The 62,610-nt window shown below is 44.1% G+C and overlaps 2 protein-coding genes and 1 long non-coding RNA gene across 5 annotated transcripts; 1 reads left to right on the top strand and 2 right to left on the bottom strand.

The window, feature by feature from the left end:
* Positions 1 to 17,153: 17,153 nt before the first annotated feature.
* Positions 17,154 to 17,845, bottom strand: LOC123992623. The gene is made up of 2 exons (XM_046293923.1): positions 17,696 to 17,845; positions 17,154 to 17,531 (listed from the first exon to the last, which is right to left on the bottom strand). Exons 1-2 carry the CDS (start codon positions 17,843 to 17,845, stop codon positions 17,154 to 17,156), a joined length of 528 nt encoding a protein of 175 aa, XP_046149879.1.
* Positions 17,846 to 34,118: 16,273 nt separating this feature from the next.
* On the bottom strand, positions 34,119 to 42,061 carry rbm28 (RNA binding motif protein 28). The gene is made up of 18 exons (XM_046308408.1): positions 41,640 to 42,061; positions 41,306 to 41,458; positions 41,095 to 41,198; positions 40,694 to 40,769; positions 40,219 to 40,311; positions 39,885 to 40,059; positions 39,293 to 39,489; positions 38,991 to 39,164; positions 38,751 to 38,824; positions 38,495 to 38,630; positions 38,357 to 38,421; positions 38,035 to 38,193; positions 37,632 to 37,781; positions 37,166 to 37,240; positions 36,906 to 37,074; positions 36,556 to 36,751; positions 34,796 to 34,913; positions 34,119 to 34,706 (listed from the first exon to the last, which is right to left on the bottom strand). Exons 1-18 carry the CDS (start codon positions 41,755 to 41,757, stop codon positions 34,569 to 34,571), a joined length of 2,370 nt encoding a protein of 789 aa, XP_046164364.1. The 5' UTR covers positions 41,758 to 42,061; the 3' UTR covers positions 34,119 to 34,568.
* Positions 42,062 to 50,675: 8,614 nt separating this feature from the next.
* Positions 50,676 to 60,588, top strand: LOC124001546. Of its 3 annotated transcripts, none has more exons than XR_006832802.1 (3): positions 50,676 to 51,135; positions 57,822 to 58,001; positions 59,426 to 60,588. It is a non-coding gene; the product is annotated as an uncharacterized LOC124001546 (long non-coding RNA). The 3 variants fall into 3 exon arrangements; XR_006832804.1 differs by having other exon boundaries at positions 57,836 to 58,001; XR_006832803.1 differs by lacking the exon at positions 57,822 to 58,001.
* The last annotated feature ends 2,022 nt before the right edge of the window (positions 60,589 to 62,610 follow it).

The following is a 62,610-nucleotide window of genomic DNA, read 5'->3' on the forward strand; positions in this document are numbered from 1 at the left end:
GGTTAATAACCCACCTTGCTACTCCGGGCAGCCCACTGAGTGCCGCTCCTTTCTCACGCAGTGTGAGATTGTGTTCTCTCTCCAACCCAACACATACTCTAGAGAGAGAGCTCGGGTTGCTTACGTCATTTCACTCCTTACTGGCCGGGCTCGAGAATGGGGCACAGCTATCTGGGAGGCAAGGGCTGATTGCTCTAACAAGTTCCAGAACTTTAAAGAGGAGATGATTCGGGTTTTTGACCGTTCAGTTTTTGGTAGGGAGGCTTCTAGGGCCCTGGCTTCCTTATGCCAAGGTGAACGGTCCATAACGGATTATTCTATTGAGTTTCGCACTCTTGCTGCCTCTAGTGAGTGGAACGAGCCGGCGCTGCTCGCTCATTTTCTGGGGGACTCCACGCAGTGGTTAAGGATGAGATTCTCTCCCGGGAGGTTCCTTCAGATGTGGACTCTTTGATTGCTCTCGCCATCCGCATAGAACGACGGGTAGATCTTCGTCACCGGGCTCGTGGAAGAGAGCTCGCATCAACGGTGTTTCCCTGCTCCGCATCGCAACCATCTCCCTCCTCTGGCTCAGAGTCTGAGCCCATGCAGCTGGGAGGGATTCGCATCTCGACTAAGGAGAGGGAACGGAGGATCACCAACCGCCTGTGCCTCTATTGCGGAGTTGCTGGACATTTTGTTAATTCATGTCCAGTAAAGCCAGAGCTCATCTGTAAGCGGAGGGCTACAGGTGAGCGCAACTACTCAAGTCTCTCCATCAAGATCCTGTACTACTTTGTCGGTCCATCTACGCTGGACCGGTTCGGGTGCTACATGTAGTGCCTTGATAGACTCTGGGGCTGAGGGTTGTTTCATGGACGAAGCATGGGTTCGGAAACATGACATTCCTTTCAGAGAGTTAGAGAAGCCTACGCCCATGTTCGCCTTAGATGGTAGTCATCTTCCCAGTATCAGATTTGAGACACTACCTTTAACCCTCACAGTATCTGGTAACCACAGTGAGACTATTTTTTTTTGATTTTTCGTTCACCGTTTACACCTGTTGTTTTGGGTCATCCCTGGCTAGTATGTCATAATCCTTCTATTAATTGGTCTAGTAATTCTATCCTATCCTGGAACGTTTCTTGTCATGTGAAGTGTTTAATGTCTGCCATCCCTCCCGTTTCTTCTGTCCCTACTTCTCAGGAGGAACCTGGCGATTTGACAGGAGTGCCGGAGGAATATCATGATCTGCGCACGGTCTTCAGTCGGTCCCGAGCCAACTCCCTTCCTCCTCACCGGTCGTATGATTGTAGTATTGATCTCCTTCCGGGGACCACTCCTCCTCGGGGTAGACTATACTCTCTGTCGGCTCCCGAACGTAAGGCTCTCGAGGATTATTTGTCTGTGTCTCTTGACGCCGGTACCATAGTGCCTTCTTCCTCTCCGGCCGGGGCGGGGTTCTTTTGTTAAGAAGAAGGACGGTACTCTGCGCCCCTGCGTGGATTATCGAGGGCTGAATGACATAACGGTTAAGAATCGTTATCCGCTTCCCCTTATGTCATCAGCCTTCGAGATTCTGCAGGGAGCCAGGTGCTTTGCTAAGTTGGACCTTCGTAACGCTTACCATCTCGTGCGCATCAGAGAGGGGGACGAGTGGAAAACGGCGTTTAACACTCCGTTAGGGCATTTTGAGTACCGGGTTCTGCCGTTTGGTCTCGCCAATGCGCCAGCTGTTTTTCAGGCATTAGTTAATGATGTTCTGAGAGACATGCTGAACATCTTTGTTTTTGTCTATCTTGACGATATCCTGATTTTTTCTCCGTCACTCGAGATTCATGTTCAGCACGTTCGACGTGTTCTACAGCGCCTTTTAGAGAATTGTCTCTACGTAAAGTCTGAGAAGTGCTCTTTTCATGTCTCCTCCGTTACTTTTCTCGGTTCCGTTATTTCCGCTGAAGGCATTCAGATGGATTCCGCTAAGGTCCAAGCTGTCAGTGATTGGCCCGTTCCAAGGTCACGTGTCGAGTTGCAGCGCTTTTTAGGTTTCGCTAATTTCTATCGGCGTTTCATTCGTAATTTCGGTCAAGTTGCTGCCCCTCTCACAGCTCTTACTTCTGTCAAGACGTGTTTTAAGTGGTCCGGTTCCGCCCAGGGAGCTTTTGATCTTCTAAAAGAACGTTTTACGTCCGCTCCTATCCTCGTTACTCCTGACGTCACTAGACAATTCATTGTCGAGGTTGACGCTTCAGAGGTAGGCGTGGGAGCCATTCTATCCCAGCGCTTCCAGTCTGACGATAAGGTTCATCCTTGCGCTTATTTTTCTCATCGCCTGTCGCCATCTGAGCGCAACTATGATGTGGGTAACCGTGAACTGCTCGCCATCCGCTTAGCCCTAGGCGAATGGCGACAGTGATTGGAGGGGGCGACCGTTCCTTTTGTCGTTTGGACAGACCATAAGAACCTTGAGTACATCCGTTCTGCCAAACGACTTAATGCCCGTCAAGCTCGTTGGGCGTTGTTTTTCGCTCGTTTCGAGTTTGTGATTTCTTACCGTCCGGGTAGCAAGAACACCAAGCCTGATGCCTTATCCCGTCTGTTTAGTTCTTCTGTGGCTTCTACTGATCCCGAGGGGATTCTTCCTTATGGGCGTGTTGTCGGGTTAACAGTCTGGGGAATTGAAAGACAGGTTAAGCAAGCACTCACGCACACTGCGTCGCCGCGCGCTTGTCCTAGTAACCTCCTTTTCGTTCCTGTTTCCACTCGTCTGGCTGTTCTTCAGTGGGCTCACTCTGCCAAGTTAGCTGGTCATCCCGGTGTTCGAGGCACTCTTGCGTCTATTCGCCAGCGCTTTTGGTGGCCGACTCAGGAGCGTGACACGCGCCGTTTCGTGGCTGCTTGTTCGGACTGCGCGCAGACTAAGTCGGGTAACTCTCCTCCTGCCGGTCGTCTCAGACCGCTCCCATTCCTTCTCGACCATGGTCTCACATCGCCCTAGACTTCATTACCGGTCTGCCTTTGTCTGCGGGGAAGACTGTGATTCTTACGGTTGTCGATAGGTTCTCTAAGGCGGCACATTTCATTCCCCTCGCTAAACTTCCTTCCGCTAAGGAGACGGCACAAATCATTATCGAGAATGTATTCAGAATTCATGGCCTCCCGTTAGACGCCGTTTCAGACAGAGGCCCGCAATTCACGTCACAGTTTTGGAGGGAGTTCTGTCGTTTGATTGGTGCGTCCGTCAGTCTCTCTTCCGGGTTTCATCCCCAGTCTAACGGTCAAGCAGAGAGAGGGCCAATCAGACGATTGGTCGCATACTACGCAGCCTTTCTTTCAGAAACCCTGCGTCTTGGGCAGAACAGCTCCCCTGGGCAGAATACGCTCACATTCGCTTCCTTCGTCTGCTACCGGGTTATCTCCGTTTCAGAGTAGTCTGGGTTACCAGCCTCCTCTGTTCTCATCCCAGCTTGCCGAGTCCAGCGTTCCCTCCGCTCAAGCGTTTGTCCAACGTTGTGAGCGCACCTGGAGGAGGGTGAGGTCTGCACTTTGCCGTTACAGGGCACAGACTGTGAGAGCCGCCAATAAACGCAGGATTAAGAGTCCAAGGTATTGTTGCGGCCAGAGAGTGTGGCTTTCCACTCGCAACCTTCCTCTTACGACAGCTTCTCGTAAGTTGACTCCGCGGTTCATTGGTCCGTTCCGTGTCTCCCAGGTCGTCAATCCTGTCGCTGTGCGACTGCTTCTTCCGCGACATCTTCGTCGCGTCCATCCTGTCTTCCATGTCTCCTGTGTTAAGCCCTTTCTTCGCACCCCGTTCGTCTTCCCTCCCCCCTCCCGTCCTTGTCGAGAGCGCACCTATTTACAAGGTACATAAGATCATGGACATGCGTTCTCGGGGACGGGGTCACCAATACTTAGTGGATTGGGAGGGTTACGGTCCTGAGGAGAGGAGTTGGGTTCCGTCTCGGGACGTGCTGGACCGTTCACTCATTGATGATTTCCTCCGTTGCCGCCAGGATTCCTCCTCGAGTGCGCCAGGAGGCGCTCGGTGAGTGGGGGTACTGTCATGTTTTGTCATTTATTATCTTGTCTTGTCCCTGTGCTTCCCATTCTATTCGTTTCCCTCTGCTGGTCTTATTAGGTTCTTTCCCTCTTTCTATCCCTCTCTCTCCCCCTCCTCTCTCACTCTCTCGCTCTCTCTTCTCTCTATCGTTCCGTTCCTGCTCCCAGCTGTTCCTATTCCCCTAATCAATCATTTAGTCTTCCCACACCTGTTCCCGATCCTTTCCCCTGATTAGAGTCCCTATTTCTTCCTTTGTGTTCCGTTCCTGTCCTGTTGGTTCCTTGTCTAGAATTCACCGTGCTGTGTTTGTGTATCGCCCTGTCGTGTCGTGTTTTCCTCAGATGCTGCGTGGTGAGCAGGCGTCTGAGTCTGTCTGGTTCAAGTGCCTTCCCGAGGCAACCTGCTGTTCACCTGCTGTTCAAGATCGAGTCTCCAGTTTGTCCTCGTCATTTCGAGTGAAAGTTGTGTTTTTTGTTTGTATTTACTTTACTGGATTAAAGACTCTGTTTTCGCCAAGTCGCTTTTGGGTCCTCTTTCACCTGCATGACACTGAGAGCCAACAACTGACCACATACGCAATGTGGACGTTTATGCTCATTATTCAAAATAAAGGCCTGAAACTACGTCTAAAGGCTGTAGACACCTTAGGGAAGCCACAGAAAAAAATTATCTGGTTGATATCCCTTTCAACGGTCAAAAGGGATGCATGGGTGAACAAAATGGCGCCGTAGAGAGAACACGGTGTTTCAGCGAGCTCTCGTGGCATTCGTAAATTTATATTCTTACATTAATCTCCTAGCTTGAAAAAGTGGTAGAATTGGCTAAATAAGTTACCATATAATGAGTCTTGACGACTATTTCGCAAAAATCTCCGACAACATGCCCAATAGAACTACTAAGAAGTCGACCAAAACCACCACCCCTGTGGATGTGCACGAGGAGCTAGCTAACGTTAGCGAAACTAACACCATTGCGGACCCAGGCACAATGGACCTGATAATTCAAAAGATGACTGATAACATTACTAAAGTGATCGATGCTAAGATAAGAACGGTCTTGGAAGTAATAGCAAGCCATTCAGCTGAAATACAGAGCGTTGTGAAACGTGTTGTTGAGGCGGAAGGAAGAATTGCTGCAGTGGAAACTTCAACTACATCTATGGACGCTAAGATAAAAGCACTTGAGAAACAGGTGCGCGAAATAGCGGAGCACATTGACGACTTGGATAATCGAGGACGCAGATGCAATATTCGTGTTGTGGGACTCCCGGAAAATTCTGAAGGGACACGTTCAGTAAAATTCTTTGAGGAATGGATCCCTGGCTACCTACAAATGGACACTAAGGCTGGTCGTGTGAAGCTGGACAGAGCCCATCGCTCTCAAGCACCGATACCGGGCCCCAATCAGCGCCCACGGCCGGTGGTTATAAAGTTCCACAACTATTTTTGGTTGAATCTGATCATGAAACAGTGGTGTGAGTCCTCACGTACTCCGGCTCAGTAATATTTGTATCTTTATTATTTTTCTTGCTAAAGTAATAGCCGCTATAGCTCAGGCTGAGATATGTGTGAATCCATATTGGTGCCCAGGCTTGGTTTTAGGTGGAAGAGCCTCAATCTTCTTCTATTGATTTTATTTTCCATATATATAAAGGATGAGGCTATTGAGCGGCAATGCGGACTTAAGAGTCTACATTGGAGAGTTGAAATCCCCTGTATGTTAGCTAGTGGGAAAACCCCCTTTTGGATTTTTACATGTTTAATTTTTGGGTTCAGTATAGTTCGAGTTTAGGGTTCATATTTTTTGTTTATGCTCAGTGAGATGGAGGAGAGTTCAACACATGGAAAAAGGTACCACCCCACTTTTACAGTAGGATCCAGTCTGAATATTGAATGGTCAAGATGCAATGGTAGATAACAGACTGCGTATATGCACGTGGAACATTAGAGGGAGCCATAACCCCATTAAGAGGAAGAAAGTATTGTCTTTTTTGAAAAAAGAAAATATTGATATTGCCCTGTTACAAGAAACCCATTTGGATGATAAGGAGCACCTGAAATTACAACAAGTAGGGTTTGGTCAAGTGTTTTTCTCATCATTTACATCCAAAAGTAGAGGGGTAGCAATTCTGGTGAAAAATAACTTACCACTTAAGGTCTTGAATTGTGTGAAAGATAAATTTGGTCGCTTTGTTATAATTAATGGTACTTTACAAGGGCAGAACATTTCCATAATGAATATTTACTTCCCCCCTGCTCACCCCCCTGATTTCTTCACTAAAGCATTTCTAGACTTTTCAGAATTAAACTCAGACACTGCAGTGGTTGGAGGAGATTTTAACTGCTTGTTGAACCCCCTTATTGATAAGTCTCCCAGCGGTATAGCTTCACTCTCTCCTCAAGCTAAGTCACTAAAGTTATTTGTGATGATCTGGGGTATGCGGATGTCTGGAGAGCTTTCCATCCCTCCAACAGAGAGTTCACTTTTTTCTCTGCACCTCATGGATGTCAGACTAGAATAGACTATTTTTTTATGCCCAGGACGTCTTTGCAGTCTGTTTTATCTGCTAGGATAGGAAGCATAGTCATATCTGATCATGCTGAGGTGATCCTGGACATAAAACTCAACGGGCATTCAATCGGTCAAGACATTGGAGGTTGAACACAACCATTCTTAAAGACCATACATTCACATCATATTTTATAACCGTGTTTAAAGCATTTTTCTCTATTAACTCTCAATCAACAGATAACCCCTCGCTCCTTTGGGAGACCTGTAAAGCGTATGCCAGGGGTCTGATTATGTCATACACAGCTACTAAGAGACGGAAAAAGCGGGAAAAGCAAAAAATGTTAGAGGGTGAATTAGGAACTAAAGAGAAGGACTACATTAAAACGCCCACTCCTGCCCTATTAAAGGAAATATCAGTCATTAGATCAACGTTAGACTCTCTCCTAACACAGGACGCTGAAAAGAAAATGAGATTTGTCAGGCAAAAGCTATATGAACATGGCGATAAGCCAGGAAAGTACTTGGCATACCTAGCTAAAAAGAGGGCTGACTCTCAGTCAATTGCTACTATTACTGATTATGATGGTAATCATTTATATGAAAATAAATTGATAAGTGACTCATTTAAGAAATTTTATACAAACCTTTATGCCTCAGAACTGCCAAAGGATGCACCCAAATTAATGGAGAATTTCTTTGGTAAGATTGAGCTCCCTACTATCTCCGAAGAACAGAGGTCCCTCCTCAATGCCCCTATTACCAAGGAAGAGATAATGTTCGCAATTAAGAATCTGCAAAATGGTAAGGCCCCAGGACCAGATGGGTTTTGTAGTGAGTTCTATAAAGAGTTCCATGGCCTGATCCTTGAGCCATTGCGTGATATGTTTAACCACTCATTTTCAAATGACCAACTCCCTCAAACGCTGAGAGAAGCCAACATTTCACTTATTCTCAAAAAGGGAAAATGTCCAGAGTCTTGTTCCTCGTACAGACCAATTTCCCTTCTGAATGTGGACAGAAAATTGCTTTCTAAAATTTTTAGCCACAAGATTAAAGGACTCATTGCCACTAATTGTGAAAGGAGACCAAACTGGCTTCATTAGGGGCCGTAAGTCATGCAACAACGTCAGGCGGCTTCTTAATGTAATTCAAGCCTACCAACAAAGTGCTGTGGATGGTCTTGTGCTCTCCCTAGATGCTGAGAAAGCATTTGATCGTGTGGAGTGGTCTTACCTATTATTTGCTCTAAATAAATTTGGTCTGGGGGACAACTTTATAAAATGGGTGAAAGTTTTATATGATGATCCTCAGGCTGCTGTCCTTACTAATGGGCTACGGTCAAATAGCTTCCCTATACACAGAGGTACCAGACAGGGCTGTCCTTTATCCCCCCTCCTCTTTGCACTCGTTATGGAACCACTGGCCGAGGCCATCAGGGTAACGCCTGCTATACAGGGGCTGCTCATTGGTGCTGTTCACCATAAAATAAGCTTGTATGCTGATGATGTCCTGATATTCATCTCTAGTCCCGAGACTTCAATTACACCTCTTATTAATATTATTGAATTATTCAGCGGATTCTCAGGCTACAAGATTAACCTTACTAAGTCAGAGGCTATGCCACTTGGTAGCTTGCATTCTGTACCTAATACTTCTCCCCCCCTTCCCTTTTAAATAGTCTCCCTCAGGTTTCATGTATCTGGGTATATTTGTAACTCCTAAATTCCAGCTAATGTACAAAGCCAATTTTGTTCCTTTGTTTGATACAATAAGACAGGATCTGGAGCGCTGGAACTCTCTCCCCATTTTTTGGTTGGGTAGAATATCCCTCTTGAAAATGAACGTTTTACCTAGACTACTTTACCCAATCCAAATGATCCCAGTATTACTCTCCAATAAGGTAATAAAGGATGTAAATGGATGGCTAAGTTCCTTTATATGGAGTAAGCGCAAGCCAAGACTTAAGATGGCAATATTGCAGCTGCCAAGTTCTATGGGCGGCTTGGACCTGCCCAATATCAAGTTCTACCAATGGTGTGCCCACCTTTGTTATATTTCTGACTGGATCACAAATGATGACTCCTCTATTTGGTTAGACATTGAGACTTCCTTTCAAAATACCCCTTACAGGATCTTTTATTTTTCAGAAGTTTCAAGTCTGTAGAAGAACACTGCAATAATCGAGTTACACTTAACACACTCAAAGTATGGAGGTCAGTTCAACGCTTCCTGGGAAGGTCCAAACTAACCTCTGCTCTTACCCCAATTCTTAACAACCCAGATTTCAGCCCAGGATTGCTGGATGCTGGCTTTAACTTATGGCTTAATAAGGGCATACGCAGGCTAAACGACTTATTTGCTGATAAGATTTTGTTGTCATTTGAGCAGATGGTCGAGAAATATCGACTCCCAAAGCAGGACTTTTTCCGCTTCCTACAAGTAAGACATTATATTCTGGAGAGCACCACCTTAATTGGTAACCCTGATGTGTCTGTCATTGAAAGAATGCTTTTTTTTCCCACAAAGGAAGATGTCTGTAAGTCTGTTTTATGATACTTTAATGTCCTTTTCTGCTGTCAACACACAGAGGGTGAAACAAGTGTGGGAGAAAGAATTGTCTGTTACTATTGACGAAGAGATGTGGGAGGACATTTGGAGATATGCTAAAACAATATCTATATGTAACCGTACTAGAGCAATCCAATTAAGAATAATACACAGATTACATATATCCCCAAATCGCAGACATGCTTTTAGCCCCACTTCCTCTTCCCCTCAGTGTCTTAAATGCAAAACTGATACAGGCACCCAAACACATTGATTATGGTCATGTACCAAAATACAAAGATACTGGTCTGGTGTCCTGCAAGAAATTGAAAAGATCCTAGGGGTTGATCTAGAATTGGACCCAGTTTCTTTACTGTTAGGTCTCCCTAGTAGGCATGTTACTTCTGTCTGTAAAAGGAGGCTTTACAACATCCTTACCTTCGCAGCGAGGAAAAACATCCTTTTACAGTGGATTAGTGATAAGGTTCCTTCTATTAAAGACTGGCATAAGATACTATTTGAATGGGTGCCTCTGGAATATCTGACATGTACATTGCATTCTAAAACAGACCAGTTCTACAAAGTATGGGAACCTTATCTAAATTATCTAGAACCTGAGGTATCAACTATTATGCTGCAAGGATTCTCTTAGAATGGCGGGGATCTATGTATTTCAGAATTACACTGTACGTTCCATGTGTGGAACCTAACCTCTTGGTTTAAACTGAGCTTTTTTGTTTAATTTCTGTTTGTAAGTTTGTTTAAAATGTATGTATTGAGAGACGCAATGATGGTGATGGGGTGAGAGAGGCACAGAGCGGGAAGAGAAATGGTGTACGTATGTATGGGTGTGTATAGGTGGGTGCGTGCGTGCGTGTATGTATGCATAGGTGTGTGTATATGCATGGGTATATGTATATGTGTGTATGTATGTGTATGTATGTATGTATGTGTATATATATGCACGTAGATATGGGTAAGTGGGGGCTGTTTTTCTTTTTGTTCTGTGTGCTTTGTCTCTGTATCTCTTAATATGGGTGAAAATTGTGAAATTTCAATAAAAATACTGTTACAAAAAAAGGGATGCATAGGAACACAGAGCTTTCAAAATAAGAGTCACTTCCTGATTGGATTTTTCTCAGGCTTTCGCCTGCAATATCAGTTCTGTTATACTGACAGACAATATTTTTACAGTTTTGGAAACTTTAGAGTGTTTTATATCCTAAGCTGTCAATTACATGCATATTATAGCATCTGGTCCTGAGAAATAGGCCGTTTACTTTGGGAACGTTATTTTCCCCCCCAAAAAATCGTGCCCCCTAGCTTCAAGAGGTTATTAAGCAGCAGTTCTCTCTCAGTGGGTCTAACCCCAAGAAGTTCTGGAAAACGATTAAAGACCTGGAGAATAAACCCTCTGTCACGTTCTGACCTTTATTTCCTGTGTTTTGTATTTAGTTAGTATGGTCAGGGCGTGAGTTGGGTGGGCAGTCTATGTTTGTTTTTCTATGATTTGGGTATTTCTATGTTTCGGCCTAGTATGGTTCTCAATCAGAGGCAGGTGTCATTAGTTGTCTCTGATTGAGAATCATACTTAGGTAGCCTGGGTTTCACTGTGTGTTTGTGGGTGATTGTTCCTGTCTCTGTCTTTGCACCAGATAGGACTGTTTTGAGTTTTCACATTTCTTGTTTTTTGTAGTCAGTTGTTCATGTGTACCTTAACGTATTAAAAAGAACCATGGACACTTGGAAGGCAGCCACGGTTCATCCTTCATTTAATGGGGAGATCAAGCTGATCCTAACCTGGTTTGTTAACTACCTCTCTCAAAGAGTATAATAAAGTCAGAATATCTGCTTCCTCAGCCACTGCCTGTCACCAAGGGTGTACCCCAAGGCTTGATCCTAGGCCCTGCGTTCTTCTCAATTTACATCAACAACATAGCTCAGGCAGTAGGAAGCTCTCTCATCCATTCATACAGATGATCCAGTCTTATACTCAGCTGGCCCCTCCCTGGATTTTGTGTAAAACGCTCTCCAACAAAGCATTCTTAGTGTCCAACAAGCTTTCTCTGCCCTTAACCTTGTTCTGAACGCTTCCAGAACAAAGGTCATGTGGTTTGGTAACAAGAATGCCCCTCTCCCCAGAGGTGTGATTACTACCTCTGAGGGTTTAGAGCTTGAGGTAGTCACCTCATACAAGTACTTGGGAGCATGGCTAGATGGTATTCTTCTTCAGCACATATCAAAGCTGCAGGCTGAAGTTAAATCTAGACTTGGTTTCCTTCATCGTAATCACTCTTCTTTCACCCCAGATGCCAAACTAACCCTGATTCAGATGACCATCCTACCCATGCTAGATTACTAAGACGTAATTTATAGATCGGCAGGTAAAGGTGCTCTCGAGCGTTCTTTACCATTCGGCCATCAGATTTGCCACCAGTGCTCCTTACATCACTGCACTCTATAATCTTCTGTAAACTGGTCATCTCTGTATACACGTACCCGTTGTATACCCCACAGGTTGATGCTTATTTATAAAACCCTCTTAGGCCTCACTCGCCCCCTATCTGAGATATCTACTGCAGCCCTCATCCTCCACATACAACACCCGTTCTGCCAGTCACATTCTGTTAAAGGTCCTCAAAGCACAGACATCCCTAGGTTGCTCGTCTTTTCAGTTCGCTACAGTTAGCAACTGGAACGAGCTGCAACATACACTCAAACTGAACAGTTTTATCTCAATCTCTTCATTCAAAGACTCAATCATGGACAATCATGTTCACTCTTACTGACAGTTGTGGCTGCTTTGCGTGATGTATTGTTGTCTCTACCTTCTTGCCCTTTGTGCTGTTGTCTGTGCCCAATAATGTTTGTACCATGTTTTGTGCTGCTAACACAATGTGCTGTTGCCATGTTGTGTTGCTACCATGTTGTTGTCATGTTGTGTTGCTATCATGCTGTGTTGTCATGTGTTGCTGCCATGCTATGTTGTTGTCTTATGTCTCTCTTTATGTAGTGTTGTGTTGTCTCTCTTGCGTGATATGTGTTTTGTCCTATTTTTCTATTGAATTTATTTTTTATTTTTAATACCAGCACCTGTCCCCACAGGAGGCATTTTGCCTTTTGGTAGGCCGTCATTGTAAATAAGAATTTGTTCTTAACTGACTTGCCTAGTTAAATAAAAAATAAAAAATAAATTGAATAGAGGAGAAACCCTGTCAATTCTATACGCTTGAGAGACTGTTTACAACTGGAGTATGCATAACTGGTTTTATCAACTGTGCACCCGTATCTGTGTGTTGGCCATTTGTGGTTATACACAAGTTATTTTAGGACATCAGACATTTAGCCAGGTCAAAAATCAAATCCAATCAAATGTATTTGTCACATACACATAGTTAGCAGATGTTGATGCGAGTGTAGCGAAATGCTTGTGCTTCTAGTTCCGACAATGCAGTAATAACCAACGAGTAATCTAACTAGCAATTCCAAAACTACTACCTTATACTCACAAGTGTAAAGGGATAAAGAATATGTACCTAAGATATATGAATGAGTGATGGTACAGAGCGGCATAGGCAAGATGCAGTAGATGGTATCGAGTACAGTATATACATACATATGAGATGAGTAATGTAGGGTATGTATACAAAGTGGCATAGTTTAAAGTGGCTAGTGATACATGTATTACATAAAGATGCAGTAGATGATATAGAGTACCGTATATACGTATACATATGAGATGCATAATGTAGGGTATGTATACATTATATTAAGTAGCATTGTTTAAAGTGGCTAGTGATATATTTTACATCAATTCCCATCAATTCTCATTATTAAAGTGGCTGGAGTTGAGTCAGTGTGTTGGCAGCTGCCACTCAATGTTAGTGGTGGCTGTTTAACAGTCTGATGGCATTGAGATAGAAGCTGTTTTTCAGTCTCTCGGTCCCAGCTTTGATGCACCTGTACTGCCTCGCCTTCTGGATGATAACGTGGAGAACAGGCAGTGGCTCGGGTGGTTGTTGTCTTTGATGATCTTTATGGCCTTCCTGTGACATCGGGTGGTGTAGGTGTCCTGGAGGGCAGGTAGTTTGCCCCGGTGATGCATTTTGCAGAACTCACTACCCTCTGGAGAGCCTTACAGTTGTGGGCGGAGCAGTTTACGTACCAGGCGGTGATACAGCCCGACAGGATGCTCTCGATTGTGCATCTGTAGAAGTTTGTGAGTGCTTTTGGTGACAAGCCAAATTTCTTCAGCCTCCTGAGGTTGAAGAGGCGCTGCTGCACCTTCTTCACGATGCTGTCTGTGATGTGTACGCCGAGGAACTTAAAACTTACTACCCTCTCCACTACTGTCCCGTCGATGTGAATAGGGGGGTGTTCCCTCTGCTGTTTCCTGAAGTCCACAAGCATCTCCTTAGTTTTGTTGACGTTGAGTGTGAGGTTATTTTCCCGACACCACACTCCCGGGGCCCTCACCTCCTCCCTGTAGGCCGTCTCGTCGATGTTGGTAATCAAGCCTACCACTGTTGTGTCGTCCGCAAATTTGATGATTGAGTTGGAGGCGTGCGTGGCCATGCAGTTGTGGGTGAACAGGGAGTACAGGAGAGGGCTCAGAACGCACCCTTGTGGGGCCCTAGTGTTGAGGATCAGCGGGGTGGAGATGTTGTTACCTACCCTCACCACCTGGCTGCGGCCTGTCAGGAAGTCCAGTACCCAGTTGCACAGGGCGGGGTCGAGACCCAGGGTCTCAAGCTTGATGACGAGTTTGGAGGGTACTATGGTGTTAATGCCTAAACTTAACCTTAAATACTTCTCAATTTGATGTTTGCAGAAACTTCAAAATGTGACGTTTGAGGAACATGGATGAACGTCTAATTCTGATCTGAGACTGAGTGGCCTAGTTTCAGCCGGACGTGACAATGACATTAATACATGTTAATAGCTGAATAGACACTATTTTTGGAATTGGCTATCTAGTTAGTCTGGAACTTTCAAATAAATTCCCTGGTTTTCCCGAAAAACTGTTTGGAGGATCCCGGATCAGGAAGGGATGAGCAGGAAAGCCTCCAACCAGGATTTCTGGCAAAACAGGGAATTTATTGATAGTTCCCTGGAATTATGCTACCCTAACCCGGTGTTGGTGTGTCAATCAAATGGTCATCTGTGATCAAGGTAATATTTCGAAGCTCTGATGTGTTTTTACAGTTTCTGGAAATGTGGGATTGTAGAAACACCATCACACACCCACATATAGCAGATGTTCTTAAAGAGCTGCAAAACCTGGACCCATACAAATCAGCTGGGCTTGACAATCTGGACCCTCTATTTCTAAAACTATCCGCCGCCATTGTCGCAACCCCTATTACCAGCCTGTTCAACCTCTCTTTCATGTCGTCTGAGATCCCCAAGGATTGGAAAGCTGCTGCGGTCATGCCCCTCTTTAAAGGGGGAGACAATCTGGACCCAAACTGTTACAGACCTATATCCATCCTGCCCTGCCTATTTAAGGTCTTCGAAAGCCAAGTCAACAAACAGATCACTGACCATCTCGAATCCCACCTTACCTTCTCCGCTGTGCAATCTGGTTTCTGAGCCGGTCACGGGTGCACCTCAGCCACGCTCAAGGTACTAAACGATATCATATCCTCCATCGATAAAAGACAGTACTGTGCAGCCGTCTTCATCGACCTGGCCAAGGCTTTCGACTCTGTCAATCACCATAATCTTATCGGCAGACTCAGTAGCCTCTGCTTTTCTAAAGACTGCCTTGCCTGGTTCACCAACTACTTTGCAGACAGAGTTCGGTGTGTCAAATCGGAGGGCATGTTGTCCGGTCCTCTGGCAGTCTCTATGGGGGTGCCACAGGGTTCAATTCTCGGGCCGACTCTTTTCTCTGTCTATATCAATTATGTTGCTCTTGCTGCGGGCGATTCCCTGATCCACCTCTACGCAGACAACACTATTCTGTATACTTCTGGCCCTTCCTTGGACACTGTGCTATCTAACCTCCAAACGAGCTTCAATGCCATACATCACTCCTTCCGGGGCCTCCAACTGCTCTTAAACACTAGTAAAACCAAATGCATGCTTTTCAACCGTTCGCCCGACTAACATTACCACCCTGGATCTATAAGTACCTAGGTGTCTGGCTAGACTGTAAACTCTTCTTCCAGACTCACATCAAACATCTCCAATCCAAAATCAAATCTAGAATCGGCTTTCTATTTCGCAACAAAGCCTCCTTCACTCACGCCGCCAAACTTACCCTAGTAAAACTATCCTACCGATCCTCGACTTTGGCGATGTCATCTACAAAATAGCTTCCAATACTCTACTCAGCAAACTGGATGCAGTTTATCACAGTGCCATCCGTTTTGTTACTAAAGCACCTTATACCACCCACCACTGCGACCTGTATGCTCTAGTCGGCTGGCCCTCACTACATATTCGGTGCCAGACCACTGGTGCCAGACTCACAGTTCCATGGAAAACTCCGCCTTATCTCAGTTCACTCATCACGATGGCAACACCCACCCGTAGCACACGCTCCAGCAGGTGTATCTCACTGATCATCCCGAAAGCCAACACCTCATTTGGCCACCTGTCCTTCCAGTTCTCTGCTGCCTGTGACTGGAACGAATTGCAAAAATCACTGAAGTTGGAGACTTTTATCTCCCTTACCAACTTTAAACATCTGCTATCTGAGCAGCTAACCAATCGCTGCAGCTGTACATAGTCCATCGGTAAATAGCCCACCCAATTTTCCTATCTCATCCCCATACTGTTTTTAATGATTTACTTTTCTGCTCTTTTGTACACCACTATCTCTACCTGCACATGACCATCTGATCATTTATCACTCCAGTGTTAATCTGCTAAATTGTAATTATTTGCCTACCTCATGCCTTTTGCACACAATGTATATACTCATTTTTTTATATACTGTGTTATTGACTTGTTTATTGTTTACTCCATGTGTAACTCTGTGTTATTATCTGTTCACACTGCTATGCTTTATCTTGGCCAGGTCGCAGTTGTAAATGAGAACCTGTTCTCAACTAGCCTACCTAGTTAAATAAAAGTGAAAAAAATATATTTAAAAAATAAATAAAAATGTTGATAGACTATTTGTAATGTTTGCTGTAGGTCTTGACCTGTTCCTCTCACCCACTCAATGGCCTAGTCAATATGTGTATCAAATGATTCATTTGCTTACAAAAGACTGATGAAGTCAGAAAAATATAAAAGGAACCCATTTTTAAGCATTTCACTGTAAGTAAACACCTGTTATGAAAATAAGATTTCATTTGATTTGAGTTGGAATGTGGTCAGTCATCTTCAGAACGTTGCTGATAGAAATGTAATGAAATAGAGGTGAAATTACTCCTCTAAGAGATAGACAATCATATCTGTCCTATACAATGTATTTCTATCTGAATGCACTGTAACGGTATACCCTCCTGAACAAGCCTCTGCTGTAGAGGAATGTACATCTTGCCCCCTTCTCTCTCCCCCACCTTCACTCTCTGTCGCTGCTCTAACATCAAAACATCTGGTTTCATGGGGCTGTATTGGATTTCAGGAAACCCTCTCTGTGAGCATGACATCACTACACAACAGTCTTCTGGAGCAAGCAGAATTACTAAGCGCGTGTGTGTGTATTTTGCATTACTCAGCTGATTCAGTGCTTAATAAACACTTTCCCCTCATCACTGACTGACAGAGGTACAAATAATGCTAAAAAATAGAGCTGCTTCTTTTCCTCTTCCTCGTAGAAATAAATACCTCAAGCTAGAATCCTTGTCTGAATAAAATACACTATAAAATGTTTTAACTTAGTGACTGATAGTGACTGTGATCTGAAGTACACCCAGAATAATCTTTAGACTTACAGTATGACTGTCCAGTCTTGCTTCAACTCATTCTAGGTTTTCAGCAGATCACGAGATGATCAAAGTTCAGTTACTAAGTGACAATCATAGTCAGTAACAGTTGTTCAGAATGGCACAAACTGATCTGAGTTCAGTCACTGATCTATGTCAGTAACAGTTGATCAGCAGTACCTGAGCTGATCCAGGTTCAGCAGTAGCCGATCGAGGTAGCCCTTGAGTCTGTTTAGTGCCACTGGACTCACACTAAGACCAAACTTTCTGACACTGTCCTTCAGAGCCTCCTCCAACCCACCCTCTCCTGTCTGTTTCTGCTGGCGACCTGGGCAGCGCGACATCATCCAGTTCTCCAGCTGACCCCGCATGGTGGAGGCATCTTCCACCAGCTGTTTGAGGTCCGCCATGTCTAGGGAGATCAGCAGTTCCTGGTAGAACCCCATGGTCTCTACTATGGAAGGCAGGCCTTCTATAGGCTGGTCTCCTGCAGCTGCCGGGAAAAACAATTCCAGGCCGTCAATTACCAGGTTAGAAGAGGAAGGGAGCTGGAGGGAGGCAGGGAGAGAGAGAGAAAGATGTGATTAAAATAAGATTTATGCAGACTAAATATTGTTTTACAAGTCACATTTATCAACAAGCCAAAGACTGCATTAGTCAGTACACTAATTATTGATTGATCGACTGACTAATTGATCGATGGATTGATTACCTTTTTGATTTCCATCTGTGTCCTGTACACCATGGTCTGAGCAAGGAATTTGACCTTGGTTCTCACTATGTCCAATGACAGTGAAGCTCCTGCCCCCATACTGAAAAGTGCCAGTAGAGAGGACACCAGGAGGGCCATGGAACAATCCATATCTGTAGTCTGTATGAACAGGTGTATGCGCGTGAATGTGTGTACGGGTGTCAATGTGTGTGTCTTGAACCTGGTGCTTAATCGGTGTATGTATAAAGAATAGCACAGGTGTTCCTGTAGGAGGGCAGAGATACATGCTATAAGTTCAGGTTGTTCTTTTATTGTCTGTTACAGAACACATACACTTATGCACTTCCATAATGTTCATATACATTTGCTTATTTTTAAAGTCTTAAACTTCAATGGCATGTTTTGGTTGAGAATAAATATTTGTTTTAGACCAATCAATATTTGGCAGAGGGTTGGGGGTGAAATCCCTACCAAGAGAGAACAGCCTGCCCTCTGATAAATAGGCTACAGATAAGATTCAACGTACTACACCCATACTACTGAAAACAGACAGAACCCAGTCTACCAAGTCTACCTGATCGACTTGGTTGGCTGTATATTCCACATGCTTCCTTTCAAACGTTCTTTCTAAAGTTAAATGTTCGTTTTTTTTAATGGCACCTCATTTCATGAAAGACGATCAAACCAAACCATGCATTACGGACAAGATAAAGTTTCACTACATCACCTGTTCAAATCTGTACATATTATTTCAGTAGCACATACTAACAAAGAGAGAGCGAGAGAGAGTAATAGTGATAAAGCAAATGATAGAGGTAGAGAGAGTGATAGAGAAAGTGCAGTGGACAGAGTATCTTACCTCTGAGGGTCTGTGTGTGTCATTCCCAGGCTACATCAGGTCTTCTCTTATAGCTGAGGTCAGTTGACTCATCTCTTACTCACCTCTTCCCCATCCTCCCCTTTACTCACCTCTCCTCCCCCTCTACACAAGAGTCCCCTGGTAGTCTGGGTAGCAGGACAGGAGACGGGAGGTTGAAAACATACACACACACATATATATTTAGTGTATTTAGTGTATACCTCCTGGCTCTCTTTCTCATCTCTCCATGGATGGTACATTTACATGTTTGAAAAGTAGGGTGTTCCCTGATCCGCTAGCTCATATGGGTGCTTATCTGTGTGTGTGTGTGTGTGTGTGTGTGTGTGTGTGTGTGTGTGTGTGTGTGTGTGTGTGTGTGTGTGTGTGTGTGTGTGTGTGTGTGTGTGTGTGTGTGTGTGTGTGCGTGCGTGCGTGCGTGCGTGCGTGCGTGCGTGCGTGCGTGCGTGCGTGCGTGCGTGCGTGCGTGACTACAATAAGTACCCGAGTGTATGTCACCATTAGGCTGATCCCTATCTCATTGTTGTATGTGTCTTATTGACTGGTATGGGAGAGACTGGTAATGTCATTACAGTGTAAATACCTACTGCAACACCCAAAACATGGGGGCAGGCAGTGGTGGAAAAAGTACTCAATTCTCACACTTGAGTAAAAGTAAAGATACCTCAATAGAAAATGACTCAAAAAAGTATTTAGTCAGCCACCAATTGTGCAAGTTCTCCCACTTAAAAATATGAGAGAGGCCTGTAATTTTCATCATAGGTATGCTTCAACTATGACAGACAAAATTACGAAAATCACATTGTAGGATTTTTAATGAATTTATTTGCAAATTATGGTGGAAAATAAGTATTTGGTCAATAACAAAAGTTTATCTCCCCTTTATCTACCCTTTGTTGGCAATGACAGAGGTCAAGCGTTTTCTGTAAGTCTTCACAATGTTTTCACACACTGTTGCTGATATTTTGGCCCATTCCTCCATGCAGATCTCCTCTAGAGCAGTGATGTTTTGGGGCTGTTGCTGGGCAACACGGACTTTCAACTCCCTCCAAATATTTTCTATGGGTTTGAGATCTGGAGACTGGCTAGGCCACTCCAGGACCTTGAAATGCTTCTTACGAAGCCACTCCTTCTTTGCCCGGGCGGTGTGTTTGGGATCATTGTCATGCTGAAAGATCCAGCCACATTTCATCTTCAATGCCCTTGCTGATGGAAGGAGGTTTTCACTCAAAATCTCACGATATTGGCCTCCCGGGTGGCGCAGTGGTTAAGGGCGCTGTAATGCAGCGCCAGCTGTGCCATCAGAGACTCTGGGTTCGCGCCCAGGCTCTGTCGTAACCGCCCGTGACCGGGAGGTCTGTGGGGCGACGCACAATTGGCCTAGCGTCGTCCGGGTTAGGAGAGGCTTGGTCGGTAGAGATGTCCTTGTCTCATCACGCACCAGCGACTCCTGTGGCGGGACGGGCGCAGTGTGCGCTAACCAACGTTGCCAGGTACACATGTTTCCTCCGGCACATTGGTGCGGCTGGCTTCTGAGTTGGATGTGCGCTGTGTTAAGAAGCAGTGTGGCTGGTTGGGTTGTGTATTGGAGGACGCATGACTTTCAACCTTCGTCTCTCCTGAGGCCGTATAGGAGTTGTAGCGATGAGACAAGATAGTAGCTTCTACAACAATTGGATACCATGAAATTGGGGAGAAAAAGGGGTGTAAAAATAAATAAAAAATCTCACGATACATTGGGGAGAAAAAGGGGTGTAACAATTAAAAATGTAAAAAAATCTCACGATACATGTATTCTTTTCTTTACACGGATCAGTCGTCCTGGTCCCTTTGCAGAAAAACAGCCCCAAAGCATGATGTTTCCATCCCCATGCTTCACAGTAGGTATGGTGTTCTTTGCATGCAACTCAACATTCTTTGTCCTCCAAACACGACGGGTTGAGTTTTTAACTAAAAGTTATATTTTGGTTTCATCTGACCATATGACATTCTACCAATCTTCTTCTGGATCATCCAAATGCTCTCTAGCAAACTTCAGACGGGCCTGGACATGTACTGGCTTAAGCAGGGGGACACGTCTGGCACTGCAGGATTTGAGTCCCTGGCGGCGTAGTGTGTTACTGATGGTAGGCTTTGTTACTTTGGTCCCAGCTCTCTGCAGGTCATTCACTAGGTCCCCCCGTGTGGTTCTGGGATTTTTACTCACCGTTCTTGTGATCATTTTGACCCCACGGGGTGAGATCTTGCGTGGAGCCCCAGATCGAGGGAGATTATCAGTGGTCTTGTATGTCTTCCACTTCCTAATAATTGCTCCCACAGTTGATTTCTTCAAACCAAGCTGCTTACCTATTGCAGATTCAGTCTTCCCAGCCTGGTGCAGGTCTACAATTTTGTTTCTGGTGTCCTTTGACAGCTCTTTGGTCTTTGCCATAGTGGAGTTTGGAGTGTGACTGTTTGAGGTTGTGGCCAGGTGTCTTTTATACTGATAACAAGTTCAAACAGGTGCCATTAATACAGGTAACAAGTGGAGGACAGAGGAGCCTCTTAAAGAAGAAGTTACAGGTCTGCGAGAGCCAGAAAACTTGCTTGTTTGTAGGTGACCAAATACTTATTTTCCACCATAATTTGCAAATATTTTTTTTTTCCTCATTATGTCTGTCATAGTTCAAGTGTACCTATGATGAAAATTACAGACCTCTCTCATATTTTTAAGTGGGAGAACTTGCACAATTGGTGGCTGACTAAATACTTTTTTGCCCCACTGTACTTAAGTTTAAAAAGTAAAGGTAGTTGCTAAAATAAACTTAAGTATCAGAAGTGAAAGTACGTATAATTTAAAATTCCTTATATTAAAACCAGATGGCACAATTGTATTTCTATTTTTATTTACGGACAGCCATGGCCACAGTCCAACACTCAGACATCATTTAAAAACAAAGCATTTGTGTTTAGTGAGTCCGCCAGATCAGAGGCAGTTGGGATGACCAGGGATGTTCTCTAGATAAGTGTGTGCATATTGGACCATTTTCTGTCCTGCTAAGCATTCAAAATGTAATGAGTACTTTTGGGTGTCAATGAAAATGTATGGAGTATAGAGTACATACTTTTCTTTAGGAAAGTAGTGAAGTAAAAGTAAAAGTTGTCAAAAATACAAATAGTAAAGTAAAGTACAGATACCAAAAAAATACTTAAGTAAAAAATACTTTAAAGTACTACTTAAGTACTTTACACCATTGGAGACAGGAGGGAGCGGATCAGTGTCTGATGACTGGAGGGAATAGGCATCACAGTGGTCAGCAGTGTCTGATTACATCACTGCCAGAGGGACACTGTCATAGTGCCCAGAACTCGGGTCACTTAGCTCTGGTGGTCCCAGTGACAATAATAGAGCAGCCCTGGTCACAGTCTCCAGCACCCCCGGGGGGTATTATTGACTGGCCTTCATGTCTTAACGTAATGATGCACTGTTGTTTTTCTTTGCTTATTTGAACTGTTCTTGACATAATATTGACTGTTACCAAATAGGGCTATCTTCTGTATACCAACCCTACCTTGTGTTGTCACAACACAACTGATTGGCTCAAATGCATTAAGAAGGAAAGAAATTCCACAAATGTACTTTTAACAAGGCACAGCTGTTAATTCAAACGCATTCCAGGTGACTACCTCATGAAGCTGGTTGAGAGAATGCCAAGAGTGTGCAAAGATGTCATCAAGGTAACTACTTTGAAGAATCTCAAATCTCAAATATGTTTTGATTTGTTTAACACTTTTTTGATTACTACATGATTCCATATGGGACGGCAGGGTAGCCTAGTGGTTAGAGCGTTGGACACTGCTGACCACTGTGATGCCTACTCCCTCCAACTCCCTCCGTTGGACTAGTAACCGAAAGGTTGCAAGTTCGAATCCCCGAGCTGACAAGGTACAAATCTGTCGTTCTGCCCCTGAACAGGCAGTTAACCCACTGTTCCTAGGCCGTCATTGAAAATAAGAATTTGTTCTTAACTGACTTGCCTAGTAAAATAAAGGTTTAAAAAAATATATGTGTTATGTCATAGTTTTAATGTCTTCACTATTATGCTACAATGTAGAAAATAGTACAAATAAAGAAAAACCCTTGAATGAGTAGGTGTGTGATGCCATTGGTTGACTGAGTGTGCTTTCTGATCTAAAAATGAATGGATTCATGTTTTGTAGCAATAATTGTGGCCTTTGTCTTTCGCCAATTGCACGATCATGCTAGCAGTGAGTAGATATAGTTGTTCTAAATTGGACTTGTGTCAATGAAGTTCCTAGCTGCCAGGACATTACATGATATTTAGGATGACTCATATTCTCTGGCTTTATAAAGGCTACAGCCCGACGGGAGACCTACTTCCTTGTTCAATTGTGTTCCCACCCTCAAAGATGGGCTTTTAAAAACGGAGGCGGTACTAGATTCTTTGTAGATGTTCACGGGAGCTATGTTACCGTGCACGGTCTATCTAGATTGCTAAATAATTATGGCTGCTTCTGGTGTTTACGCTTTCCAACTAGAGCCGGACGTCAAAACATGTTTTTATTAAATTGGGGTTTTTACTTTGAGTGATAAGACCAAATTGAATCACTGAGGAATGTCATTCTAAATTTTGGTTGGATAAATAGTTGGGTTGTTAATTATGATTTGGAATATGAATGATTTCCCTGACCTATTCTCTATTTCTGACTACATCTCTGAGCATGAGGACTAAGAGGGATGTCTGTCCTATATGTTGTGAGGAGGCCTGTGTTTAGATACTGGTTCTCATGTAAGATAGGGAGCATTTCTATGTTATGTTTTTATTTTCCTCAAATTGATTATTCTGTGTTATTAAACATGTGCAAGTTTGTCTTGTAGAATAAAGGTTGTAAACTTAGTTTCAGAAGGGAGAAAGCTTACATATAAGCTAAGGTATTTGACATTAAAGGGATTGGATTTAAATATTGAGTATGTAATTAATGTTCTGATTCTTTAGAAGGGACAATGTCCCTGAGAGGGGAATGTCGTGGCAGAATCACAATCATTTAGGTAACATTTATCAATAAGATGTTTTATTAATTTTTATAAGCATGCTTATGTGGGAAAGTTACTTGGGCCCAGAGAGGGGAGAGGTCGGCTTAGTCTTATCTGTGAATGTGTCTGTAACTATTCCTAAACCATGTGAAGGGATGGTGTGATTATTGGGGAACCAGTCAGGTGGCTCCACAATGTCTGTGTGCCAGTCACGTCTCTCTGTACGCTTGTCCAGGAGGGGGTGTATTTGATATATGCCATTGGATGAGGTAATGTTTTTGGTTCTAAGTGGTACCAAGAATGAGATAAGGTTGGTTTAGGAGACCAAACTTAACGATAATTTATAGCTAATGCAATAAATTATGGGATACTCCTTTTTCTGGTAAAAGATTCTTTGTGTAATGTTCCTAAGATCTGTTATTTGTCATGTGAGTTTAGATTGGTGTGTCTTTGCTATAAAGGATCTCAGTTGCCATTATGTTGACACTCTCAGAGAATTAATTTATGGACACTGAATTGATCTGAGAATCACAGGGCTATGGTGAAGCTCATATAATTAAAGATGGACTTTATGATAACTCTGACTTGTGTGTGGTTTGCTCTCTCATGATTTGGTTTTTAGCAAGCATCTATGACAAATCAGGACAGGTCGTTTCACTGAGCAGCCAATACGAACACAGGCTGTAAAACAGTGATTTTGATTTTAGATTTGGACTTATCTTCCAAGTGTTCTTAAACATTAAAATACAATTTATAATACAAACACATTTTCACATATAAACACACTGTTGCAAACATAATACATAATACACTAACATATTGACGCAATAAATACTAAAAAGATATTGATTCTTCATCTACTATAGTCCAACACAACATTTCTGTGTATTATATTTAAATATTTAAATATTTATGTTTTAAAGTATTGTTTAAATTTATATATTGAGAGGTTTCTGGTTTGCTCAGTTAAATTATTCAAATTCTTTATGCTCTACATCGAAATGGTATTTGGCCTATTTCTCTTTTCTGTCTGGATAACACATGGTGGACAATCTATTCCTAGTATTTACTGAATGTCTGTCTCTTACCGACTGAATACAGTTGTGAATAGAGTTTGGCCATTTTAAATGGTGTATATTATGAAATAAAATGAGCATGTCTTTTTCAATTTTTCAATTCCAACCAAGAGCATTGCGCATGACTACAACAGAAGAACCATATCGCCACCTTAAAACAATCCTTGCTGCTTTGTTCTGTGCAATTTGCAGCCTCCTAATATTTAGCTATCCTTCTGATCATGCATGCTGTTTTAATATATTGTTTTTACATAGATTAGTTATTTGAGACGACCATTATAAGCAGTTGTCTAGCTGCACTCCTAGTAGTTTGTTTTCTGCAAGTTCTTCAATGCCAGTCTGCACAGTGCGATATCAACCCTGAGCATATCAGCACTGCTTTTCTCCACCATTACTCCAGATTACTGGCCGTTATTCCAGATCCTCAGCCCAGCCACGAAGCTAGCCATTGAACCAGGCCCATCCCCCGGCCTGCTCATTGGACCCTATGATCACTCAGCTACACAGCTGATGCCTCCCGGACTCTTCACTAACATGACTAGAAGCCACTACATCGCCGGATTCCCTCCCGTAAGCTCTGGACCTATGCATCGGATCATCGCAACTAGCTAGCTGCTACCCAGTGGCTATAGTGGCTAACGCCCTTGTCCCGGAGGTAGCATCAGTTAGCCTTGAGCCAGGCACATCTCCCGGCTAGCAAACAATATTACTCCAGCTACATTACCTCTTTTGCCATTGGCCTAGAGCCTTTGTCGACATGGAGCCCCGCAGATCCATCACGACTGGTCTGCCGACGGAATTCCATCCGATGTGCCCTCAAACGGACTTTATCGGACGCCGATGAAGACGCTTCTGCTAGCCCTTGCCTGCTAACATTATGAACGCCATGTCTCCCTGCTTGCTAGCGTAGTAACGACTTCCTTGTTTCATCTATTTCGCTTCACTGGACCTCATGATCACCTGGCTACATGGTTGATGCCTGCTGGACTGTTCATTAATCACGGTACTCCATTTTGTTTATTTTGTTTATCTGTCGGCCCCAGCCTCGAACTCAGGCCCTGTGTGTAGTTAACTGACACTCTCTGCCCATTCATCACCATTTTACCTGTTGTTGTTGTCTTAGCTGATTAGCTGTTGCTGTCTTACCCGTTGTCTTAGCTAGCTCTCCCAATAAACACCTGTGATTGCTTTATGCCTCGCTTTATGTCTCTCTCTAATGTCAATATGCCTTGTATACTGTTGTTTAGGGTAGTTATCATTGTTTTATTTGACTGCGGAGCCCCTAGCCCAGATACTTATTTTGTCCCACCTCCCACACATGGGGTGACCTCACCTAGCATAACTAGTGCCTCCAGAGATGCAACCTCTCTTATCGTCACTCAATGCCTAGGTTACCCTCCACTGTACCCGCACCCTACTATACTCGTCTGTACATTATGCCTGAATCTATTCTACCACGCCCAGAAATCTGATTCTTTTATTCTATGTCCCCAACGCACTAGACGACCAGTTTTTATAGCCTTTAGTCGTACTCTCATCCTACTCCTCCTCTGTTCCTCGAGTGATGTAGAGGTTAACCCATGCCCTGTGTGTCCCCAGGCGCTGTCATTGGTTGACTTCTGAAACCGTAAAGGACTTGGTTTCATGCATGTTAACATCAGAAGCCTCCTCCCTAAGTTTGTTTTACTCACTGCTTTAGCACATTCCGCCAACTTTGATGTCCTAGCCGTGTCTGAATCCTGGTTTAGGAAGGCCACCAAACATTCTGAGATGTCCATCCCCAACTACAACATTTTCCATCAAGATAGAACTGCCAAAGGGGGAGGAGTTGCAATCTACTGCAGAGATCTATCTTCAGAGTTTGTTCTGTTAGGTGACCTAAACTGGGATATGCTTAACACCCCGGCGATCCTACAATCTACAATTTAAGCTTGATGCCCTCAATCTCACACAAATTACCAAGGAACCTACCGGTACCCTAAATCCATAAACATAGGCACCCGCATAAATATTATCCTGACCAACTTGCCCTCCAAATACTGCTGTTTTCAATCAGGATCTCAGAGATCACTGCCTCATTGCCTGCATTCGTTATGGGTCCGCGGTCAAACAACCACCCTTCATCACTGTCAAATGCTCCCTAAAACACTTCAGCGAGCAGGCCTTTCTAATCGACCTGGCCCGGGTATCCTGGAAGGATATTTACCTCATCCCAACAGTTGAGGATGCCTGATTGTTCTTAAAAAGTAATTTCCTCACCATCTAAAATAAGCATGCCCCATTCAAAAAATGTAGAACTAAGAACAGATATAGCCCTTGGTTCACTCCAGACCTGACTGCCCTCGACCAGCACAAAAACATCCTGTGGCATACTGCACTAGCATCAAATAGTCCCTGTGATATGCAACTTTTTAGGGAAGTCAGGAACCAATATACAGTCAGTTAGGAAAGCAAAGGCTAGCCTTTTTGAAACAGAAATTTGCATCCTGTAGCTCTAATTCCAAAAGGTTCTGGGACACTGTACAGTCCATGGATAATAAGAGCACCTCCTCCCAGCTGTCCACGGCACTGAGGCTTGTAAACACTGTCACCACTGATGAATCCACGATAATCGAGAATTTCAACAAGCATTTCTCTACGACTGGCATTGCTTTCCTCTTGGCTACCCCTATCCCGGCCAACAGCTCCGCATCCCCCGCAGCTACTTGCCCAATCCTCCCCAGCATCTCCTTAAACCAAATCCAGATAGCAGATGTTCTGAAAGAGCAAAACCTGGACCCGTACAAATCAGCCAGGCTAAACAATCTAGACCCTCTCTTTCTAAAATTATCTGCCACCATCATTGAAACACTTATTACTAGTCTGTTCAACCTCTCTCTCGTATCGTCCGAGATTGCTAAAGGTTGGAAAGCTGCCGGGATCATCGCCCCTCTTCAAAGGGGGAAGACACTCTAGACCCAAACTGTTTCAGACCTATATCCATCCTGCCCTGCCTTTCTAAAGTCTTCGAATGCCAAGTTAACAAACAGATCACTGACCATTTTGAATCCCACCATACCTTCTCCGATGTGCAATACGATTCCCGAGCTGGTCACGGGTGCACCTCAGCCACGCTCAAGGTACTAAACGATATCACAACCGCCATTGATAAAAAACAGTACTGTGCAGCCGTCTTCCTCGACCTGGCCTAGGCTTTCTGTCAATCGCCGTATTCTTATCGGCAGACTCAACAGCCTTGGTCTCTCAAATGACTGCTTCGCCGGGTTCACCAACTACATCTCAGATAGAGTTCAGTGTGTCAAATCGAAGGGCCTGTTGTCCGGACCTCTGGCAGTCTCTATGGGGGTGCCACAGGGTTCAATTCTCAGGCCGACTCTGTATATATCAATGATGTGACTCTTACTGCGGGTGATTCCTTGATCTACCTCCACGCAGATGACACCATTCTTTATACATCTGGCCCTTCTTTGGACACTTTGTTAACAAACCTTAAAACAAGCTTCAAAGCCATACAACTTAGAATATGTGGACAAATACATATGTGTCTGGCTAGACTGTAAACTCTCCTTCCAGACTCATGTTAAGAATCTGAAATCCAAAATTAAATCTAGAATCGGCTTCCTATTTCGCAACAAAGCCTCCTTAAATAATACTGCCAAACATACCCTTGTTAAACAGACTATCCTACCGATCCTCGACTTCGGCGATGTCATTTTAAAAAAATAGCCTCCAACACTCTACCCAGCAAACTGGATGCAGTCTATCACAGTGCCATCCATTTTGTCACCAAAGCCCCATATCCATATACCACGCACCACTGTGACCGGTATGCTGTCGTCGGCTGGCCCTCGCTACATATTCGTCGCCAGACCCACTGGCTCCAGGTCATCTATAAGTCTTTGCTATGAAAAGTGCCGCCTTATCTTAGCTCACTGGTCACCATAACAACACCCACCCGTAGCACGTGCTCCAGCAGGTATATCTCACTGGTCATCCCAAAAGCCAACACCCACTTTAGCCGCCTTTCCTCCCACTTCTCTGCTGCCAATGACTGGAATGAATTGCAAAAATCACTGAAGTTGGAGACTTATATCTTCCTCACTAACTTTAAGCATCAGCTATCTGAGCAGCTTACCAATCTCTGCAGCTGTACAGAGCCCATCTGTAAATAGCTCACCCAACTACCTACCTCATCCCCATATTGTTTTAATTAACTTTTTTGCTCTTTTGCACCACAGTATTTCTACTTGCACATCATCATCTGCACATCTATCACTGTGTTAATTTGCTAAATTGTAACTACTTCGTTACTATGGCCAATTTATTGCCTTACCTCCTTACTCCATTTGCACACACTCTATATAGATTTTTCTAGTGTGTTAATGACTATACTTTTGTTTATCCTATGTGTAACTCTGTGTTGTTTTTTGTCGCACTGCTTTGCTTTATCTTGGCCAGGTCGCAGTTGTAAATGAGAACTTGTTCTCAACTGGCCTACCTATAAAATAAAATAAATTGTACTCCCCCAATACTTAATTGTATCCCATGCTGTGTTGACATTTTCTTAGCGGAACAGACCAACATAACTTTGGTTTTCTTGGTGTTTAAACTTCTTAGGGCTGCAATCCCGTTAACGGGATCGTAATGACAACAGCCAGTGAAAGTGCAGGGCGCCAAATTCAAAACAAGAGAAATCTCATAATTAAAATTCCTCAAACATACATGTATCTTATGCCGTTTTAAAGGTAATCTTGTTGTTAATCCCACCACAGTGTCCGATTTCAAATAGGCTTTACAGAGAAAGCACCACAAATGATTATGTTAGGTCACCATCAACTCACAGAAAAAAATCAGCCATTTGTCCAGCCAAAGAGAGGCGTCACAAAAAGCACAAATAGAGATAAAATTAATCACTAACCTTTGATGATCTTCATCAGATGACACTCATAGGACTTCATGTTACACAATACATGTATGTTTTGATAAAGTTCATATTTATATCAAAAAATCTCAGTATGCATTGGGAGCGTTACGTTCACTAGAGCCACATCATTTTACAGAAATACTCATTATAAATGTTGATAAATACAATTGTTAGACAGCTGTGTCAGATTTTTAAAAAACTTTACGGAAAAAGCAAACCATGGAATAATCTGAGACGGCACACAGAAAATAAAAAATATATTCTGCCATGTTGGAGTCAACAGAAATCACATATTCCCTTACCTAATATTCCCTTACCGTTGACAATCTTCATCAGAATGCACTCCCAGGAATCCTAGTTCCACAGTAAATGCTTGATTTGTTCGATAATGTCCATGATTTATGTCCAAGTAGCTACTTTTGTTAGCGCGTTTAGTACACAAATCGAAGTGCTCCTGCAGGTCCATCTGAACATCGGACGAAAACTTTAAAAGGTTATATTACAGGTCGAAGAAACTAAGTATAGAATTAATGTTTAGGATGTTGTTATCCTAAATCTTCAATGAAGTTCCAACCGGAGAATTCCTATGTCTGTAAAGAAGCCATGGAACGCAGGTCACTATCATGTGAAATGCGCATGACCAGGACCTGGCTCTCTGCCAGACCACTGACTCAAACAGCTCCCATCCAGCCTCACAACACAGTAGAATCCTCATTCAAGTTTCTGAAGACAGTTGACATCTAGTGGAAGCCATAGGAAGTGCAACTTTATCCATATCCCACTGTGTATTCAATAGGGGCTGGGTTGAAAATCGACCAACCTCAGATTTCCCACTTCCTGTTTGGATTTCTTCTCAGATTTTTGCCTGCCATATGAGTTGTGTTATACTCATAGACATCATTCAAACAGTTTTAGAAACTTCGGAGTGTTTTCAATACAATACGAATAATAATATGCATATATTAGCAACTGGTACTGAGGAGCAGGCCGTTTACTCTGGGCACCTCTGAGTATCTTTCATCCAAGCTACTCAATACTGCCCCTGCAGCCATAAGAAGTTAAAACAAGTTTGTTACGGCAACCAACTCCCTGATATTCTCCAAATCTCCTTGTAAAGCTTGCTGTACGTGTTGAACCAATTGTCCTGCTGTATAACTTGTAGTATCATCTGCAAATATAGTAGCTTGAGTTACAGATAAGGCATAAGGAAGGTCATTGGTATATATTAAATAAAGAAGTGGCCCAGGGCAACTGCCCTGCAATATTCCACAGTTTAAAGCATGAGGGGAAGAAAAGTGTGAGTGTTTCCTGTCAGTTAGATATGACTGTACCCAATTCAACGCTACCTCCTTAAAATCATTATGCATTAATTTTGTCAAAATGATTTCATGATCCACTAAATCAAATGCTGCACTAAAATATAAAAATACTACACCCACAAACCTGTCATTATCACTAAGGTCATTACAGAAAACACCAGACTGATACAGATCAGAATTATATGTGAAGATAACATTGAGGAGAGTATGCTTTTCTGGGTGTTTGGAGTCATACCTTGTGGAATTGGTAATAATCTGAGAAAGATTTCAAATCCAATCACATTTTATTAGCCACATGCGCCGAATACAACAGGTGTAGACCTTACATTGGAATGCTTACTTACAAGCCCCTAACCAACAATGCAGTTAAAAAATATGAATAAGAATAAGAAATAAAAGGAACAAGTAATTAAAGAGCAGCAGTAAAATAACATAGCAAGACTATATACCAGGAGGTACCGGTACAGAGTCCATGTGCACGTAGGTAGAGTTATTAAAGTGACAATGCATAGATAATAACAAAGAGTAGCAGAGGCGTAAAGGAGGGGTGTGGGGGGAGGGGGAAATGCAAATAGTCTGGGTAGCCATTTGATTAGATGTTCAGGAGTCTTATGGCTTGGGGGTAGAAGCTGTTTAGAAGCCTCTTGGACCTAGACTTCCGGTACCGCGTTCCGGTTTTGTCCAGGATCCAGTTGCAGAGGGAGGTGTTTAGTCCCAGGGTCCTTAGCTTAGTGATGAGCTTTGTGGGCACTATGGGATTGAACGCTGAGCTGTCGTCAATGAATAGCATTCTCACATTGGTGTTCCTTTTGTCCAGGTGGGAAAAGGCAGTGTGGAGTGCAATAGAGATTGCGTCGTCTGTGGATATGTTGGGACAATATGCAAATTGGAGTGGGTCTAGGGTATCTGGGATAATGGTGTTGATGTGAGCCTTGACCAGCCTTTCAAAGCACTTTGTGGCTACAGAAGGGAGTACTACGGGTCGGTAGTCATTTAGGCAGATTCCCTTAGTGTTCTTGGGCACAGGGACTATGGTGGTCTGCTTAAAACATGTTGGTATTACATTTGACGTAATAAGCTTCTATTATTAACGTGCAGAAAACCCAGGCTTTTACAAGAGGAGAAATCAGTGAAACATATCAGAACACAAGTCAGAATTGGGGCTAGCAACAGATGGGCCAGCGTGTACATGCACATTTCCAGATATCATCAACAGGAATACAATCAAGACACGGCAGAGAACAGAATAGGATGGGAGGCCAAAAGTCTGTTTTTTTATATTTTTTATTTCACCTTTATTTAACCAGGTAGGCTAGTTGAGAACAAGTTCTCATCTGCAACTGCGACCTGGCCAAAATAAAGCATAGCAGTGTGAACAGACAACACAGAGTTACACATGGAGTAAACAATTAACAAGTCAATAACACAGTAGAAAAAAAGAGCGTCTATATACATTGTGTGCAAAAGGCATGAGGAGGTAGGCAAATAATTACAATTTTGTAGATTAACACTGGAGTGATAAATGATCAGATGGTCATGTACAGGTAGAGATATTGGTGTGCAAAAGAGCAGAAAAGTAAATAAATAAAAACAGTATGGGGATGAGGTAGGTAAAAATGGGTGGGCTATTTACCGATAGACTATGTACAGCTGCAGTGATCGGTTAGCTGCTCAGATAGCAGTGTGTAACCAAGAGAGTCAGAATCCCGGGTGTGGTTATAAACATTCTCTGTTTGAATGTTCATAGTCAAAGTATGCATGAGTCATGAGGCAAATAGCAAAACACACAAGAAAAAATACATAACGACTTGGGGCTAGCCATTGTAAGTTCAGAGTCACTCGCCCCAACATTGCCTGTGTGCTGGAGGCGAGGGAAAGCTCGGGAGAGACAGGGGGGTGTGTGGTGGTGGTAAATGTAGGCAGGGGTAGACAACCAGGGCAGACGGTGAACAGATCGCCAGGTGGAATCCAAGCAGCAGTGCAGCAGGAGTAGGTGTCACACCCTCTTGGGAGAAGCTTTTATTTCTGGAGGCAGAGTTCTTGAAGAAAATGCCAGTGGATGGTCTCTGAACAGCGGCAAGGGGCTTCAAGGCCCCAAATAAAACAGATGATTTCCTGGGGTAACAATGTAAGAAATAACACATTAAAAAAAATACTGCATAGTTTCCTAGGAACACGAAGCGAGGAAGCCATCTCTGTTGGCGCCAGAAGATACATAAGTGAAGGTCAAAAGTTGATGTCTCCATGTCCCAGCCAGAGAGAGGGTTCAGTGAGGGTTTCATGTTTAAAGGTAAGGGGTTTTAGTACACATATCAACATTGTGTGGGTTTATGGATTCAGTCTATCACAGTGCCATCCATTTTTTCACCAAAGCCCCGTATACTTCCCACCACTGCAACCTGTATGCTTTCGTTGGCTGGCCCTCGCTTCATACTTGTCGCCAAACCCACTGGCTCCAGGTCATCTACAAGTCTCTGTTAGGTAAAGCCCCGCCTTTTCTCAGCTCACTGGTCACCATAGCAGCAAGCGCTCCAGCAGGTATATCTCACCCCTAAAGCCAATTCTTACTTTGGCCGCCTCTCCTTCCAGTTCTCTGCTGCCAGTGACTGGAACTGCAAAAATCACTAAAACTGGAGACTCTTACCTCCCTCACTAGATTTAAGCACCAGCTATCAGGGCAGCTCACAGATCACTGCACCTGTACATAGCTCATCTGTATATAGCCCATCCAATCTACCTCATCCCCATACTATATTTATTTTTGCTCCTTTGCACCCCAGTATATCTACTTGCACATTCATCTTCTGCGCATTCTACCATTCCAGTGTTTAATTGCTATTTTGTAATTACTTCGCCACCATGGCCTATTTATTGTCTTACCTCTCTTATCCTACCTCATTTTCACATGCTGTATATATATTTTTCTACTGTATTATTGACTGTATGTTTGGTTTATTCCATGTGTAACTGTTGTTGTATGTGTCAAACTGCTTTGCTTTATCTTGGCCAGGTCGCAGTTGCAAATGAGAACTTGTTCTCAACTAGCCTACCTGGTTAAATAAAGGTCAAATCACATTTTAAAAAATAAATAAAAATGAAAATGTTGATGTTCCCAAAATGTATTGATTCTTTGAAAAATGTTCTTGAATCACAGATGACCATTTAACATGAATACAGACAGACTAAACAAACTGTCTTTGTAAGTTCTTTAATAAAAATGTCATTTACATTTTTGAAAGCTCTGATATTCTTTACATTATTATTGACCAATAGTTAACATGAACATAAAACACAGTAAAGAGTACAGCATCAGCATATGTTGTGAAGAACACACATTGTTTAACATGTGCTTCCAGCTGATGCAGTCTGTCAGAGTCGGGGTCAATTCAGGAAGTTAATTATATTACGATATTCCATCTCATAGCTTTCCCTTACCACTGATGGCACACCACACATTGTGTATAACATGAGGACACAGACATATGACAGTGTACTACGCCGGACTCTCCAAAATACACAGTTCAATGTTATTTCAAACATCATACCATTGTTTCAACATGTCAATGATGTAGAAACCAACTTAAGGAAAAGGTTATTGGGATATACCAAAAAATGGCCTCGCGCTCTCTCTCACACACACAACTAACTGTTGAACCATTTGTTCTTCTTGATGTTTGTGGTCTTGTTGCCGCCCATCAGTTTCCTCTTGTACTGTTCAACCAGGTTGTCAAAGCGGTCATCCTCTTGGTTCCTAAACCGCTTCTTGGCCCCCTTTGCGCTCTGGAAAACAATTGAAGACAGTTCAATGTATTACCTGTTCTTGGGGCCACGACATGCAGACATGGGTAATGTGTGTGCGCGCGAGTAACCTTTGTTCTGGGCTGTGTAGGTTTCTCCAGTGACGTTCCTCCCTGTACCTCTCTCCTGCTGGGCCGGTTCTTGGGCTTCTTAGGCTGGGCAGGCTGCAGCTTCCCCTTATCACGTGCCCTGCACAATGAAAATTATACCATGTAGTTTGTGTTACATTATTATGATAGGTAAAGTACAGTTGAAGTCGGACGTTCACATACACCGTAGCCAAATACATTTAAACTCACACTTCCTGACATTTAATCCTAGTAAAACGTCCCTGTATTAGGTCAGTTAGGATCACCACTTAATTTTAAGAATGTGAAATGTCAGAATAGAGAAATATTTATTTCAGCTTTTAATTTTTTCATCACTTTCCCAGTGGGTCAGGAGGTAGCATTGCCTTTAAATTGTTTAACCTGGGTCAAACGTTCCGGGTAGCCTTCCACAAGCTTCCCACAATAAGTTGGGTGAATTTTGACCCATTCCTCTTGACAGAGCTGGTGTAACAGAGTCAGGTTTAGGCCTCCTTGCTTGCACACACTTTTTCAGTTCTGCCCACAAATATTCTATAGGATTGAGGTCAGGGTTTTGTGATGGCCACTCCAATACATTGACTTTGTTGTCCTTAAGCCATTTTGCCACAACTTTGGAAGTATGCTTGGGTTCATTGTCCATTTGGAAGACCCATTTCCAACCAAGCTTTAACTTCCTGACTGATGTCTTGAGATGTTGCTTCAATATATCCACAATTTTCCTCACTCGTGATGCCATCTATTTTGTGAAGTACACCAGGCCCTCCTACAGCAAAGCACCCCCACAACATGATGCTGCCACACCTGTGCTTCAGAGTTGGGATGGTGTTCTTCGGCTTGCAAGCATCGCCCTTTTCCTCCAAACATAATGATGGTTATTATGGCCAAACAGTTCTATTTTTTTCAGACCAGAGGACATTTCTCCAAAAAGTACGATCTTCGTCCCCATGTGCAGTTGCAAACCATAGTCTGGCTTTTTATGGAGGTTTTGGAGCAGTGGCTTCTTTCTTGCTGAGCGGCCTCTCAAATTATGTCGATATGGGCCTTGTTTTACTGTGGATATAGATACTTTTGTACCCGTTTCCTCCAGTATCTTCACAAGGTCCTTTGCTGTTGTTCTGGAATTAATTTGCACTTTTCGCACCAAAGTTTGTTCATCTCTAGCAGACAGAACACGTCTCCTTCCTGAGCGGTATGACAGGTCCCATGGTGTTTATACTTGCATACTATTGTTTGTACAGGTGAACGTGGTATGGTACCTTCAGGCTTTTGGAAAATGCTCCCAAGGATGAACCAGACTTGGCTATTTTTTTCTGAGGTCTTGGCAGATTTCTTTTGATTTTCCCAAGATGTCAAGCAGAGAGGCACTGAGTTTGAAAGTAGGCCTTGAAATACATCCACAGGTACACCTCCAATTGACTCAAATTATGTCAATTAGCCCACTAGAAGCTTCTAAAGCCATGACATCATTTTCTGGAATTTTCCAAGCTGTTTAAAGGCACAGTCAACTTAGTGCATGTAAACTTCTGACCCACTGGAATTGTGATGCAGTGAACTATAAGTGAAATAATTTGTCTGTAAACAATTGTTGGAAATATTACTTGTGTCATGCACAAAGTAGATGTCCTAACTGACTTGACAAAACTATAGTTTGTTAACAAGAAATTTGTGAAGTGGTTGAAAAATGTGTTTTAACCAACCTAAGTGTATGTAAAATTCCAACTTCAACTGTATTTGTGTGTTACCTGATCTTTGGGCCACGGTGAGAAGGTAGGGCTAGAACCTTCCGTCTTTTCTTTCCATCCTCCAGTTCTACATGTTCTAGAACCGGGGTGGTCTGGAAGCCTGCATACTGCCGGCCCTGCTTCTGGTCCTGTGGCTGGGTCTGGAACAGGGTCTGGGCCTGTGGCTGGGTCTGGGCCTGTGGCTGGGGGGGAGGTACTAGACGAGAGGGAAAGAAAAGCGAGAGAAATGTCAGAAACAACAAAAAAGCAAAAACAAAGACAGACAAAGGAGGGAAAATAGCACTTCCACCAGAATTGATGAGCTGTTTGTATTATATTCAGGGTTAGGGCAGAAATGTACAGCGTCATACCTCCATCCTTTCTGTCCTGTCCGGATGGTAACGACTGTGTCTGTGTCTTCGCTGGACCCTCCTTCGTTACCATGGCACTCTGGGGTTTAGACGCACACCTCTGAGGTCCAGTCTTGCCTCCAGACTGCGGTTTCACTCCTCCCTGAGGGCCCTGCCCCTTGAAACGCTCCTGGTAACCATGGAGAGAAAATTGTTACTCTTCATTTTAATCATCACAAACACACACACACACACACACACACACACACACACACACACACCTTGACTTGTTGTTGTCGCATTTCTTTCATCTTCAGCTTCTTTCCATCTTCAAGAGAGAACTCAGCGATGGGCCTCTAGACAGATACCACACAGGAAATCACACAAGAAAAAAAACTTTAATAACAACCTACGAATAGTCTTTTCAATAACACATTCTCATCATTAGGCAAGAAAACGGTCAATATTGATCAGATGCTGTAGGTTACCAAACCAAACATGAGTATGTGTAATTCAACATTCTCCTCAATATTGATGACTACAATGTTTGAGTCCATATCCAATGTGTTCCGATATAAATTACTGCAGGTACTGACATCAACTGAAAGGCAAAGACAACATTCAGAAACATAACCTGGGATTTACATTCTCAAACAGCTGCATTCTGTCCAGGATAAGGTTAAAGACGTGCTCTGGACACGTGTATGCATAACACACAGATCAACAATGACACAGCGCCACACACACCTTGGTGTTCCCGTAGATGTCAGGGTTGTTGTTGAGGTATCGTAGTGTCTTCAGAGCGTGTTCATGTTCTTGGAACTGAACGAAGCCGTAACCTAGTGACCGGCCTAACACCTGACCACGCTCCGGCTTCTTATCATACATCACCCTGCACTGGGTGGTGGTGGATACAGATGAAGATGGTGAGGAAAATGAGAATATAGGCAAATGGTAGACACAGAAAGAAGAGAAAAATGGAGAGAGATTGTAAAGAGAAATGAAAGGCCATTCAACATGGGCAGGAAACTTTATAGGACAATAGTGCTACCATGTGGTCACTAAGAGATCACCTGGAAAGATGAGAGGACCTAATGACAGACTTTAATCAGATGGAAACAGCTATGGAAATGTGGTAGCAGTTTCTTACCTCGGTAATGCGGACTACCTTGCCACCCCCTGCAGCTTTCAGGCAGAGTTTTCGTAGTTGTTTGACGTCTACAAATTTGGGCAGGTTGTGGACACACAAGCGGGTCTTAGACACAAACACATTAATGTCCCGTAACTTGGTCAGCTTCAGGTCCTCAAACTAAGATGGGAGAGAGGGGAGCGTTAACAAATGTACACACTCTGGCCTTCCTCAAACAAACATACACTGAGGACACAAGCCCTCAGTTATCAACACAATGTGTTGTGATTGGTTGTAAGACAACACTGATGCTTTGATTGGTTGAAAAACCAGAAGTACTCACTCGGGTCCTCTTGGCCATGTCTGCTGCTGGAACACCCTCAGCTGCCTTCGTTCCTGACCGTATCACTGAAAGAGAGAGAAAGGGATGAGATGGAGGGGTGGGGAGAGGAGAGGAAAAGGGAGGAGAGAAGTAACTTACATCCCTCTCTAGCCAGGTAGAGGTTCCTGGTCCCTGTATGAGTTTTAACCTTCTTGTCCTTTAGTTTGACAGCGTCCTCTCTGCTCACCGCCGCTACAATGTTCAGCTTCCTACCATCCACACGGATACCCCCGCTCTGAGACAGACAGACACACAAACATGTTGCCCCCAAACATAGATAACATCAATTCAAAACTCATCAGAAGAGATGTACGTAGAGAATACATTAGTACTTTAACATTCTATTCAGTCTCACCTCTGACTCATCCTCTGCATCAGCAATGCATTTCTCTGCTGCTTCTTTAGACTTGAACTGAGCAAATGCAATACCTGACCAAACACAAGTCAACAACCATTGCCAACCAACACAAACATGATTCAATGTTAACATATAGACCTCCATCTTCTGACTGGAATCACTTAATTGCATTGGTTAACTTTAAGAGGGGAGTGTGTCAGCGATAGAGAGAGAGAAGGATGTTGTGTTGGACTATACCTTTAGAGTGTTCAGTGTCTGGGTGTAGGCAGATCTTGATGTACTTCAGTTCTCCATACTGCAGTAACACCTCCTCTAAGCCCTCCTCCTCCGTATCAAACGATAGGTTCCTGATGAAGATGGTTTTGCCCTGATTAATATCTGATGGGAGGGGCTTCCTGTTGGCTGCACTATCTAGAAAGTCAAAGAGAGAGGCCGAGAGAGGACCAGAGAGACAGAGGGAGAATAGTCAAAGGGGTTCAAACGGAGGGCAAGGTGGAGCATACACACTTTAATCACAAGAAAAGACAACAGATTCATACCAGAATCCTCATCTTCATCATCATCATCATCATCATCATCATCATCAGACCCAAGGTCACTTGTTTCATCGCAATCTGACTCCTGAGACTCTGAATCTTCATCCTCCTCATGATCCTCTTCATCGTCCTCTTCGCTCTCGTGCTCTGATGGGCTGTCTGGCTGCTGAGCTGGCTTAGAGCCGACTCTGTAGAGAGGACTGTTAAACACAACAGTTCAACAAGAACTTGGTGAAGTACTCCAGTCCTCAGAACCAACGGTCAAAGTCAAGCCAAAGAAGACCAATTCAGACATTTAATGTAGAGTAGGTCTAAATCACAGGTGTCAAACTCATTCCACGGAGGGCGAATGGCTGTGGGTTTTCGCTCCTCCCTTGTACTTGATTGATGAATTAAGGTAACTAATTCGTAAGGACCTCCCCACACCTGGTTGTGTAGGGCTTAATTGAAAGGAAAAAAAAAAACCTGCAGACACTAGGCCGTCCATGGAATACGTTTGACACCCCTGGTCTAAATATTTACAGCCCATCATTCACTTTAGTTCAATAAACTGAGGACATGCAGAAATACAGATTAAGACTGCAAACGCTCATACTTGTTCTTTGAATGTGCTTCTGGTTTCTTCTCCTCTTCCTCCACCTTCTCCTCCTCTTCAGAGTCACTTTCAGGTGCCGCTTTCTCTGCTGCAACCTTTTCCTCTTTCTTAGCTCCTGGCTGAGTAGCGACAAACTTGTCTTTAGCCACAGCCCAATCCACAGCTACCTGCCTTCCTGTAAAGGATAGAGGATAGAATGATTTGATCAGAGTAGAGGAAGCTACAGTAGACTGTTGAGATGCTCCCCATCTTTATGAGAGATATTCACAGGGCAGAAAAAGGTGTCCGTCTCTCTCACACATACAAACACACACAGCAGGTTAAGGTGTCTCACCTTTGATCTCTTTCAGGTTCATGGCGTTCAAGGCTTTTCCTGCCTCTAAGACGTTCTTAAACTGGACAAACGCAAAGCCCCTCATCTTCCCATCTGAAGATGAACAGAGTGAGGAATGGTCCGCCACCAGATAGAAAACATGTTATTGACATCAAAGTTGTCTTAGCGCAAAAAAAGCACCAAGGCTCAACAGTGCTTAGTGTGCTGATTGAACCAAGGGTTAGTGCTTAGTGTGGTTGGCTGGTGACTGCACCAAGAACCAACCGTGCTTAGTGTGGTTGGGTGGTGATTCGCTCAAAGTAATGGAATGTGTGCCATTTAGCAGTCGCTTTTATCCAAAGCGGCTTACAGTTATGAGTGCATACATTTTTTTGTGTATAGGTGGCCCCAGGAATAGAACCCACTATCCTGGCCTTACTACAAGAGCCATGCACTACCGACTGAGCTACAGAGGGCCCCAAAGTGAGGTCTGTACCTGGTTTGAGCGGGATGTTGGCCTCTAGAACTGTCCCAAACTTGGCAAAGGTCTGCTTCAGATCCTCATTCGAGCACTGTGAGAACATAAGACAAACATTCACAACTAACTAGGTGGCAGGTAGCCTAGCGGTTAGAGCGTTGGGTCAGTAACCGGAATATTGCTGGTTCAAATACCTGAACCGACAATGATGAGGTGCCCTTGAGCAAGGCACTTAAACCCTAATTTGCTCCAGGCGTGCCGTAATACTATGGCTGACCCTGTAAAACAACACATCTGGTGTATGTGACAATAAATCATCTTACATATTTTCTTAACTGAAGACAATAAAGCAACCTCACACAAAGCAGAGGAAAAAGATAAACAATGTTTATCTGTGTGAGTGTTTATGCATTTCATACCTTGAAACTGAGATTCCTGATGATCAGTCTGGCTTTCCTTCTGTTTTTCTTTAAGCCTCCAGATTTCTGTTCTTTTTGGGGAACTGGATCTTTTGGTGCCGTGGCTGTGTAGAAGACCACAATACATATTTGAACCATCACAAATGTAAGAGTTATGAATTACTTAGGTACCTAAATAACAAACTAAGCATCCACGTTAAGTTTTACAAACCTGTTGTTCCCCTTTTCTTGTCGTTTAGTTTCTTCTTGGCCACCGACACGTTTATCTTCTGTCCATCATAGTCTTTCACCTCTCTCACAGCGCGCTGTGCATCCTCCTCCATGGAGTAAGTGACATACCCAAACCCCCGACATTTCTCTGCACCTGAAAGGAACACATGCCAGACTGTTGTTTAACCCCTCACACATATTGTTTAATATTATTATTATGCATGACAGGGTCTGGCTTCTTGTAGTTTCATGACATTAAGTTGAAATAATCCGCACAGTTTTGCAAAGATGACAAATTAGCAAAGTTAGCTAACGTTAGCTAGTAGCCGTCTCACCTTTTTCCTTGACAACAAAGCAGTGCTTCACAGGTCCAATCTCAGAGAATATCTCCTCCAGGCGGTCGTTAGATGCATCTGCTGGCAAACTCCGGACGAATATTGTAAGGGCTGACATGGCTTATTCTGTGCTAAGACCTTACGTTTCTTGTTCTGATCACTGTTGCTTTTTGTTAGCCAGTCAACCAATGGCAAGCTAACAAACTACCTAGCTACTTTCTCTCCAACACTTCCAAATGTATACTCGCCACAGATAATTCTAAACTATCCAAACAAATAGTCTTTATTTCCAATATATTGACAATTTAAACAAAATAATAGGAAAACTGTATGAAAGCATGGTAAACGCTAATTTGTTGAAATGGGCAACACACGTTTTCCGAATGTGGCAGCCATCTTGGAATTGAAAGGAAGTTGTAATCCGTGATTTCCGGCAACTCTTCTTCTTCGTTATGACAGTGAGCGAACCAACTAGTCAGTGCATTCCTGCCACCGTGCCTGTATCATGCAAAGCTATTAGCTGTATGTGCAGGCTTTTGAGCCATCCATCTAAACAAACATGCATGTTTCCACCAACCAGAGTCAAACAAAGTCCACCGTTAATGTTATTTTAACAATGATCTCCAAAAATAGAACGCATGATAATAGCTAACACAAGTGGTCAGGGTGGTACTGGCAGATGACATGCAACGGTTGGTGTTGATAAAAGGTTATGTAGAAGGATGAGCCGGTTAAGGATTGATTCAGACAAGGTGGTAGATTGTACGACAAGCGACAGGTTTATTCAGAGTGAAGATATCTGGTACAGCGTATATACGGGCTCCTCTGTTAGCTCATCAGAGACTAGCAGAAAAAGGCACTTGCTAACAGTGAGTACAAGCTTCATATACACAACAGAAAGTAGGTTGATTTCTAGGAGATCGGATCTTCGGATTGGATCAGGCTGGGGTGTAGTCGTCCGGCATTGGCTCTGTTGTCTGTCCTTCATCGTAGAATCCTGCCATGCCTGTTCTTGGTCGTCACACCATGTTCAGCTGAAAAGGGGATCTGGTGTGTGCGCTATCTTCAGTCACACAATGTTCGGCTGGGAGGGAGATTATGTGTGTGTGCTAGTTTGTCTGCAAGTCAAGGCTGTGTCTCTTCTTCCCAATGTGTGGGTGTATGTCTTATCTGTGTGTCCTCGGCAGTTAGTGTGTATTGTATGTGCGTCGTCTCTGTCTTCAGAGGAGTCAGTGTGTAATGTGTGTGCGTCCCTATCTTCAGAGGAGTTATGGCCGAACTCCCGGCCAGCACCTGTGGCTAGGAGTATCCTGTATGGGGCCCAACCTGTTTTACTATGAAAATACGTTGTTATGTGTTGTCTCAGTTATAACAATGCAATAGCAGTAATGTCACCTACATAAGAATTAGCAATCCTCTACATTGGCAAAACATTTTTTCACTAAATCTATGAACCAAATCATGAAAAGATCTTGTACATAGAAGATTTTAGAATTGGCATCCTTTCCAGTGTAAATATTTGAAAATAAACTTATGGAAACTGACAAATTCATCTCAATTCATGCTTTTATCCAGTTACGGGAAAATGGCACTTCTGTTTGAAAACATTGCATTGAAGAGTTGCAGTATGTCTTGACAAAACATTTATTTTAATAAAAATTCATGAAGATTGCATAGATAATTTTCAACATATACAATCACACATATTATAAAAGTGTTTGTCTATCATAATAAACTAATTTCCAAATACACTTTGCACTATACTATTAATTTAACATAATAGAGATTGTCACCATGGACTGGTGCTGTTGAGGTATTCAGAGTACCACGTAACCTACGCAATGCATTCACAGTGCAGAAGCTATATCACATATTACATGACATTTCTGGTGCAATTCCGAAACAATTACTTATTCTGCCAAAAGTATACTAAGCAAGTATCTAATTTATTATAATAGAAATGGAAAGTAGGTCAGGTTAAGAGTTACTGTAGTAGGACGTTCTTCGAGAATATGTAAAAGTGTAGACAAATCCCCACTATACCTACAGTGCTCAAACATGCCATTTGTAGATAAGTGCAGTGCAAACTGTCACATCTTGGTGTTGAGGGGGGCCTGAGTAACTACGGGGTAAGGGCTAGGGAAATGGTATTCAAAGTCAGGGTCATGAACCTAAGCGGGGTCATGGGGGAACTGCAGTGGGTTCACCATCATTTTAATAAAATATACGACCATTCAAACATTTGGAGTCTGTTAGAAATGTCCTTGTTTTTGAAAGAAAAGCAATTTTTTTGTCCATTAAAATAACATCAAATTGATCAGAAATACAGTGTAGACATGGTTAATGTTGTAAATGACTATTGTAGCTGGAAACTGCAGATTTTTATGGAATATCTACATAGGCGTAGAGGCCCATCAACAGCAACCATCACTCCAGTGTTCCAATAGCACGTTGTGTTAGCTAACCCAAGTTTATAATTTTAAAAGGCTAATTGATCATTAGAAAACCCTCGTGCAATTATGTTAGCACAGCTGAAAACTGTTCTTCTGATTAAAGAAGCAATAAAACTGGCCTTCTTTAGTCTAGTTGAGTATCTGGAGCATCAGCATTTGTGGGTTCGATTACAGGCTCAAAATGGCCAGAAACAAATCACTTTCTTCTGAAACTCATCAGTCTAAAACACCAGTTTCAACGTCAACAAAAAATGGCGCCGGAAGAAATGGCAGCAGTTTTACAGGCGCCTAACCAATTGTGCTACTATGTGGGGGGTTTTCGCGTTATTTGTAACTTATTTTGTACATCATGTTTCTGCAACCGTATTTTACCGCAAAAAAAGAGCTTCTGGATATTAGGACAGAGATCACTGACCTCAGATTTGACAAAGATTTTTTCCACAACAAAGACGACGCACAAGACATTCTCCAAACACCCCACAGGACCGACATCCCCGTTATTTGCAAGAGGAAGCGATGCAGGTACTGTGGCTGAATGACTGCACGAGGGGGGGCGGTCTGTGCATATTTGTAAACAACAGCTGGTGCACGAAATCTAAGGAAGTATCTAGATTTTGCTCGCCTGAAGTAGAGTATATTGTGATAAATTGCAGGCCACACTACTTGCCTAAAGAGTTTTCAGCTATACTTTTTGTGGCTGTTTATTTACCACCACAGACAGATGCTGGCACTGAGACCGCACTCAGTCAGCTGTATAAGGAAATAAGCAAACAGGAAACCACTCAAAGAGGCGGCGCTCCTAGTGGCCTGAGACTTTAATACAGGGAAACTTAAATCCGTTCTACCAAATTTTTGATTTAACATTTCTATCAATATGTTAAATGTGCAACCAGAGGGAAAGAAATTCTAGATCACCTGTACTCCACACACAGAGACGCGTACAAACCTCTCCCTCGCCCTCCATTTGGTAAATCTGACCACAAATCTATCCTCCTGATTCCTGCTTACAAGCAAAAATTAAAGCAGGAAGCACCAGTGTCTATAAAAAAAGTGGTCAGATGAAGCAGATGCTAAACTATAGGAATGTTTTGCTATCACAGACTGGAACATGTTCCGGGATTCTTCCGATGGCATTAAGGAGGACACCACATCAGTCACTGGCTTTATCAATAAGTGCATCGAGGGCGTCGTCCCCACAGTGACTGTGCGTACATACCCCCAACCAGAAGGCATGGATTACAGGCAACATTCGCACTAAGCAAAAAGGGTAGAGCTGCCGCTTTCAAGGTGCGGGACTCTAACCCGGAAGCTTAAAAGAAATACTGCTATGCTCTGCGACGAACCATCAAACAGGCAAAGCGTCAATACAGGGCTAAGATTGAATCATACTACACCGGCTCCAACACTCGTCTTATGTGGCAGGGCTTGCAAACTATTACAGACTACAAAGGGAAGCACAGCCGTGAGCTGCCCAGTGACACGAGCCTACCAGATGAGCTAAATCACTTCTATGCTCGCTTCAAGGCAAGCAACACTGAGACATGCATGAGAGCATCAGCAGTTCGGACGACTGCGTGATCGCGCTCTCCGTAGCCGACGTGAGTAAGACCTTTAAACAGGTCAAAATACACAAGGCTGCGGGGCCAGATGGATTACCAGGACGTGTGCTGACCAACTGGCAGGTGTCTTCACTGACCCTGATTGAGTCTAATACCAACATGTTTCAAGCAGACCACCATAGTCCCTGTGCCCAAGAACACAAAGGCAACCTGCCTAAACGACTACAGACGCGTAGCACTCACATCCATAGCCATGAAGTGCTTTGAAAGGCTGGTAATGGCTCACATCAACACCCTTATCCTTGAAACCCTGAACCCACTCCAATTTGCATACCGCCCAAACAAATCCACAGATGATGCAATCTCTATTGCACTCCACACTGCCCTTTCCCACCTGGACAAAAGGAACACTTGTGTGAGAATGCTATTCATTGACTACAGCTCAGCGTTCAACACCATAGTACCCTCAAAGCTCATCACTAAGCTAAGGATCCTGGGACTAAACACCTCCCTCTGCAACTGGATCCTGGACTTCCTGACGGGCCGCACCCAAGTGGTGAGGGTAGGTAGCAACACATCTGCCACGCTGATCCTCAACACTGGAGCTTCACAGGGGTGCGTGCTCAGTTCCCTCCTGTACTCCCTGTTCACCCACGACTGCATGGCCAGGCACGACTCCAACACCATCATTAAGTTTGCAGACGACACAACAGTGGTAGGCCTGATCACAGACAACGACGAGACAGCCTATAGGGAGGAGGTCAGAGACCTGGCCGTGTGGTGCCAGAATAACAACCTATCCCTCAACGTAGCCAAGACTAAGATGATTGTGGACTACGGGAAAAGGAGGACCGAGCACGCCCCAATTCTCATCGACAGGGCTGTAGTGGAGCAGGTTGAGAGCTTCAAGTTCCTCGGTGTCTACATCAACAACAAACTAGAATGGTCCAAACACACCACGACAGTCGTGAAGAGGGCACGACAAAACCCATTCCCCCTCAGGAAACTAAAACGATTTGGCATGGGTCCTGAGATCCTCAAAAGGTTCTACAGCTGCAACATCGAGAACATCCTGACTGGTTGCATCACTGTCTGGTACGGGTATTGCTCAGCTTCTGACCGCAAGGCACTACAGAGGGTAGTACGTACGGCCCAGCACATCACTGGTGCTAAGCTGCCTGCCTTCCAGGACCTCTACACCGGGCGGTGTCAGAGGAAGGCCCTAAAAATGGTCAAAGACCCCAGCCACCCCAGTCATAGACTGTTCTCTCTACTACCGCATGGCAAGCGGTACCGGAGTGCCAAGTCTAGGACAAAAAGGCTTCTCAACAGTTTTTACCCCCAAGCCATAAGACAAATGGCTACCCGGACTATTTGCATTGTGTGCCCCCCCAAACCCTCTTTTTACGCTGCTGCTATTCTCTGTTTATCATATATGCATAGTCACTTTAACGATACATTGATGTACATACTATCTCAATTGGGCCGACCAACCAGTGCTCCCGCACATTGGCTAACCGGGCTATCTGCATTGTTTCCCGCTACCCAACACCCGCCAACCCCTCTTTTAGGCTAATGCTACTCTCTGTTCATTGTATAAGCATAGTCACTTTAACCATATCTACATGTACATACTACCTCAATCAGCCTGACTAACCGGTGTCTGTATGTAGCCTCGCTACTTTTATAGCCTCGCTACTGTATATAGCCTGTCTTTTTACTGTTGTTCTATTTCCTTACTTACCTAACACCTTTTTTGCACTATTGGTTAGAGCATAACCAGGCTGTACTAGACAGTACTAGGCTGTCATACATGTGTTACACCTGACGGTATATAACCTTTAACCTCTAATCCCTGACCCCAAGATTCACTGGTAGCCATCCTCTCCAGTGAGCCCAGCACTAGGCTGTCATAGATGTGGCCTTTGATCCTCTTAATGAAGCTGTGGTACTTCTGTGTGTCGTGGGATATGTGCACCAGCAACTGGGTGAAGGTGTATCCTCCTATGGAAAAGGTGTGCACGAGTAAGGGGCGTGACACAAAGCGGTCACTCTGTAGGACATCCAGTACCCTTGCTCCATAGTCTAGACCCCAACCAGGCCACAGAAACTGACTTACCTAGAGCAGAGGGGGAATCGGAAGTGTTTTAGACAGAAAGGAGAGCAGAGAGAGTATGACGTTTCCTCTTTAAACTTGAATCCATTCCTCACGTCGCTCTCCACTATGAGCACGTCGAAGCCTGTACGGAAGTAGATCTCACAGTACTTGGCCACAGCCTGGGGTCGCGACCCCAACCAGGGAAGCATTAGCAGCAGGGGCTTGGTTGGGCCTGGGGTAAGGGCTGGTAGGGGTACATGCTGCATCGTTCAGGGCAGACAGAGGGCCAAGGGGAGGCCCAATGGGAGGCCCAGGTGAAGGTTTAGGTGATGCCGTCTCGTTCAGGTAAAAGATGATGGTCTTGCTGATGCGGAGAGCTGTGATCCCACAGAATAGCATGGTGACAGCAAGGTTTGACAGTGAGCTCTGAGTTAGGAAGCCTGTAGGGGGCGCTGGCAGTACAATAAGGCAACTGTGGTAAAGGCGTTGGTATGGAAGGGGGAAATAATGAGAAATTGAAAGATTATATTTTGTAGACAGATTTGCTCTATAAACATGATGTAACATTATAGATAGCTAGTACTTCTATTGGATTGTAATTTGACCATAGTCAATTATTCATTCATTCATCCAAACTTACCCGAGTAAAACTGACTATCCTACCGATCCTCGACTTCGGCGATGTCATCTACAAAATTGCTTCCAACACTCTACTCAGCAAACTGGATGCAGTTTATCACAGTGCCATGCGTTTTGTCACTAAAGCACCTTATACCACCCACCACTGCGACCTGTATGCTCTAGTCGGCTGGCCCTCGCTACATATTCGTCGCCAGACCCACTGGCTCCAGGTCATCTACAAGTCCATGCTAGGTAAAGCTCCACCTTATCTCAGTTCACTGGTCACGATGGCAACACCCACCCGTAGCACACGCTCCAGCAGGTGTATCTCACTGATCATCCCTAAAGCCAACACCTCATTTGGCCGCCTTTCGTTCCAGTTCTCTGCTGCCTGTGACTGGAACGAATTGGAAAAATCGCTGAAGTTGGAGACTTTTATCTCCCTCACCAACTTCAAACATCTGCTATCTGAGCAGCTAGCCGATCGCTGCAGCTGTACATAGTCTATCGGTAAATAGCCCACCCATTTTTACCTACCTCATCCCCATACTGTTTTTATTTATTAGGGTCCTTCTGTAGCTCAGTTGGTAGAGCATGGCGCTTGTAACGCCAGGGTAGTGGGTTCGATTCCCGGGACCACCCATACGTAGAATGTATGTACACATGACTGTAAGTCGCTTTGGATAAAAGCGTCTGCTAAATGGCATATATTATATTATTATATTATTTATTTACTTTTCTGCTCTTTTGCACACCAATATCCTACCTGTACATGACCATCTGATCATTTATCACTCCAGTGTTAATCTGCAAAATTGTAATTATTCGCCTACCTCCTCATGCCTTTTGCACACAATGTGTATAGACTCCCTTTTTTCTCTACTGTGTTATTGACTTGTTAATTGTTTACTCCATGTGTAACTCTGTGTTGTCTGTTCACACTGCTATGCTTTATCTTGGCCAGGTCGCAGTTGCAAATGAGAACTTGTTCTCAACTAGCCTACCTGGTTAAATAAAGGTGAAATAAAAAATACAAATTAAATTAAATTCAGTTATTTATGTATTAATGAATTGCAAGCTAGCCTATTGACAACTATGAGGTTGTTCTAGCTGTAGCAGTTGGACCCATGACTTTCCAAAGGGCACACTGCATGTGCAAACATAGCTGCTTTTAGCAACGCTGTAATGCCACACTAGTGTTGCTGGAAATGGGATTGCAAAAAAAAAAAAAACGAACAGTCTGCTGGAAGCCAGTAGTTAAATAACGAAAATGTAAATTTACTCTACAGGTAGTCTGGACAGTTGGTCCTTCTGCAGGTGGAAATGTATACCCACAGGAACATTTTATTAAACAGACTTCAAACCGTGAGTCCCTGTGTGGCAATCACGATTTGTTAACTCATCACCTAAGACATATGCACAAGACAGAAGTACAGTACATCCACGCAATGCATACATACTAACCGTGATCGCGCAGGTGTTCATTTTGTACTCAATGTGCCAGATGATAAAAAGGTCAACAGCAGTACCGGCGCGCTAAAAGGTAATCGTAAATAATAGCTACTTTCCTGCAGATATTTTGTCTCCAATTTCCACCAGCAGAAGGACCAACCGCACAGACATGCGGTAGAGTAAAATGTATTTTTACTCAATATTCTGGCTTGTAAATGAACTTTCCACGTTTTTGTAGTGCTTAGTTTCAGACTGTGTAACTAGCCTAGGAAGCCGATGGTGGGCGCTAGATCTGCAGTATCGTCGAGGTTTGATATGCCCAGCTGGTAACATACTTGTGTCCCCCGTGGCCGGCTCGTACTTAAAGTATCCTCCATTCCAGCTGCAAAAGCATACTTTCCTCCTTAACTAGCTTTAATGGCAGTGCGTTGGGAAAATGTGCGCCGTCTCAATAAAACACAATTTTCCACTAACGTTTTCAGATTTTCGGGCAACATAGGATGTTGCACACTGAAAATACAAATTAAAAAAGCTGCTAGGTTAATTAGTCATCATTTCACATTTTGAAAAGGCATATTAACGGTGTAATAAACATATTAAACACATGTAATAACGCATTCACTGACTGTTGTCTGCATGCGGCCTAACCATGATATTATAGCTTGCACACTGTGTTATAACCTTCCCCTCCCCCTGTAGATACTAATCGCACTGGTACAACCCGTACGGGGGCTGACTGAGATAACATATACACTGAACATATACACTGAAATTCCTAAAGCACATTCCTAAAACACACACCCGACCCCCCCTTCGGGATGGACTCCAAAGACAAAGAACTCTGTTGAGAGCCAATGGGATACGGACACCAGGTTGGAGGGGACTGTCTATCACCTACAAGCAACCTACCAGAAGCCAGGACTACAAGAATCTACATACGTCATTTCAATGTATAAAATGGACTGCCCATCATGTTTCAGGCCTCTCTTTTTTCCGACGGTTCCATAAGAACTAGACGAAAAGGGGCCGTGCAGCACGATTTACCATATATTATTACGCTATAATAAACGGCCTTGTATTATACCTTATCCGCCTTGTCCAGAGTCTCAACTTGGTCTCGTTTCTCATATTGTTATTCATCAACAAAGTGGTAGCAGAGGATGGTTGAAACCCATGAATTCGGTCCATAGAGAGTTGATGAGAGAAAAGACAAGTTGACGACAAGATTCCAGAACGACGGGCGACTTGTCTACAGGAGCCATCAGGGATTCAACTCCCCTCAGGAAATTGATCAAGAGCTCGACACTATAAAGGTAAGCAGAACCTGTTAAATCAAAATCTGCATATTATATCATAGTCAATATCCAAATATTGAGTATGAATTGCTGTTAAATTTATGAAAAAATTATCCGATAACCAAAGGCATTGCGTAATGATATCTGTGTAAATATATTGTCAAATCTCATTCATATAGTCTGGCACTAGTACATGTGTAAATCGGCTAGGTGTTACAGTGAGGAATTTGATGACATAATGAAATTTAAATGTAAAATATGATACACTGTCAAGTCTTATCCATATAGTCTGGCACTAGTGTATGTAGCGATCGGCTAAGTGTAACAGTGAGGAATTTGATTACATAATATTGTCAAATCTTATTCATATAGTCTGGCACTAGCGTATGTAGCGATCGGCTAAGTGTAACAGTGAGGGATTTGATGACTAGTGAACTTAAATGTGTATGAGATGATGAAATGTTTTGTTAATTGATAGAGAAGTGTAACCAAGACAGGGACTAGTGGAGTCGGCATCCCACTAGGAGAATCAGTTAATAAGTTAAAAAATTGGACTAGGAGTGAAGGAAGTAAACCTGATCTCTCCAGATTAATGTCACTGATTGACCGTTTCATGAGACCGAGGGATACTGACCACTGATTCTAAATTTGACCTCCGAGTCAAAAGTTTGGGAGGGGGCGTGCGGCCGCCGTGCTGTGTAACGAATTGATTTTTGTTCCCTTTGTGCTCTTGGTGTTGCCTAGAATTAATTTGACAAATATTATAGAAGGCATTTGAATGCATTGTCATTGACCCAAAAGTAGGCGTTTGGGACACTAACATTTGCCCAGGCAGTAGAAGTGTGTGAGGTTGTAGAATTACTCCAATAGACTACCCTAGACGCATAATTATCTCGCAAATATCCCGTTTCAATATTTTAGTACAGGCTACTCCGATAAACTACCCTAGACGCATAATTATCTCGCAAATATCCCTTTTCGATAGTATAGTATAGTAATTCTACAAAACTCTTTGTGCACGAGGGTGAGGCACAAGGAATACATCGCTGGTTTTGACCAAGCGACGGGCTAAGTGCACTAAGATAGCTATAGGACCCAGACATAGTGAATCGTCAACATGGCCTCAACTACCGTTCCCAAGCTCAAATTCCATGAATATTTAGATCAGAAAATACAGGAAAGGGCAGGAGGAAAACAGGAGTATAAATCAATAAAGAAGATATGGGGGGCAATTAGGCTGAGATGGACCCAGGCAGGTTACATTAGTGGAGTTGCCCCGTCGAGGGAGCAACTCATCATTATGGAGAGAGAGCTTCAGGAAGCAGTGAAGCACGGAAAAGATAGTGAGGCAGAAAGAAATAGAAACCATTTATTCAAGAAGGAAGGAACAAAAGAGAGAGAGAGAGCGGAGGCTGAGCTGAGAATAGGCACATGGGCAATAGAGGAGACAAAGAGGACATGCCCATACAAGAAACCTGATATGATGGGTGTGCTTGCTGGGGCCTCTGACGTCACAGAAGGCACAATCAACAACCACATCACATCACCGCCCACCGTGACCACCCCATTGGCCCCGCTCTCTCTATACCCACCACTGCCACAGGAAGAGAAAACTACAGCGCCACCTCCATATTTTCAAAATCCATTCACACACCTCCCACACAACCCATTTAAAACCCACGCCACCCCAGCCGCCGTGCAGGCCCCGTTTTTTATGGTGCAGGGAGGACAGCTAAAAGGGGACATGACGGTGGGGATTCAAGAAGGCCTCCTCGTCTGTGAAGAAAGGCCCGATTGTTCAAGCCCAGCCGCACTACAAGGCCCAGGTGGGTCCCTGCCGAACTACCCACAAGGAAGGGAACGTGGGTCTCAACCGGGCCTCCTAAAGAGAGAAGGCCACGATCTTATTCAGTTCTCCTCTACTCCAAACACAGACTGGTACAGACGCAGAGGTAAAGAAGATGATCAAGGGTCGTGGGTGTCACAAGGAAAATGTTCCGTCGGGGCTTCATCAAGAGGTCACCACAGTGAAGACCATGAAAACGAAAGTAGACCTGGACGAGATGAGGAGGAAATGGAACGGGACATCCGGAACTCCGTAGCTCAAGCCAGAACTATGATAGACAAAGCTGAACGTGGAGGGGGCACATTCCATGTGGAAGGGGTAATGTTAGGAACAGTGACGGACCTGATCAAACCTGCCAGACAGTCCGTAAGGCTCTCAGAACTAAGAAACAGGGGAGTCTCATCCAGAGTAGACTGGGATCCCCAACATGGAGAGACAAGAAGGACAGGCCTCCAAATGCCGTTAAGGCCCACTCCTGATGGAGAATACGAAGAGTACCAACCCTGGAAAATGACAGACCTCACCACTTTAATGGAACAGTTGCCCAGTCTACATGGGGGTGCCTCGGTATGGCTCCTCCAACTACAGACACTTACCTCTGGCCTACGCCTCTGCCTGGGAGACATGAAGGCCCTGTTGGCTAGAGCTACAGACCATACCACCATGATGGCTCTCATAAGAGACGCAGATCTGGCCACGGCCCCAGCTGTACTAGGTCTAGGACGATTCCGAACTCAGTTATGGGCTGAGTTGAGAAGAGCATACCCTACCGAACGAAACCACTCAACCCTGTCATCGTTCACCATCAATCCAGGGGAACAACCAGCAGCCTACCTGGATAGAGCAAAGACAACATGGAGAACCGTTCATGAACACCCATATAATCATACTGCTACCACACTCAGCATGTGGAAGGAAATGGTGGTGAACGGGACCCAGAATGAAGTCCATATAAAACTAAGGGGCACAGTGGGGCTGATGGCGCTACCTTTAGCTCAGTTTAACTCCCATGTGCATCACCACATCACCCAATTCAACAAGGAAAAGGGTGGAGCGGATACACAAGTCCAGTCCCTACAGGTACAACTTCTGAAACTTCAGCTGAAAGAAGCCCAGAAGTGGGAGAAACCCAAGAAACAGATGATGTCGGAAGAACATCCCGATATCGAAAAAATCATTGAAAAAACTGTTTCCCAAATGATACAGCAACAACACCCTACCACGCAGGGACCTCCCCTGCCTCCTCAACACCGGGAGCCGCCCCATCCAATGGCGCCGCCTCCACACTATCAACCACCTACACAAGGGGACAGCAACTACGCCAACCTACACCAAGGGGGAGGTGTTATAACTGTAATCAGGCTGGGCATATGGCACGACAGTGCCCATATCCAATGACAGCTGCACAAAACCACTGGATGGCAACCAGGGGATGAGGATACGCACCAAGAGCGAGAGGAGGAGTCCGACCAACAATGTATCAACCACGAGCTCCCCCTCAACGTGCATACAACCACCCTACTCCAGACCCAAATCAGCAACCACCACCTCCTTTCCAGGGCATGTCGGACGAATATGGATGACGTCAACCCATACACCGACGACTGGGATGAAAACATGATGCACCTCACTCCATCCATCAGATGTTGCACCATCGTCTGCGGTCAGGAAGGAGTCGCAGCACCAGTCATACTACCACCTTATCTGAAATCATGGTTCCTTCTAGGGGAGGAGTCAGCACCCCATGTCACACTAGCTGTGGGTAATGGTTTCGAAGCCAGAAGTTTGGGCCCAATGATCAGGCGAGCATCAAAACTGGAGTGGGAACCAACCCAAACACCGGGGATACACAAAGCCACCACGGAGAAAATGTGGAGGTTTATGACAGTCGATACTGAAGAACACTGCCTGCCTGAAAGACTGACCCTGCCAAGACACCATGGCAAGCCATACACAGACCACCCATCTACTGAAGCATTGCTCTCTACTATAGATGAAAGGATATGGACTCACACCCCTTTCGATGTTGGTAAGCTACAAGTGGCCCCAGTCTCCATTACACTGTTGGATCCAAACCAGATACCTATTTACCGAACTCAGTATCATCGAAAGCCTGAACAAACCAATGGGATCAGGCCAACCATTAATGGGCTGTTAAGTGCTCAGGTGATTTATCGAACTGTCTCCGCCTGGAACACACCCATTTTACCAGTACTGAAGGCAGGGGGAGAAACATACCGGATGGTACAAGACTTCCGAGCAGTGAATGACGTCACTGCACCTATAGACCTGCCTGTCCCTGACCCTCACATCACTCTGAGCAACCTGTCACCGAGACACCAATACTTCACAGTCGTGGACTTGGCTAATTCATTCTTCAGCATTCCTTTGGATGAAGCATCCCAACCACTCTTGGCATTCACCTATGAAGGACAGCAATTGACTTACTCCGTCTTGCCAATGGGGTACAGGTGCTCCCCTGGAATTTTTAACCATATCCTCAAGACTCACCTGGCTGAGCTGAAAATTCCAGAGGGGGTGATTCTGATCCAGTATGTAGACGACCTGTTGTTGGGGGCTCCCATTTCGGATCTCTGTCTACAGATGACAAAATCATTACTGGACTTCCTTGCAGTCAATGGATACAAGGTAAAGAAGAGTAAGGTCCAGTCCTGTCGCAGAACTGTCATTTTCTTAGGCAGAGAAATCTCTGGGGAAGGTGCAGGGCTCTCCAAAAGCCACAGAGACTCGATACTCCATCATCCACGCCCCATCACAGTGTCAGGAATGTTGTCATTCCTTGGGCTGACTGGTTACAGCCGCACACACATCCCTTACTTCACTGGCAGAATGGAGCCCTTGAGGGAAATAGTGCGCGAGGCGGGGTCGAGAAACCTACACTCACCACTGGTAAGGGCTCCTGAAGCATCATTGGCTTTTTCACTCTTGAAGATGGATCTCTCAGTGGCCGCGGCTTTAACCGCACCTGACTACAAAAACAAATTCCATCTTGATGTTTCTGAAAAAGAAGGATTCACGTCATCCATCCTTTTTCAGAAACAAGAGGGGGAGAGGAGAGTGCTGATGTATCACTCCTCTAAACTGGATCACATTGAAGTAGGGCAAACCATGTGTTCTAGGTATATGGCTGCAGTTGCAAAAGCCATTGAAAAAAACGCCCACCTGGTAATGTGCCATCCGTTGGAAATCCACACCCACCACGGAGTTGCGGCATATCTGATGAGCAAAGAATTCACATTCAGCGCCGAAAGAAAAACTAAAATTCAGAACAAATGCACACAATCACACATCACATTTGTCAACACTGAAAAAAAAACATGGCTGACGTGCTCAACGAGGAAGAAGAACTGCCCCACTCCTGTGCGGAACGAGCTGCACAAGAATTAAAACTGAGACCTGACCTGGGGAATGAACCACTCTGCAACCCTGACCTATGGTTGTACACAGACGGATGCTGTTACAGAGGAGAAGATGGAAACATAGCAGCATATGCAGTGGTGCAGCAGTTTCCGGATGGATCACCCGTGATCCTGGAGTCGGCTATCATTCCGCAACCTGCTTCAGCTCAATTAGCTGAAGTCATAGGTTTGACACAAGCCCTGAAAGGAGCTGAAGGGAAAACTGTAAATATCTACACCGACTCGGCATATGCCCATGGAGCAGTTCATACGGATGGACCACAATGGGTGAGGCGCAACTTCACCACCACAGGGAACCTTCCAATCAAACACAAGGCACAGATGGAAAAACTGATTACATCCGTTTCTCTACCCGAAAAGGTGGCCATCATGAAGTGTAAAGGGCATCAACAACTGAAAAACAGAGTCAGCGAGAGGAATGATGCAGCTGACAAAGCAGCCAAGAAGCTGGTTGATACACTCCAAGACAAATGGTGCTGCAGACCCAACCACCCCAGACTGAACTAACAGAACAACACATAAAAGAGCTCCAGATCTCGGCAGGACCATATGAACATTCAGTTTGGGGACAGAAGGGGGCTACCAAAGGACCGGATGGACTGTGGAGATGCCATGACGGCAGATTGGTGGCTCCCGCAAATCTATGCCCAGAACTAATACGGGAAGCTCATGGGCCCACCCACGAAGGCAAACTAAGGACTTTACAGAAGGTGTCTCACATCTGGTGGCACCCTCACATGAAAGATATGACAGACTTATTCTGTGACGAGTGCAGCATTTGTGGTAGCTACAATCCTAACAAACCCTATCAGACACCCATGGGCTCATACCCAGTACCCAACGCATGTTTTCAGGACATTAGCGTAGATTACACAGACATGGGGGAGGATAATGTGGTTAATGGGAAAAGGTACCTCTTGGTAATGGTAGACAGGTTTTCCAAGTGGGTTGAGGCAATTCCAACGGCGAGAGAGGATGCGAAATCAGTCATTAAATGGCTACAAACTGAACTCATACCCAGGTATGGGGTTCCGCGTCAAATCCGTTCTGACAATGGCTCCCACTTCAGCAATCAGCACCTGAGAAAGGTGGAGGAGCGATTTGGCATCACACACAAATTTGGGTCTGTTTATAGGCCACAATCCCAAGGTCTCGTGGAACGCGGGAATCGAACGCTTAAATCCAAAATAGTTAAGATATGTGCCGGGTCGAAGTTGAAATGGGTCGAAGCCCTGCCCCTGGCGTTGATGGCCATGAGAGCCTCGCCAGGGTCAGGCACCCATCTCTCTCCTCATGAGATAATGACTGGAAGAGTCATGCCTGGCCCACCAAGGGAGGGAGGTCATATGCCCCCCCCCTTGATGTGCAACAAATTGTAATGTCTGACTATGTGAGAGAACTAACAAAACATTCTGCAGCTCTCTCTGTTCAGGATCGTAAGGTCCAGGAGAGAGAACTGCCGGAAGATCCAGCACCACTGAAGGTAAAAGTTGGAGACTGGGTAAGGGTAAAAGTCCACAAGAGAAAGTGGCTGGAACCCAGGTGGACTGGACCGTACGAAGTGAAGGAGGTTACTTCACACTCAGTCCAGGTCAAAGGTAAATCAGGCGCACCTTGGCACCACCTCACACATTGCACACCAGCTCCAATCCCTTCCCGAACACTGACGGAAGTCAGAGCTGACCTAAGTGGTCTACATTCGGTCCCAAATTCTACATCTATTTAGCCAAGGAAAATGGGAGGTGCACCCCCATACTCTCTGACTAAATCACACCTTTCCCCCTGGGAACGTTTGGGGATCTCGGGACCCCTGTTTGTTATTTTTCTTCTAATAGGAGGAGTCACTGTAGGTACACTCACATGGCTTGTAGACCAACAGATGCACCCACTACAGACTCACACACTGAACTCTACTCTGCCAGGTGAAACTAACTCTCTCTCTCTCTTCCCTCTTATCTACCACAAGACCATACCGTTTCTAGGCGTGAGGTGGGGGTCACTAAGTGCACCCCGCAGGAGTTGAAGAGCACCACCTTGTGTTTGCCTTTCAATGCCACCACCACCATTTACCTGCCTTGGGGCCTTTTGGGTCATGCGCGAAATAGTATGGGGCTACCTGCCTGGACCTATTCCAGTTTCAACTGGTATATAACCAAAGGGGGATATGGTGAGTGGTCTTGGAAAAACCTGGTGGCGGAAACAGGGTATGACTGGTCCAGCTATTCCAAGGGACGGGTTGTTCTTGCCTGGCGCTAACGGCTTACCTTTTCACGCACTGGTTTTCAACTAAAGCTGATTGTACGACCTGGGACCACTATGGGTTGCCAGGTTTTTACGTTGGCCCCATATGTAGATACCAGCAGGGCTGAAGTCCATTTCACTCTATATATCTGCGTTACTACACAACCACAGCCTACTTCTGTGACGGTGCGTGACGATATGGCAAAGCCACATACCCTACCCCAGCACAGTGATGGGTGTGGTTCTGCTGTTTTAGTGGTCACTACCCCTACCCCGGATGAGAACATTCAGGTTGCTACAGGTGTCTCAGGTTTGTCTAACAATTGGTTATTATTGACCGAACAAGCAGCCAATACAAACCCCACTAGTTGTGTAGTTTGCATGGGTGCTAGACCATTGCTCCGCATTGTCCTGGCCTCTGTCGAGATCGGATGTTTAATGCCCCTTATGGACAAAGACAATCCGACTGGTAATTGCTCCTTGTGGGATGCAGTTTACCCTGTTGTCTCCGCTACGGTCAGGGCACCAGTATTTTCCTCTGATGTTGCCAGGGCCGAATTCTCCTATATTAACTTGACAGGGGGTACACTACAGTTAGGGTTACTCCCTGAGGGTTGGTGTACAAATACCATCGTAATAGTTGGTGGTTTTAAGCCAGTGGTTAGGGCGGACATCTGGTGGTGGTGTGGGGGAACTCAGGTTTTAGACAGAATTCCCAGTGATGCTACGGGTACTTGTGCGCTTGTAACACTTCTGCTGCCTATCTCTGTTTACCCTATAGGTGTGGGTGATTTGGTGACCCGGATACAGGCTGTGGACCCACAGTTTCTGCCTACCAGAACCAAGCGGGCAGCAGCCCTGACTGTCGGAGATCCCACGTATATTGATGCCATAGGTGTTCCTAGGGGGGTCCCTGATGAGTACAAGCTGGTGGATCAGGTCGCCGCAGGTTTTGAATCATCTCTCTGCTGGTGGTGCACTGTGAATAAAAATGTTGACTGCATTAACTATATACATTTCAATGTCCAAAAATGAGGTAACTGGAGTCAACAAGGCTTTGAGGCCGTGCATGGTCAACTGGGCTGCCACCTCCCTTATGGCTTTTCAAAATCGCATTGCCGTTGACATGTTGCTGGCTGAGAAGGGTTTAACCCTCTGTGGCTGTTGTTGCATCCCATGTGCCCGCTCTCTGCTTTCTCGAGTTATTACCTCCGCTATTGCACCAACTAATGACCCTGCACTGATGTTTCCCCTCCTACCACAGGAGGATCCTTCGGTGGAATTGGACACATGCACATATGAGTAGTTTTCACGTTTCAGTAGTTTTCACGTCTCTTTTGAGACGTGAAGAGGGGGACAAAAAATGTCCTGTTCTATTTTTCTTACTTTTAGTTTTGTCACGTCTATTCAGACGAGAAGAGGGGGATTTGTAATAAACATATTAAACACATGTAATAACGCATTCACTGACTGTTGTCTGCATGCGGCCTAACCATGATATTATAGCTTGCACACTATGTTATAACCTTCCCCTCCCCCTGTCCTTCTGTAGATACTAATCGCACTGGTACAACCCGTACGGGGGGCTGACTGAGATAACATATACACTGAACATATACACTGAAATTCCTAAAGCACATTCCTAAAACACACACCCGACCCCCTTCGGGATGGACTCCAAAGACAAAGAACTCTGTCAAGAGCCAATGGGATACGGACACCAGGTTGGAGGGGACTGTCTATCACCTACAAGCAACCTACCAGAAGCCAGGACTACAAGAATCTACATACGTCATTTCAATGTATAAAATGGACTGCCCATCATGTTTCAGGCCTCTCTTTTTTCCGACGGTTCCATAAGAACTAGACGACAAGGGGCCGTGCAGCACGATTTACCATATATTATTATGCTATAATAAACGGCCTTGTCCCTTATCCGCCTTGTCCAGAGACTCAACTTGGTCTCATTTCTCATATTGTTATTCATCAACAACGGGCAATTAGTGGGCAATATTAATTCAATAACTCAAAACATGATGATCTGTCAAAACTGGCATAGCTAACGTTAACTCGCTAATTCCAATCACTTAGCTAGCTACTCAATTTTTTTGTGGTTTTACAAACTGAGGGTCGACAGGATCTAGCTAAGTTCTGATGTTGCTAATGGTTTAATATCAAATCCTGTATTGACACATCAAAACATTGGAAGGCTGCTGACTAGCTAACTATCATATGAGAACATTCCTTACATGTGAAAATGCTTCACTCACAAGACGCTTCAGCGACTGGTATTCTGCCAGCAGCATAAATGACGTCACGTTAGTATGGTAATGACGAAACCTTGCAATGTGGATAACTCATTCAAAAGATATGGAATTTTAATCAATGGCCACTTTTATTGTGCCAACAAGAAAGGCAATCAGTAATCTCTGATAACAGATAAAAAATCTGATTTTTTTTTTTAAAGACCAATAATTAAAAAATACTATATTGACACTGGTATGTTGAGAATATTGGGCTGTAGAGATAACGTTTTCACCTGTTTCAGCTAAAGTGGGGTGGGAAATAGTCAGTAGGGTCTCTAATAACCAAATATGGTTACTTTTTGGGGGGGGACTGTCACACGGCCACAGCCCCCAATGCATTACACTGTAATAGACTGTACATAGGATACATTTGGGCTTGTATAGATAACTTTTCTACCTGTCTCAGCTAAAGTGGGTGGAAAATGCTCAGTCTCAGCTGAGACAGGTATACAAGTTATCTCTACAAGCCAGAATGTTTAGCATGTACAGTCTATTACAGTACATTGCATTGGGGGCTATGGAGGGGGCAGAATGAAAAGCCACCAATTCAAATTGTATTTGTCACATACATGTGTTTAGCAGATGTTATTGCGGGTTTTGCGAAATGCTTGTGTTTCTAGCTCCAACAATGAAAAGCCAGCAGCAGGCCGGGCGACACAGTCCCCCTTCAAAACTAACCATATTTGGTTAGTTTTGAGACCCAACTGAGTATTTCCCGCCCCAGTCTATATGAGACAGGTAGTAAAGTTTTTTTTCTCTACCACCCAATACTATAAGTATCCTATATATACTGTGTATTGCAATGCAGTGAATGGTGGAGTAAGGAGTCACCAGACAAATTTAAGTTTAGCAGACTCTATTGAGTAATTCCAACAACATATATTTGTATTTTATTAAACATTTTTCTTTAAATATAGCCTACACAATACCTTTCAACATATCTGTGTAAAGTTAGAAAATAAATGCTGGTATAAATAATACATCAAATTATGTATTTATTTTTTCAAAGGCGGTTGCAATGTTGGGAAAAACAGTTTCCCAAACCCTGTTCCTTCGGTACCCCCAACAGTTCACTTTTTTATTGTAACCCTGGACAAGCACACCTGACTCAACTTGTCAACTAATCATCAGGCCCTCAATAAGTTGAATGAGGCATGTTTGTCCAGGGCTACAATGAAAATGTGTGCTGTTGGTGGTACTCGAGGACCGGGGATGGGAATCACTGCGCTAGAGTGCAAAGTTTAGCATGTCTTTGCAGGGGACTCTTAGTTTGAAGAAAAAAGTCCACGCTCGTGATGCCAGCATGATATACTGAATGCTAGGAGAACCGTAACTCTTCAACGTGAGCCATGTCGCTCCGCCCCAACGTCCACGAAGTACTCATTAGAGACGGTACTCATGCAGCGATGCCAATTTAGCAATTTTGTTGCTAGATTTAGCAACTTTTCAGACTACCCTGGCAACCTTTTTTTCAAATAGCACCTAGCAACAAATGTAGCTACTTTAAACATTTATTTTATCAACTTTTGAAAAGTGACTCAAACGCTAAAATGCACGCAACTTCCCTCTAAATGACACAAAAACGATGTTCTCTGTCACACACTCAGTCACAACACACGTGCCTGGCTGCAAAAGTGCATTGTGAGTGACGTCTGCAGCA

This window comes from Oncorhynchus gorbuscha, linkage group LG02 (assembly GCF_021184085.1).
Source record: "Oncorhynchus gorbuscha isolate QuinsamMale2020 ecotype Even-year linkage group LG02, OgorEven_v1.0, whole genome shotgun sequence".
NCBI lineage: Eukaryota > Metazoa > Chordata > Actinopteri > Salmoniformes > Salmonidae > Oncorhynchus > Oncorhynchus gorbuscha.

Bases quoted from the DNA above. Each gene is read 5' to 3' on its own strand.
- LOC123992623 (XM_046293923.1), bottom strand. From the start codon at position 17,845: ATGGATTGTTCCATGGCCCTCCTGGTGTCCTCTCTACTGGCACTTTTC. The intron at 17,532-17,695 runs GTAATCAATCCA...GCCTCCCTCCAG, and splicing joins CACAGATGGAAATCAAAAAG to CTCCCTTCCTCTTCTAACCT.
- rbm28 (XM_046308408.1), bottom strand. From the start codon at position 41,757: ATGTCAGCCCTTACAATATTCGTCCGGAGTTTGCCAGCAGATGCATCT. The intron at 38,825-38,990 runs GTATAGTCCAAC...GTGTTTGGTCAG, and splicing joins AGACACTGAACACTCTAAAG to GTATTGCATTTGCTCAGTTC. The intron at 37,241-37,631 runs GTGTGTGTGGCG...GTATCTGTCTAG, and splicing joins ACATCTACGGGAACACCAAG to AGGCCCATCGCTGAGTTCTC.